Source organism: Ranitomeya variabilis, chromosome 7, assembly GCF_051348905.1.
Source record: "Ranitomeya variabilis isolate aRanVar5 chromosome 7, aRanVar5.hap1, whole genome shotgun sequence".
NCBI lineage: Eukaryota > Metazoa > Chordata > Amphibia > Anura > Dendrobatidae > Ranitomeya > Ranitomeya variabilis.
Window position 1 is genome coordinate 11,840,622 of NC_135238.1, and position 72,089 is coordinate 11,912,710.

At 45.8% G+C, this 72,089-nt stretch overlaps 4 protein-coding genes and 2 pseudogenes across 4 annotated transcripts; all 6 read right to left on the reverse strand.

Moving 5' to 3' along the window:
- Nucleotides 1–470: 470 nt before the first annotated feature.
- LOC143784324 (E3 ubiquitin/ISG15 ligase TRIM25-like) lies at nucleotides 471–2,453 on the reverse strand. The gene has a single exon (XM_077272470.1). It carries the CDS (start codon nucleotides 2,451–2,453, stop codon nucleotides 894–896), a length of 1,560 nt encoding a protein of 519 aa, XP_077128585.1. The 3' UTR covers nucleotides 471–893.
- Nucleotides 2,454–5,841: 3,388 nt separating this feature from the next.
- LOC143785313 (E3 ubiquitin/ISG15 ligase TRIM25-like) lies at nucleotides 5,842–7,612 on the reverse strand (annotated as a pseudogene).
- An 11,124-nt stretch (nucleotides 7,613–18,736) lies between these two features.
- LOC143785311 (E3 ubiquitin/ISG15 ligase TRIM25-like) lies at nucleotides 18,737–20,464 on the reverse strand. Its single transcript, XM_077274063.1, has one exon. It carries the CDS (start codon nucleotides 20,462–20,464, stop codon nucleotides 18,896–18,898), a length of 1,569 nt encoding a protein of 522 aa, XP_077130178.1. The 3' UTR covers nucleotides 18,737–18,895.
- A 20,683-nt stretch (nucleotides 20,465–41,147) lies between these two features.
- On the reverse strand, nucleotides 41,148–43,752 carry LOC143785312 (E3 ubiquitin/ISG15 ligase TRIM25-like). The gene has a single exon (XM_077274064.1). It carries the CDS (start codon nucleotides 43,739–43,741, stop codon nucleotides 42,176–42,178), a length of 1,566 nt encoding a protein of 521 aa, XP_077130179.1. The 5' UTR covers nucleotides 43,742–43,752; the 3' UTR covers nucleotides 41,148–42,175.
- A 4,359-nt stretch (nucleotides 43,753–48,111) lies between these two features.
- On the reverse strand, nucleotides 48,112–50,470 carry LOC143785314 (tripartite motif-containing protein 16-like; annotated as a pseudogene).
- Nucleotides 50,471–53,136: 2,666 nt separating this feature from the next.
- On the reverse strand, nucleotides 53,137–56,036 carry LOC143785315 (E3 ubiquitin/ISG15 ligase TRIM25-like). The gene is made up of 2 exons (XM_077274066.1): nucleotides 55,358–56,036; nucleotides 53,137–54,267 (listed from the first exon to the last, which is right to left on the reverse strand). The coding sequence occupies exons 1-2, from the start codon at nucleotides 56,030–56,032 to the stop codon at nucleotides 53,374–53,376; spliced, it is 1,569 nt and encodes a 522-aa protein (XP_077130181.1). The 5' UTR covers nucleotides 56,033–56,036; the 3' UTR covers nucleotides 53,137–53,373.
- Between the last annotated feature and the right edge of the window lie 16,053 nt (nucleotides 56,037–72,089).

Here is a 72,089-nt window from a genome sequence, read left to right on the forward strand (position 1 = left end):
CACATTGTCCTGATCGTTACTCCACAACCATTTATCTATGGATTTTATTAGTGAATGAACCTCACATGTGCAAATAATATACAGAAATGACATAAAACTGAGCGTCGCTCCGAGGAGGGCGAGGACCCGGAGCCCAGCGGCATCGATTCCCAACTCATCCAGAAGTGAAATTATGCTGAATATATAACATATCGGGTTGTGCCGCTGTGGGGATAATAAGCAGATGTGGGGTCTTCATTATGGGGGCTGTGGTCGTCTCTTCTCTACATCTGTGGGTCCAGTGGGTCGGGGACTTGGAGCTCCGGCTGCCATGTTACCTATAATCAGCTGTGAGGTTGTGCTGCTGAATCTCCTTGTATAAAGCTGGAATATGTCATCACTGATTGGTGCGGACCCCACAGACCCTGAGAATGAAGGGGACACAGAGCTGATTTAGTGCCTTGTCCCCTCCCTGTTTACTCTGCACAGCGGCGCTCCGGACCCCCGATGTGCCCCCCATCCACTGCGGCCGTACTGCAGCTCCTGCATCGGGGGAATCCAGAGCTCCGATGTGCAGGAGGCTGAACTAATGCTGCAGCCCCTTTATTCTCAGGATCGGTGGGGTCCCGGGAGTCAGAGGGTGCTGACATATCCCAGCTATATACCAGCACTTTATCAGATAGGATTAACCCTTTACTGAATAACAATTAGCAGTGTCAGGACAATTCACCCATTAATATTTACATTCTACATCTGATCTACAGGGAAGAGGAAAAAACAATAGGAACAATCCCCCCATGACTCCGCCATATACACTGTATTATTAGAGGGTCCTGCTGATAACTCACTATATACAGATGTGTCCATGTGACAAGGAATAATGGAATTATAATGTGACGAGGACGACATCAGCCTCAGCTTCTTATTGTAACAGAGGCCCCATAATCCACACAGAAGACAACATGTAGGGGTTCAGTGAAGGAGGTGGTGAAGGTGTGTAAGTGTCTGATGGGGTCACACAGCTCATAGAAGGACAGACGCCCGGCCTCATAGTCTAAGAAGACTCCAAGTGTCGGACATGTTGCCTTTTCTCTTAGGGCTAATGTGACTGAGTTGAGCCATATTTCATATTCTCCATCATACATGTACAAACACCAAGATTTATCATTATATTCAATATCAGACTCTTCTCCTTCCCTTTCTATGCTGGGATAGGACATTCCCAATTGACATTCTCCCATCTGGTTCCATTCTACCTCCCAGTAATGTCGTCCTGAGGAGAGGCCACATCTGCTTAACACCTGGGGGTAATCCACAAATCTTCCTGGTGATTCTGGTTTGTCCTCATTTTCTTCTGAATTTGTTGCTGTTTTCAGATCTTCTGATAACTTCACGCATCTATGAGCAGTGTCCATATCCAGCAATATGTCTGGGACATGGACCCCGAGCTCTGATGTTGCATTGGTGACGATATCCCTCATAGATCGGTGTAAGGTCAGTGAGATCAGAACCTCATCCAGATCTTCTTCAGAACCGACTTCTCCTCCTGTATCCTCATCACCTCCATGACTACACACTGTAATGTCACTTTCTTGTAAGAGTCTTATTGGGTCGGTGACACGACACATTTCCTCCACGTGACGCATCTTCTTGGACAGCTCATCCTCCTGTATTTCCAGTTTCTTGATCAGATGAGATATCTGGGACACAATCTTCTCCTCCTGCCTAGAGACCTCGCTCAGCGCTTTCGTTTCTGCCGCTCGTAGTTGCTTCTTAATGTGCATAAATATCCTACTGATGTTCTGCCTCTTATTTGAGGCTTTCGCCTGGATGTTCCTTGTACGATCCTGCAGATTGTGGATTCTTGTCTGAATTTCTGATTTTTTGGGATTCGGTTCATCCAAATATTTTCTCAGTTTCTTCTTCTTGTTCTCAAAAGCCTCATCTAGAAGTTCAATCTTGTGTTCTCGGTGTTCACCAACCAAACAACAAGACACACACAGACAAGCCGCGTCCTGCACGCAGTAATATTCCAGAACCTTCTTGTGGAGAGAACATTTTTTGTAACCAAAAGAGCCGGTGGGTTCTACTAATATATGATCCACTGTCTTATTGTGGGCTGTCAGGTGGTCGTCACATAGAGAGTTCTCACACTGCAGACATGTTCTTACAGCCGTTACAGGAGACTTAGTACAGTAAGTACAGAAGATTCTGGTCTCCTCCATACCAGGCTGAGTAGATGAGAAATGCTCCACTATGTTCTCCAGCTTCCGTTTCTTCTCCAGGGCCGGACGCTCCGGATATTGTGCTCTGCAGTCAGGACAGGAATACCCTCCAGCCGCCTCCTGTGCATCCAGCACACTCACAATACACGAGCGGCAGAAGTTGTGTCCACATCTCAGGGATACGGGATCTGTATAGAGGCTCAGGCAGATGGAGCAGTTCAGCTCTTCCCTCAGCTCCGCAGACGCCATTGTGATGGGATTGGGAATGAGCAGTAACTGAAAGTGAAAGAGTTTCTTTGCATAAAAAGGGCGGGAAAATCTGTGCAGGATGATTAACCCCTACAACTCCATGGCTGTGCTCACTGCTCATTCACATGAGGAAGAAAGCCCTTACTGATCAGCCATGAGGATCTGGTGTAGGATTACGAGTTATAGTGACTCCACCTGGTCATCAAGAGATTCCACCATCAGTTCAGGGAAGGAGAAGGAAGCAGAGGACTCATAAAACTTTAGTGCATCATAAGAAGAGACCTTTGGAAATCTTGATTTGGGTGAAATAAAATTCATCTCCACCTCTTCCTATCAGGCTGAGATATAGGCCGGGGTCACACTTGTGAATTCAATGTGAGAAACTCGTGCATCAAGTCCTGTCACTGCCGCCGGCACTCGGGACCGGAGTGTTCAGCTGCATAGAAATACATGTATCCGCACGCTTCGGTCCCGGGTGGCAGCGGCAGTGCGAGGACTTGATGCACAAGTTTCTCACATTGAACTCACAAGTGTGACCCCGGCCATACAGTCGGAGTCCGGCAGACGCCGCCGTATGTGGCTGATGAAGGACTCATCATTAGGTCTCATTCAGACATCGATGAGATATTGGACCGTTGTTCATCAGTGGTTTTGTTCTGGTTTTCATCAGTGTTAGGCCGGGGTCACACTACAGCGTAATACGGATGAGTGTTCAGCGATAAAAAATCGCATAGCACTCGGCCCACTGTTAATCTATGGGGCAGCTCCCATCATCCGTTTTTTTCTCGTCCGTATTACACTTGTGAGTGAAATCGCAGCATGCTGAGACTGTCCGCGTATGTCAGCTGAGAAACGCCAATGCAAGTCTATGGGGGAAAGAAAAATACGGATTACACACGGACCATCAGTGTGACCTGCTGGAAATACTCAGGCAATTGGGCAGGTGCCAGGAAAGGCTCAGCCATTATTTGCTCATTTTGCAAGTGTGTGAGAAAATCTCACCATACGGATGACATACTGATGACACACGGAGACTTTTTTGAGAAAAAAACGCATCCTGGCATTGCACACGGATGAGATACGGATCACCAGACGGAGAACATTTGTGCGATTCTCGGCAGATAAGATCAGACAGTTTTTTTATACATTGTGTGTGACCCCGGCCTTAGGTCAGTTTATGCCATCAGTGTTTTATTAGTAATTTTCTTAGATAATTGCAAAGCTTCTCCTGTCTATTAGTCCACGTTCACACGTTCAGTATTTAATCAGTTTTTTACCTCAGTATTTTGTAGGCCAAAACCAGAAGTGGAACTTACAAATGAAAACTACACTTGGAATATTGACACCTGTCCTGTGTGAGGAGACGCTCCTGGTTTTGATGAAGAAATACTGATGAGTGAACGAGGCCTTAATGGCGCTCACGCCGTCCGTGTGCTGGATGTGATTTTCTCAGACCCATAGACCTGATCTGTGACTTGTATCAGAAACGGACATGTTGCCGTGATCTTTTGCTGATCGCTCGGCCCAGAAACACCAGGGACATGTGAACATCCCCGTAGATCATGTACCTGGTACAGTCTGTCTGTGACCACCACGTCCATGAATAACCCGTGTGTTAACGAGGCCTTAGGCTACTTTCACACTAGCGTCGTACGACGCATGTCGCAATGCGAAGTACCGACGCAAACTGTGATTAGAAAATACAACGGTGGCAGCGGATGCAGTTTTACAACGCATCCGCTGCCCCATTGGGATGTGTGGGGAGGCGGGGGCGGAGTTCCGGCCACGCATGCGCGGTCGGAAATGGTGGACACGACGCACCAAAAAACGTTACATGTAACTTTTTTTGTGCCAACGGTCCGACGCACAACGGTTGTGACGTGTGGCAATCCGTCCCACTGCGTTGCTAATGCAAGTCTATGGAGAAAAAACACATCCTGCAAGCAATTTTGCAGGATGCGTTTTTTCTACAAAACGACGCATAGCAACGTGCAGTGCACGACGCTAGTGTGAAAGTAGCCTTACACATCAGGGCAGTGTTATTCTCCAGCACAGGCTGAGTATATAGTGATTCCCCTGGAACGTGACCGTCTTCTTCCTGACATTGTGTCCGGGCTCCTCACTTCTTCTCTGACCCGATGGTGGAATCTCTCCCCTGGAGTTAACCCCTCGGTGACTACAGGGAGCGTCCACCGACAAGTGTGAACTAACCCCACAGATGATTACGGCGCCTTTCTCCGGCCCGGTCCTCATGGAGAGCGTCACTTCTCCTGTAGATCTCTTCTGTCAGATGGAGTCACTGCTCAGTAATGGGCGACATCCCCTGTGATCTCCATGTGGTGACAGAAGCGCTGAGACTAAGGCCGGCATCACACTAGAGAGTTTTACGGACGTATGAGAGGCGCAAAAACTACGCATTGCACACGGACCAATGATTGTCTATGGGGCAGCTCCTATCTGCCGTATATTTCTCAGCCGTATTTTACGGGTGTAGAAAATCACAGCATGCTGCGTTTGTCAGCGTATTGCGCAAAAAATCCGCCATTGAAAGTCTATGGGGGCGAGAAAAATACAGATTACACACGGACCATGTATGTGACTTGCGACTGACTGTAAAATCTGGGGAATTAATTGAAAGCAGGGGAACGTAGCTACCTAGACTTGCGGTGCTGCGCCCCCTGCTGGCATAACAGCCTTGCAGCGCTGGAGTCCTGGGTTCAAGCCCCACTAAGGACAACATCTGCAAAGAGTTTGTATGTTCTCTCCGTGTTTGCGTGGGTTTCCTCTGGGTACTCCGGTTTCCTCCCACATTTCAAAGACATACTGATAGGGAATTTAGATTGGGAGCCCCAACCGGGACAGTGACGATAATGTGTGCAACCTGTAAAGCGCTGCGGAATATGTTAGCGCTATATAAAAATAAAGATTATATCCTCCGTGAAGCCCCGCCCTCCGCCGCTAGCTCCACCTATTTCTGCATGCGGCCAGCATGCGGCCTGTGCACCTATATTTAACATTAGGTACGCAAGTCGTGCGGCTGTATGCGGATGCTTGAAAAAAAAAAATTGCTCCAAGCTGCGTCCTACGCTGGTCTCCGCATCGTCAAAACGACGCATGCGGAAGCATCCGCATACTGCGGCACGACCTGCGTATCTAATGTTAAATATAGGTACACAGGCCGCATGCCGGCCGCATGCAGAAATAGGCGGAGCTAGCGGCGGAGGGCGCGGCTTCACGGAGGAAGTCCGCAGCTGCTACAAACGCAAGTGTGAAACCGGCCTTACATATACAAGTGCTTCTCACTAAATTTGAATACCATCAAAAAGTTCAGCAATTTATCAGATAGAATTAACCCTTTATTGAATAACAGTTTTCAGTCTCAGGACAATTCACCCATTAATATTTACATTCTGCTCAATCATTGATTCTGCATCTGATCTACAGGGAAGAGGAAAAACAATAGGAACAATCCCCCCATGACTCCGCCATATACACTGTATTATTAGAGGGTCCTGCTGATAACTCACTATATACAGATGTGTCCATGTGACAAGGAATAACGGAATTATAATGTGACGAGGACGACATCGGCCTCAGCTTCTTATTGTAACAGAGGCCCCATCATACACACAGAAGATAGCATGTAGGGGCTCAGTGAAGGAGGCGGTGAAGGTGTGTAAGTGTCTGATGGGGTCACACAGCTCATAGAAGGACAGACGCCCGGCCTCATAGTCTAAGAAGACTCCAAAAGTTTTACATGTTGGCTTTACACTGAGGGTTAATACATCTGTGTTGTGCCATACAGCATATTCTCCATTATACATATCCAAACACCAAGATTTATCATTAAGTCCAATACCAGACTCTTCTTCCCTTTTTATACTGGGATAGGACAATCCAACACTACATTCTCCTATCTGGTCCCATTCTACCTCCCAGTAATGTCATCCTGAGGAGAAGACACATCTGCTTAACACCTGGACAGATGTTGTAAATCTTCCTGGTGATTCTGGCTTCTCCTGTTTTTCTTCTGAATCTGTAGCTGTTTTCAGATCTTCTGATATCTTCACACATTCATGAGCAGTGTCGACATCCAGCAATATGTCTGGGACATGGACCCCGAGCTCTGATGTTACATTGGTGACAATATCCCTCATAGATCGGTGTAAGGTCAGTGAGATCAGAGCCTCATCCAGATCCTCCTCAGAACTGACCTCTCCACCATCTCCTCCTGTGTCCTCATCACCTCCATTACTAAACACTGTAATGTCACTTTCTTCTAAGAGTCTTATTGGGTCGGTGACATGACACATCTCCTCCAAGTGATGCATCTTTCTGGACAGCTCGTCCTCCTGTATTTCCAGCTTCTTGATCAGATGAGATATCTGGGACACAGTCTTCTCCTCCTGCCTGGAGACCTCGCTCAGTGTTTTCTTTTCCGCCATTTTCAGTTGCTTTCTAATGGCCTTGAATTTCTTCCTAACGTTCTTCCTCTCATCGGAGGCTTTTTCCTGAATATTCCACTTATGATAATGAAGATTCTGGACTCTTGTTTGAATTTCTGCTTTTTGTGGATTTAGTTTCTTGTGGTAATCCAACAGTTTAATCTTCTTTTTCTCAGAAGCCTCAACTAGAAGTTCCACCTGGTGTCCTCGGTGTTCACCAACCAGATAGCAAGACACACACAGACAAGCCGCATCCTGCGGGCAGTAATACTCCAGAACCTTCTGGTGGAGGGAACATTTTTTATTGCCAAATAAGGTGGAAGGTTCAGTTAATATATGATCCACGGTCTTATTGTGGGCTGTCAGGTGATCATCACATAGGGAGGTCTCACACTGAAGACATGTCCTTACAGCCGGTACAGGAGACTTTGTACAGTAAGTACAGAAGATACCAGTGTCCTCCACATCAGGCTGAGTAGATGAGAAACGCTCCACTATGTTCCTCAGCTTCCGGTTCTTCTCCAGGGCCGGACGCTCCGGATATTCTGCTCTGCAGTCAGGACAGGAATACCCTCCAGCCGCCTCCTGTGCATCCAGCACACTCACAATACATGAGCGGCAGAAGTTGTGACAACATCTCAGGGATAAGGGATCTGTATAGAGGCTCAGGCAGATGGAGCAGTTCAGCTCGTCCCTCAACTCAACAGATGCCATTGTGGTGGGAAAGAGCAGAAAGCTAAAAAGTTTCCTTATATAAGAAGGGTGGAGGGTTTTGGAAAAATAATTAACCCACACATCGCTATGGTTGTGCTCACTTCTGATTAACACTTATGGAGAAAGCAGTTAACAATCAGCCATGAGGATCTGGTGTAGGATTAGGAGTTGGAGTGACTCCACCTGTTCGTATAATAAAAAGGATCCTCCACCTGGACCAGGTAGGAGACGCTAGCAGGAAACCCATGAGGCTTTAGTGCATAGAAACTGGAGTCCCTCACAAATGTTGGGTTGGGTGAAGCAAAATTCATCTCCACCTCATATAAACATCTAAAGTCCAGCAGACGGCCGCTGCTTTTGGTTGATGATGGTCTCAGACATCAGTGATATTTATCGTGAAAACATGGACCGTTGTTCACAGTATTCTGGATACAGTTTTCATCAGTGTTCGGTCATTGTCAGTTTTTACCATTTGGCTTCATGAGTGATTTTCATGTACCGGGTGGAGCAGTCATCTATACGAGGACTACCACCTCACTACTACTCTCATCAGATTGTGCCTGACCTGCACACCTCCACCAGTTGGCAGAGACCCTCACTCTTCCCTGTTTCCTATTACCAGGACTTCACTAGAGATGAGTGAATTTGATCGGGTCAGGGCTTATTTGGCAAGGTATAGCGCTTATCGAATAAGCTGCAGAGGGAACCCGGCTTCCTGGATTGCGCCGGCTCATCATCTGTTCGGCTCTGGAGCTGCATGTGTTGTGGCTACATAGGTACAGAGTCTATTCAAGAAAACCACGGATAAAACACTGACGTGAAAAACACGTCTGAATGAGGCCTTAGACAGATGCTCCTCACTTCATCTCTAACCTGATGGTGTAATCTCTCACCTGGTGAAAACCCCTCTGTGACCACAGGAGAACATCCACCTACACGTCTGAACCAGTCACACAAGGATCATTACGGCCTCCTTATACTTTATTCCCTTCTGTGTATAGAATACATCTACATAAGAAGGTAAAGGGGTTGTCCTCGCTCAATGCACACTGCGCCCTCAGAATTACCCGCAGCCGTGAGAAGTGGTCATGTGACTCCATGTGATTTTATTTACTTTTTTCTTTTGATCACTGTGATCGGATCCATCACAGTGATCAAAAGGAACCAATAGGAAAAATGTCCTATTATTGCCGGGTACCGGCCGGCAGATCTCAGCGGTTGCACTGCGCATGTGGCCAGCTTTTTTTTCCCCAGGAAAGTGGCGCCAGGCCTGGGGACGGATCAGGAGGCCTGGGGATGGCAGAGGTCCTGGGGGGTCTCGGGGGGCATCATTTCTCTCTCCTCTGACATGTATATTAGCCGTTGTTCACTGTAAATCCAGCCTTGATCATGTTCTCCGGGGTCTCTGCTTCCCCTGAGGCTGGGGGGGGGGGGTGCTGCAGCCTTATTCCCGATCTCTTAGCCCGTAGCGGGGGTCGTTTTAATGAGTATCGGCAGTCGCTATGGGGTTAAACAATGCTGCCTTGTTTTTGATACTTCCTAGTATGTGACAAACTTTATTAATACAATCAGGCACCAAATACTTGTACTTTTGTTGCGTTTCCACCCCAGAAACGCACTGAAAACAAGTGTATTTTTTACCTGTGGATTTTGTGCATCTAAAGTTAGTCTATGGGGGAAATCCGCACAGAAAGCTCAGCGATCCCGCGAGAGAGATTGACATATGCGGGTTTCATACTCGCACCGCCGGCAGTTTACTCTGAGTAAGTAAACGCTCAGCGGGCAGGAGACGTCTATAAATCCCATCCTGGAGCTGTAAGACGATGCAAAAATAAGCAGCGTCAAAAAACGCTCCAAAATCTCATTGTGGGAATGAGGCCCAATTCTGGACAACCCCTTTAAGTTCTCTATCAGTGGAGTTAGCATGTTACTTCAGTATAACGGCCAGAAGCAATGAACTGGAGTATAAGGTGGTATAGAGGCACCGTGTAGGCGCATGTTCACACCGGCCATTATACGTAGCGCCTTATACTCCTGATCGTTTCTTTCGGTTTTGCTTTATGTTCTTGCACTTGTACAGATAAAGGTGCGGCCTCCTTTCTTTGAGCTGCACATTACGGTTCTATAGCGTCCCATCGCTGGGCGTCCATATCCTGACTGGTCCTTATTCACACTGAGGTCATTTTAAGGTTTTAATACTAGAAGTTAGGACGGTCCTGACTGGTTGCCCCTCGTTGCTGGTGCGATCAATAACGCTGATCACCGCGTCCCCGTGTTATTTATTTGCATTATTGCTTTTTACTTATAGCAGTAAATATGTTCCTGTTGTTTCCATCTTAGGTTTTATCTGTTTCTTCACAATAATCGGCTACTGCCCCTTTATAACTTGTTATAGTGATAGAAATACCGGGATCAAAACAATTATTACATTCATTTACCACCAATTTATGTTCACACTAAGGCCACGTTCACACGGTCAGTATTTCACATCAGTATTTGTAGCCAAAACCAGGAGTGGGTGATAAATGCAGGAGTGGTGACGAGCTTCCATTATACTTTTCCTCTGATTGTTCCTCTCCTGGTTCTGGCTACAAATACTGAAAGTGTGAACGTGGCCCAATAATGAAACAAATGCTGCCATAGTGTTCAATGTGAAATACCGACCCCGGGTGTTTGATAATATGTGACTACATAGCTCCCAACCATCCCGGAATCCATGGGGCTGTCCCGATTTGGGGGCTCAGTCCCACCACGTCAGGGTTTTTATTACTCATCCTTCTCTCCGTTTTCTTCATTGCTATGTAGCTACTCCTCCTCGGGGGTGGGGCCGCATCGCTCTACACTGATATAAATGATAACATTCACACTAAAGGCCCCGTCACACACAGCGACGCTGCAGCGTCCCTGTTTTGTCGCTGTGTGGTCGCTGGGGAGCTGTCACACAGACCGCTCTCCAGCGACCAACGATGCCGAGGTCCTCGGGTAACCAGGGTAAACATCGGGTTACTAAGCGCAGGGTAACCCTGGTTACCAGCGTAAAAGTAAAAAAAACAAACACTACATACTTACCTTCCGCTGTCTGTCCCCCGGCGTTCTGCTTCTCTGCACTGTGTAAGCACAGCGGCCGGAAAGCAGAGCGGTGACGTCACCGCTGTGCTGTGTTTTCCGGCTGGCCGGCGCTCACAGTGCAGAGAACCACAGCGTCGGGGGACAGACACCGGAATGTGAGTATGTACCGTTTTTTTTTTTTTACTTTTACGCTGGTAACCAGGGTAAACATGGGGTTACTAAGCGCGGCCCTGCGCTTAGTAACCCGATGTTTACCCTGGTTACCAGTGAAGACATCGCTGGATCGGTGTCACACACACCGATTCAGCGATGTCAGCGGGACCTCAACGACCAAAAAAAGGTCCAGGCCATTCCGACACGACCAGCGATCTCACAGCAGGGGCCTGGTCGCTGGTACGTGTCACACATAGCGAGATCGCTACTGAGGTCGCTGTTGCGTCACAAAACTTGTGACTCAGCAGCGATCTCGCTATGTGAGACGGGGCCTTTATTCTCCTCTCATGTGATCAGGTCTCCCCAGGACTCAAACTCAAGGCTCCATGTTTCTCAGGCAGCAGCCCTAGCGAGGAGCCACAACCAATGATGAAAAGTTCAGGAGAACGTATTGCAGGAAGTGACCCCAGAAGCAGATTATACATGTACATCACATTCAGCACTGTATTTGTTTGTACTTTTATACTGAGGGGAAGAAAAAGTCAGTTTTTTTTTGTTTCAATAAAACTACTAAAGATAATAAAAAGCAGTTAAAACAATGTCACTTTCTCTTTTCCTGAGTCGTCCAGGGTCTCAAATACACAACCCTCATAATTACAGGCAAGAGGTAAAGCTGCTGAACCACAGGCTCTGGTGATGTCCCTGGGATCATGTATACCTGATCTGTAGTGCAGGCTCAGACTCTACAGGCTGATTACATAGAGATACATCTGTACATAGCAGTGTATTTTTAGGTCTCTGTATTCTAGAGTGAGAATAAAAGAGATTTGTTTCCTTCCTATAAAATTACTAAATGAAAAACAATTACAGTAATGTCAGTTTTAATTTGCATTTTTTTTCAATAATAAACATCACAAATCAGGAAATAACATGGATATGTACTTGTTTTGTTTTTTTTCTGAAATAATCCCTAGAATAATTTGGTCAAAAAAGGGTTTTTATTCATGGAAAAAATAAGGAAAGTGATGAACAAAGCATTAGAAAGCTGTATGGTTTTGGTTGATGGTTTTCTTATAGGCACAATGACCTAGGGTATACAGGAGAGATTGGGTACATGTAGCCGACATTGGTTGAGATAATTTTCATTTAGATTTTCAGAGCATGATGAAAGATGGCTGCGGTGTCTTGAGGGGCCACGTCTCGTAGAAACTGTGGGTAAATCTCCCAGCCATTGGTGGGTGGATTTGGCCTTCTATATTTATGTGATAACTGATTATCGGTTTCAATGTTATGGTTTTTTATGGTTATTTACTAAAATTTGGTCCAAGTGACTCTGAATAAAACCCCACGGACATTTTTTATCCAAATCACATTTATTCTTTATCTAGTATGTATGTTTTGTGTTACCATGACTGGAGAAAAATCTGCAACAAAAACGCAAGGAAATTCCTGTTTTTTTGGTATTTTTACCTCTACGTAGTTTATAAACGGTGATGAAACAGTCCCGTGTACCACAGAAAGACACCAATGGAAACCGCAGCTTGTCCCAGCAAACAGCCGTCATACAGCTCCGCTGACAGGAAATTGTGGCCACATCGTGTATTTGTCACCTGTACATTAACACTAGGGGTGTGCGGGCCCTAACTTTTCTCACATAGCTCATCGATGTCTGACGTCTGTGTCTCCCTGAGGAGATCCAGCATGGCCGCCCACGCTCCATACAGCCGAGGTCTCCATATAAAGTGATTAGTGACACAGAATTACAGAAACCCTGTAATATGGCGTCCGGCCTCCATCCTACACAAACTGTCTCCTCAGAGATCATTTCTGTCACTGATCATAAAGCCTCCGTTACACCGACCACAGCTACAAAATGGCCGACCAGGATTCTGCTCCTGAAATGGCGCCTCAGCTGTTGTGTGAGGGGTCACAGCCGGCTCTTCCTGCACATAACACACAGCCGGCCGCGCCATTTATCAGCTCTAAACGCACAATTACACCATCGATCTGAAGAAATGTCTGTGAGTCTGTCAGATATATGGTAGAAAACCTCAGTGTAAGATGGAAATGAGCCGCCATCCTCCACCTAATACCAGATGTGATGCCTCCTACCCACTATGGTTGTGTTCAGGGCTGTCCGAGACTATACTGTGCTGGTTGCTATGGGTTACCATTCACTCTGTTACCTTAGAGAAATTACCTGGTTACCTTGGTTACCGTATTACCATGTAAATGTTATACTGAAGGGCGACTGTCAGCAGCGAACGACTGTTCACACCAAGTCCAGGCGCCATCATGGCGGCCAACCAGCTCAGTGCAGCTTCCGCTCTGCTTGTTTTCCATCTGTCTCCGTCCTTCTCCGCTCTATGACGTCAGAACTGTCACTCAATGAAGGGTGGAGATAGCGGGAAAACAAGCAGGTAGAAGGGTTCACTATAAATGATTGGCCGCCATGATGCCCCGAGCGCCTGGACTTGGTGTGAACCCAGGTTGTGTCCTGATAGAGGCTTTTTAACCCCTCAGAGCTTTTTTCGTTTTTGTTTTTCGCTCCCCTTCTATCTAGAGCCATAAGTTTTTTTTTATTTTTCCATCAATATGGCCATGTGAGGGCTTATTTTTTGCGGGACGAGTTGTACTTTTGAACGATACCATTGGTTTTACCATGTCGTCTAACAGAAAGCGGGAAAAAAATTCCAAGCGCGATGAAATTGCAAAAAAAGTGAAATACCACTTTTTTGCTAGGTTCACTAAATGCTAAAACTGACCTGATATTGTGATTCTCCAGGTCATTACGAGTTCATAGACTCCAAACATGTCTGGGTTCTCTTTTATCTAAGTGGTGAAAAAAAGTTCAAAAATTTGCTAAATAAAAAAATTGCGCCATTTTCCAATACCCATAGCGTCTCTATTTTTCGTGATCTGGGGTCGGGTGAGGACTTATTTTTTGCGTTCCGAGCTGACGTTTTTAATGATACCATTTTTGTGCAGATACGTTTTATTGATCGCCCGTTATTACATTTTAATGCAATGTCGCGGCAACCAAAAAAACGTAATTTTGGTGTTTTGATTTTTTTTTCACTACGCTGTTTAGCGATCGGGTTAATCCTTTCTTATTGATAGATCGGGCGATTCTGAATGCGGCGATACCAAATACGTGTAGGTTTGATTTTTTTTAATTGTTTTATTTTGATTGGGGTGAAAGGGGGGTGATTTGAACTTAAATTTTTTTATATTTTTCAACACTTTTTTTAAATCTTGTTATGTGATCATGTGACGGGGGTCAGTGGTGCGAGCGCTTGTTAAATGCCGCTGTCAGAGTTTGACAGCGGCATTTCGTTAATGGGCGTGGGCAGATCGCGATTCCGCTAACACCCATTGCGGCCACATGTCAGCTATTGATAACAGCTGACATGTCGCGGCTTTGAGGTGGGCTTACGCCGGAGCCCACCTCAAGGCGGGGGGGAGTCTGCCAGCTGACGTACTATCCCGTCAACTGGCAGAAAGGGGTTAACTCCTTCACGACCGATGACATGTTAAAGTGTTTAATGGCGCTGTCAATCTCCGTAGGGAAGCGCTTCACTAACCCCGCCCATCAGTGCCCGTCACATGATCGTGATGTGCCAAAGGTTTGGCATGACAATCGGGGGTCCATGCTGGTCATCGCTGATCTGCTCTGAGCGCCGCCCAGTGGCCGGTGCTGATAACAGACGATCATGTCTGCTACACATGAAGGGCTGAAGCCCGATGTACACAGCACAAGTGATCGGATGATCGCAGCCTCAAGTCTCCTAAGAAGACTATTAGGGTGTATGTGTCCACGGTCAGTAAACGCTGCTTGTTTGACGCTGCGCAGAGCTGCAGCGTCAAACACGCAGCGTCCAGATGTTCCAGCATAGTGGAGGGGATTTTTTGAAATCCCGTGTCCACTATGCGTGGAAATCCGCACGCGGCGGCCCTGCGACTCCGGACATGCTGCGCGTCTTTTCAGATCGCAGCATGTCCGTTCACCTTGCGGGGACGCAGCGTCCCCGCAAGGCATATCACAGGGCGCTATGGGAGGGGGGCGATGATCCCGGATGTGTACAGTTAACACATCCGGCATCATCGCGTCCCAGAAGGGGGCGGGGCTTAGTGCAGAGCGGCTTCGCCGCTCCGGCGATACCACCGGCCATCCTGACCATGGACACGCAGCCTTAAAGCGTGTATAAAAGAAAAGAAAATGTTTTTAAAAATATTAACTAAATATAAATTCATATCACCGCCCTTTTGCCTCATTCAAAATAAATAAATTAAAAATAAATGAATTAAAAATACACATATTTGTTATTGCTGCTTTCAGAATCGCCCGATCTATCAAAATATAAAAAGAATAAATCCGATCGGTAAACGGCGTAAAGAGAAAAAAAATCAAAATGACAATTATGTTTATTTGGTTGCTACAATAATATGTAATAACAGACGATCAAAACATCGTATCTGCCCCAAGATGGAATCAATAAAAAAGTCAGATCGGCGCACAAAAAATAAGTCCTGACCCGGATCCAGGTCCTAAAAATGGAGACGCTAATACCGGCGTCACACTCGGCGTAAGACAATACGGTCCGTTTTTTACGGCCGTAATACGGAGAAATGTTCCCAAAATAGTGATCCGTAGGCAGGGTGTGTCAGCGTATTTTGCGCATGGCATCCTCCGTATGTAATCCGTATGGCATCTGTACTGCGAGATTTTCTCGCAGGCTTGCAAAACCGACATCTAATGGATTTATGTGCTCAAATGTTCGGGAAAACATATATACAGTATATATATATATATATATATATGTCATTGAGACACATATATATATATTCTGTATTTATATTTAATTCAGCGCGATATATATTAAAAGCCGGTAATTCAATTGCCGGCTTTTCATTTCTTGTTCACAAACCCGACAGGATATGAGACATGGTTACATACAGTAAACCATCTCATATCCCCTTTTTTTTTGCATATTCCACACTACTAATGTTATTTAATTTTGGTTATTAAAATTTGGTTGCTGTAGCTGCTAAAATGGTGAGGCGCCCTCTGGTGGATGAACTCATATGAACTCGAGCGTGGGAACTTTTCCAAGGCTCCAGTTCATGAGTTCATCCACCAGAGGGCGCCTCACCGCAACTCAATGTAAGTACAGATCACTCAGCTTTCATTCATTCCCCGGGGATTACAGGCACGAGCGAGTGCTTTAGCGCAGCTCCTGCCTGTAAATTGAATTAACCCCTTCAGATGGATTACCTCGTGGGACATGACAGGTCATCTGAGGGTATGTATATTGTGGGTTTATTATTTTGCCAAGCAAGGGTGTTCAGCTGGATTGAGAGAGCAATAAAATACTAAAACAACCTGTGTGTTTATTTCATTAAAATCCTTTTTAATAACGTGTGTGTGTGTTTTTTAACCCTTTCATACAATTGGATTAATAATGGATAGGTGTCATAATTGACGCCTCTCCATTATTAATCTGGCTTAATGTCACCTTACAATAGCAAGGTGACATTAACCCTTCATTACCCCATATCCCACCGCTACAGGGAGTGGGAAGAGAGTGGCCAAGTGCCAGAATAGGCGCATCTTCCAGATGTGCCTTTTCTGGGGTGGCTGGGGGCAGATGTTTGTAGCCACGGGGGGGCCAATAACCATGGACCCTCTCCTGGCTATTAATATCTGCCCTCAGTCACTGGCTTTACCATTCTGGCGGAGAAAATTGCGCGGGAGCCCACGCCAAATTTTTCCGCAATTTAACCCTTTATTTTCGCAGCTACAGCGCCCACATTTTGCACATACACACTACTAACATTAGTAGTGTGGAATATGCAAAAAAAAGGGGATATGAGATGGTTTACTGTATGTAATCATGTCTCATATCCTGTCGGGTTTGTGAAGGAGAAATGAAAAGCCGGCAATTGAATTACCGACTTTTCACTAACACCGCTGCGTATTTCTCACAAGTCACACTGCTGGTCCGTGTGGAATCCGTATTTTTCTCGCCCCCATAGACTTTCATTGGCGTATTATTTGCGCAATACGCTGACAAACGCAGCATGCTGCGATTTTGTACGGCCGTAGAAAGCCGTATAATACTGAACCGTAATATACGGCTGATAGGAGCAGCCCCATTGAGAATAATTGTTCCGTTTGTTTGGCGAGTTTTACGGACGTATTTTCTGCGCTCTTACGTCCGTAAAACTCGCTAGTGTGACGCCGGCCTATGAGTTTTGGAGAATTATAGTTTTTTTTTTTGTTTTTTTAGAAACATTGGATTTTTTTCACTACTTAACCCCTTAATGACCGCCAATACGTCTTTTAACTGACCTGAGATATAAGAGAATAGCCTCCCCATACAGATGACAATCCAGCAGCTGTCGGCTGTACACTATAGCTGACAACTTGCTGTATCAGCCATGATCAGTGTTTGCACCGTCCAAATCTGTTTAACCCCTTAGATGCTGCTGTCAGTAGTGACTACATCATTATAAATGGTTAACAGAGTGTGGGGGCTTCCTCTTTATCCCAATTGGTGCCCTCAGATCATGATTCTGTGGTCCTAATGTTTGCCATGACACTTCACAACCAAATAGTGGCCTTAGAGTCTGCCGGCTATAGTAATCTGTTCAGAAGTTAGAGGCATTTAGGTGGTAAAAATACACATTTTCATTTCTGTCATGCAACTCTGCATTAATTCCTGTAAAGCACCTGAAGGGTTAATAAACTACCTGATTGCAGTTTTCAATATGTCAGGGGTGCTGTTTTTAAAATGGTATCACTTTTGGGGGTTTTCTAATATATAGGACCTCTAAAGTCACTTCAAACATGGATAAGTCCTTAAAAAAATAAATTGTGTAAATTTCCTTGAAAATATGAAAAATTGCTGCTACATTTTTAAACCTCGTAAAATGCTAACAAAACAAAATAACATTTTACAAATGGTGCTGATGTAAAGCAGACATGTGGGAATTGTTATTTATTAATGGTTCGCTGTGGTGTGACCATCTGGATTAAAGAGATAATCATTCAAATTTAGAAAAGTGCAATTTTTTTTACATTTTACTAAAATTTTTGATACTTTTTATAAATAAACAAAACATATTGACCTAGATTTACCATTATCATAAAGTATAATGTGTCATGAAAAAACAGTCTCAAAATCACTGGGATTTGTTGAAGCGTTGCAGAGTTATTACCACATAAAGTGACACTGGTCAGATTTCAAAAATTTGGCTCCGTCACTAAGGGGTTAAATAAAAAAAATAAAAAAGAACCCACACGTTTAGTGTCTGCGATATCGTACTGAGCTGGGGAATCATAACGGCAGGTCAGGTTTAGTATTTAGTGACCATGGTAAAAAACGAAGAAACAATTGTGGAATTGCACTTTTTTTTGCTATTTCACCGCACTTGGAGTTTTTTCCTGTTTTCCTGTACACTATAACGTAAAATCAATGGTGTCATTCAAAAATACAACTCGTCCCGCAAAAAACAGTATAGAAAAATAAAAAAGCTATCGCTCTGGGAACAAGGGGCGTGAACAATGAAAACACAACAACTGAAAATCCCCGGGTTATGAAGGGGTTAATGCTTCAGGCCTAGTTTGCAGATTTTTGGGTTTCTCAGACGTTTGGGTTTTATAATCTCGGCTCCGTTCACCTCTTCACACAGCAGAAATCCGGCCATTCTACGGAGCATTTTATCAGCACTTTTGTAGGCAATTTTCAGAAGCGAATCAGCTCCATATCCCAGAGCTGACATATCCCAGCTATATACCAGCACTTTATCAGAGAGGATTAACCCTTTACTGAATAATAATCAGTCTCAGGACAATTCACCCATTAATATTTACATTCTGTTCAATCATTGATTCTACATCTGATCTACAGGGAAGAGAAAAACAATAGGAACAATCCCCCCATGACTCCGCCATATACACTGTATTATTAGAGGGTCCTGCTGATAACTCACTATATACAGATGTGTCCATGTGACAAGGAATAATGGAATTATAATGTGACGAGGACGACATCGGCCTCAGCTTCTTATTGTAACAGAGGCTCCATCATACACATAGAAGATAACATGTAGGGGCTCAGTGAAGGAGGCGGTGAAGGTGTGTAAGTGTCTGATGGGGTCACACAGCTCATAGAAGGACAGACGCCCGGCCTCATAGTCTAAGAAGACTCCAAGTGTCGGACATGTTGGCTTTACACTGAGGGCTAATGTGACTGAGTTGTGCCATACTTCATATTCTCCATTATACATATCCAAACACCACGATTTATCATTATATCCAATACAAGACTGTTCTCTTTCCCTTTCTATACTGGGATAGGACAATCCGATGGCACAGTCTCCTATCTGGTTACACTCTACCTCCCAGTAATGTCGTCCTGAGGAGAGGCCACATCTGCTTAACACCTGGGGGTAATCCACAAATCTTCCTGGTGATTCTGGCCTTTCCTGTTCTTCTTCTGATCTTGTTGCTGTTTTCAGATCTTCTGATATCTTCACACATCTAGGAGCACTGTCCACATCCAGCAATATGTCTGGGACATGGACCCCGAGCTGTGACGTTACATTGGTGACAATATCTCTCATAGATCGGTGTAAGGTCAGTGAGATCAGAACCTCATCCAGATCCTCCTCAGTACTGACCTCTCCACCATCTCCTCCTGTGTCCTCATCACCTCCATTACTAAACACTGTAGTGTCACTTTCTTGTAAGATCCTTATTGGGTCAGTGACAAGACACATCTCCTCCACGTGACACATCTTCTTGTTCAGCTCGTCCTCCTGTATTTCCAGCTTCTTGATCAGATGAGATATCTGGGACACAATCTTCTCCTCCTGCCTGGAGACCTCGCTCAGCGCTTTATTTTCTGCCATTTCCACTTGCTCCTTAATGTCCATAAATCTCTTTCTGACCTTCTTCCTCTCATCGGAGGCTTTCTCCTGGATCTTTCCTTTATGATCCTGCAGATTCTGGACTTTTGTCTGAATATCTGCTTTTTGTGGATTTAGTTCATCCAGATATTTCCTCAGTTCCTTTTTCTTCTTCTCAGAAGCCTCATCTAGAAGTTCCACCTGATGTCCTCGGTGTTCACCAACCAAACAACAAGACACACACAGAAAAGCCGCGTCCTGCGGGCAGTAATACTCCAGAACCTTCTTGTGGAGGGAACATTTTTTGTTGCCAAAAGATCTTGTGGGATCTATTAATATATGATCCATTGTCTTATTGTGGGCTGTCAGGTGGTCCTCACATAGAGAGTTCTCACACTGCAGACAGGATTTCACAGCCGGTACAGGAGACTTTGTACAGTAAGCACAGAAGATACCAGTATCCTCCATACCAGGCTGAGTAGATGAGAAACGCTCCACTATGTTCCTCAGCTTTCGGTTCTTCTCCAGGGCCGGACGCTCCGGATATTCTGCTCTGCAGTCAGGACAGGAATACCCTCCAGCCGCCTCCTGTGCATCCAGCACACTCACAATACACGAGCGGCAGAAGTTGTGTCCACATCTCAGGGATACGGGATCTGTATAGAGGCTCAGGCAGATGGAGCAGTTCAGCTCGTCCCTCAGCTCAGCAGAGGCCATTGTGATGGGAATGAGCAGTAACTGAAAGTGAAAGTTTCCTCCCAGTAGGAAGGACGGAGGGTCTGTGTGTATAATTAACCCCTACAGCTCCATAGTTGTGTTCACTGCTGATCCACACTTAGGCTACTTTCACACTAGCGTCGGTACAGGGCCGTCGCGCTGCGCCGGCCCGACACATACTGTGCAAGCACCGCACAACGGGAGCAGCGGATGCAGTTTTTCTATGCATCCACTGCCCCATTGTGAGTTGCGAGGAGGTCGGGGCGGAGTTCTGGCCGCGCATGCGCGGTCGGAAATGGCGGACACGATGCAGCAAAAATCGTTACATGTAACGTTTTTTGCTGCCGATGGTCCGCCACAACACGACGCAACCGTCGCACGACGGTTGCGACGTGTGTCAATGCGTTGCAATGCGTCGCTAATGTTAGTCTATGGGGAAAAAACGCATCCTGCAGACAACAGGATGCGTTTTTTCCCCTAAACGACACATTGCGACGTATTCCAAACGACGCTAGTGTGAAAGTAGCCTTAGGAAGAAAGCACTTAGGCTAGGTTCACATTGCGTTAGTGCAATCCGTTTAGCGCATACACTAAAGGAATGCGCTAACGCAATGTCCAAAAAAGGGATTGCGTTTGGCGATCCCGCTAGCGCAGATGTCCGATCTGCGCTAGCGAAGAACGGACCCTGAACGCTGCAAGCAGCGTTCGAGGTCCGTCCGAAAATAACGGGACATCGCTGACGCATGCCAAAAATGACATACGTTAGCGATGAGTTAGCACATTGCGGTCAATGGGTGCGCTAACGAATCCGTTACATAGCGTTAATTGCGCCAATTTCTCCATGTAACGGATTCCGTTAGCGGACACCCACTAACGCAATGTGAACCCAGCCTTAGGGTAGGTGCACACAGTCAGTAAACTCTGCGTGTTTGAAGGTGCGTACATCCTCAGCGTTCAGATGTTACAGCATAGTGGATGGGATTTCAAGAAATCCCATGTCCATTAAGGCTTTGTGCACACATTTCGGATTCTCTGCGGATCTGCAGCGTTTTTTGCAGTGCAGAAATGCTGCAGATCCACAATTGATTTACAGTACAATGTAAATCAATGAGAAAAAAAAAATGCTGTGCACACTTTGCGGAAAATCCACTGCGGATACGCTGCGGTTGAAAATAAGTAGCATGTCACTTCTTTTTTGTGAATCTGCAGTGTTTTTGTACCCATTCCATTATAGAAAACCGCAGGGGTAAAAAACGCAGCAAATCCGCAAAAAAAATGCAGAAAAAAAACGCAAAAAAAACGCTACGGAACCGCACAAAAAACGCGACAAATCCGCAGGTGCGTTTTCTGACAGGAGAGGCAGAATCCGCACCAGAAATTCCTAAGGCCGGGTTCACACTTTGCGGTGTGCTCTGCGGGTTTATCCCGCAGCGGAATTGATAAATCTGCAGGGCAAAACCGCTGCGGTTATCCCTGCAGATTTATCGCGGTTTGTTCCGCGGTTTCCGCTGCGGGATTACTCCTGTACTGTTGATGCTGCATATGCAGCAATATGCAGCATCAATAGTAATGATAAAAATAATAAAAATTGGTTATACTCACCCTCTGACGTCGCGATCTCCTCGGCGCTGCACTCGGCGGTCCGATTCCAAAGATGCTGTGCCGAGAAGGACCTTCGTGACGTCACGGTCATGTGACGTCACCACAGGTCCTGTTCGCACAGCAACTCTGACCAGACGGCCGCGGGCAGCGCTGAGAGGTGAGTATATCATTATTTTTTATTTTAATTCTTTTTTTTTACACTATTCATGCTTCCCAGGGCCTGGAGGAGAGTCTCCTCTCCTCCACCCCGGGTACCACCCGCACATTAACCACTTACTTCCCGCAACGTGGGCACAGCCCCATGCGGGAAGTAAGCGGTTCAATGCATTCCTATGTGTGCAGAATCACAGCGATTCTACACAAAGAAGTGACATGCTGCGGGTTTTAAACCGCTGCGTTTCTGCGCGGTTTTTCCCTCAGCATGTGCACAGCGGTTTGCGGTTTCCATAGGGTTTACATGTTAATGAAAACGCTATGGAAACTGCTGCGGACCCGCAGCATCAAAATCGCTGCGGATCCGCGGTAAAAACCGCGAAGTGTGAACATGGCCTAAGGCTAATCCACAACGTGTGCACATAGCCTCAGTGTGTACGGACACCCGTGGCTACCCAGCGGAGACGGACATGTGGCTTGTCTTTCCAGACTGCTGCATGTCTATTACATGAGTCTCCGCAAGATAAATTTCACCCCTACAATGTATTGGATGCTGTGAATCCACACTGCTCAGTGATAGTGTAAGGAGGACTGGGCTGCGGGTGCCCGCATTGAGCTGGGTCTGGAACTGCCGAGGCTGCGTCCCACGTTGCCCAGGGAAAGGAATAGGGGACCGGACAGGTCCCATGACCCGGGCAGAGGGGGCATGTTTAAGCCGGAAGCAGAGCTGAAAGCGTGCGAAGCGGCAGAGAGTTTCCTGCCGTCACAGAGTCCAGGAGGGTGAGCAGCACGCTCCTCACACCGAAGATCTGCGCTGTGACGTACGGCAGCCGACATTGCCTGGTCACTCCACGGGACAGTGAGTGTAGAGAGCGCCGTGTGCCCAGCTACAAGTAAGACTGCGCACGTGCAAAGAAGCGTGGGCCGGCTACGGGACACTAGGTTACGGTCCCCTCTCCCGGGCAGCACAGATCCGCCCACATTTGATCCTGGGATTTCTGCAGCTTTCTTTATTTTAGCTGCACAGGCTTATGGACTAGGGGCTCAACGGGTAAAACTGGAGACCGCCCGTTGCTGCCAAGTTGGACCGTCCATTGTGGGATCCCATCTGCCGACATTACCACAGCCGTTCCCGGTACTACAGCCCCCAATGGATCATCTGTGGCTGAGGAACCTGAGGACCTAAGTTCGATAACTGGACAGTTGTTACTTTGCAATTTCTCTTTTCAACTTAACTGTTTTTCTCCCTGCGAGGAGTTCCTCTGTTGTTTCAATTAAACTGTTATACAGTTAACCCTTGCTCTGTCTCCCTTGCGTCACTGCACCCCGCAACCTGCTTACAATCCCATGCGGATTCATCTGTGTTCTATAGCCGGCAGTGGGCATGTGCCGTCCAAAGCGCTGCCGATTACTGAACGTCGGCACATACCCTAACTGATCAGCCAAGAGGATCTGGTGTGGGACTAGGAGTTGTAGTGACTCCGCCTGATCATATTAGGCCTCATTCACACATCAGCATTTTTGATCAGCATTTTATCATTATTTCTGTGCCAAATCCAGGAGCGTCTCCAAAACACAGAACAGGAGTAAATCTTTCAATTATAGTTTTTCCCCTCTATGTTCCATGTTATATTTTAGGCTGTCATAAAAAAAAACACACCAAAATTGCACAGTTCAGCAGTGTCTGTAGATGCACGGCGGGCAGGAGTTTGGACAGTTATCCCCTTCATGTCCTTTGTCGCACTCATACGTTAGTGTCAGATAGGGGTTCCTGACTTTTGACGTATGGATACGTCATGGCAATTGTGCAGGGGCACAGGAGCTGTGCCCGCGTGATTGCCACCGGGAGTTCAGCTTAAAGGGGATGTCCACTACAAAGACAAGCCTTTCCAGAGCTAAATATTTGGCCTTGGTAAAATAAAAAAGCCTATACTCACCTCCCATGCCGGTGCATTTCCAGCGGTGTCGGCTCTCACGGTCCCGGGATTATCGTGTGGTTGTTGTGACAAGTTAGCTCAGTGCCCAATCAGTGCTGGCGTCACTGTCCCCCGTCTTCGGGCAAATTGAACATGAAGAGGAAGTCTGGGCTGCAGCCGATCTCTGACTTCCTCTTCATGTTCAAGTCGACTGGAGGCGAGGACAGTGACGCCAGTGCTGATTGGGCGCCTGGGTCACATGTCACAACAACCGCATGAGAGCTTCGGGGAAAGCGAGTGCCGACACCGCGGGAACAGCACCGGCAAGGGAGGGAGTATAAGCTTTATTTTATCGGGGCCAAGTGCGGGGGATGACAAGGTGTTGTCCAAGTAGTGGATAACTTCTTTACGTTAATGTGAAACTTGGCTGTCGGCTGCACTTACAAGCCTGGGAGACTCCCTCTCCATTTTGACTGGTACCCCCACGATGTCATTACCAGGCCGATCATTGCCACGACCTCCAGGTCAGCCAGCTATTGCAAGTCTGTTGGACTGTGAAGGAACATATTAAGAAAGATTCTCCATTTTGTGCTTTCTGACTCCATTTTGTTGTTTTGATATACATTTTGTTACTAGGCTAAAATTTACAGCTGTTATGAGACCTTGATTGTTGCAATCTGCCAGGACATGAGACTGAGGGTGCATTGTTCTACGAGACTTTGACATACAGACTGTTCCTGCATTCTTATAGGTTAAGAACTGTGAACGTGTTCTTATGCTGATTGGTTGAAGTATAATTTCTATGACTATGAAAAGTCAGACAATAAACGGGGGCCCAGAGATCTGCTTGATCCCCCCCCAGAGACATTCGTCTCCGTCTGGTCATTTTCAGGTGCCGGCAACGTCCTGCAGATTAATTTGGAAATCACTGAGTTAACCGTGAAGGACCACTTTAGATCCTCCCTCGACAGGACCACGTTACGAACATGGTCCACGTGGCTTCTGTCAGTGCAGGACTGATAGGTATAATTAATTCCAGTGTGTTATACCAGTGATCAAAGTAAAAAAAAAAAGTCCTATAGAGTAAGTAAGAAAGTAAAAATGATTGTAAAAATATAAAAAAAATCATAAAATAAATGACCAAAAAATGAAAAAAATTAATTAAACCAATAAGTACACATATTTATTGTGAAAAAAAATATGTTGCATTGCCACGTCCATTACGATCCGGCCTATTAAACTATCCCACTAGTTAATCCTTTCAGTGAACAACGAAAAAAATAAATAAAGCATCCTTTTTTTGTCACTTTTTTTTTTTACCATCATAATGCTGAACAAAAAGTGAAATAAAATATGATAAAAAAAAGTTGAATGGAAATAGAAATGGTCTAGCTGAAAACATCATCTTGTCCCACCAAAAAAAAACAAAAAACAAGCCACCATATAGCTGTTAGCCAAAAAATAACAAAGTTATAACTCTCAGAATAAAGCGATGCAAAAAATTATTTTTTCTATAAAATTGCTTTCAATGTGTAAAAGCGCCAATATATAAAAAAAACTATGTAAATGAAATGTATCATTGCTGTAATCGTACTGACTCGAAGAAGAAAGTCATCTAATCATTTATACTGCACAAGGAATGGTGTAAAAAATAAAACCAATTTTTCACCTTCATTGATGGTGACTTACCGCTGACGTTCTTTCTGATGGAGTTGTTCACTTTTCCGGTCTGTACCATCTGGCCCAGACCGACACGACAACTTCTCCAGCCAGGACTCAGCTGTAGATATTACAACAACGACACATGATTTCTCACATTTCCAGCCCCTTTCCCATCTATTCCCTGCCTGCACAACCTCCTCATCCTACTGACACCCCAATACTAAACCGCGTCCCCTGTATGTGTCCTACAGCATCTGCTGTAAAAAAGCATGGCTCCTCTTACTGCCCCACATAGAAATGCCACTGTGAAAACAGTGTCCACATTTAGTCCCTAGAAAGAAATAATGGCGCCTGTGACAGTCACAAACCTCTGAGTGCCCCTATAACAATAATGCTTCTTAAGTGCCTGTGGGGGATGAGGGAGACACCATTTTGATTTATTAATTTCAGGTCCAATATATTAGAATCCAGAGTTCTCCCTCTGCTCTTGAACTGTGGCCCCCACCCATGAGATAAATACACAAATTCTCAAAAGAACAGGAACTTGCCATATGGCCAGAGATTTAGGAGCCCCTTGTTAATTAATGCAAGGGAAAAAAAAAGAGCTGGGACCCCCTGCTGTCTTTTGTACAGAGCTGCCAGCTGACAATGGAGACCCCAGACAGAGAGGGAGATCTAGGGGTTAAACACTAGCTACACACCTTTAGCCAGTGTTATTGTTCTGCCATGGATGCTGCGTCACGTCACGTGTGGAAACGGACAGGAACTCAGAAAGTACCTGTAGATACAAGTGCTTCCCTGGATCCACAAGCTATAAGGACCTGTAACTTGACACCTACAGCTAACTGCTATCTCCAGCCTGTACTCTCCCTTTATCTGTACTTCTGGCTACAATACCTGTATATTACTCTGTATATATCTGTATTATCTAGTGCGCATTTCGGCAGTTAAAATATCAATTCATTTTGTTCTGCTCTTTTACCTCAAATCCCAAATTCCCACGTCTGTGAGTCCGGCTAGTACTTATACGCTACCTGGGGTTGGTTTCTGACCCGATATGAACTTGTTAACGGATCGGGCTTACATCTAATCAGGAACTGGTGGCAGCATACCGTTCTGGTGTTATTGGGGGATCCTGGCAGTGATGGACCAGAGGTTTATATATGTATATTCCCGGCCTGGGACTGGTGATATATATGTCTCCCTAGCTGCAGAGCACCCCGAAAACCAGTAAGTAACAGGGCAGCCTCTCCGGCGACTACTTATCCTAGGTACAATTCTCTGACTGACCTAAGGGTAAGAGGGGAGCCAGAGAGCGGTGTCAGTGTAAGCTTCGTCACAGATTGGTGACGGCGGTGGCATATCTGTATCCCCCGGCTCTCGTTCGTCACAGTGCCCACTTAATAGATAATAATGTCCCCTGAGTCCGCCCATGTACAGCTTCCCTATACACAATATTAAGGACCCACAGCTCCACTATACACAGTATATTTCCCCTACAGCTCCCCTATACACAGTATGAGAGGCCCACAGCTTCCTTATATACAGTATGATGGGCCCACAACTTCCCAACACAAAGTATGAGGGCCCCACATCTCCTATATACACAGTATATTGCCCCTACAGCTCCCCTATACACAGTATGAGAGGCCCACAGCTTCCATATATACAGTATGATGGGCCCACAGCTTCCTATACACAGTATGGGGGTCCACAGCTCCTCTATACACAGTATGGGGGTCCACAGCTCCTCTATGCACAGTAGGAAGGGCCCACAGCTTTCCTATACACAGTATGACGGACCCACAGCTCCATTATACACAGTATGAGAGGTCCACAGCTTCCATATATACAGTATGATGGGCCCACAGCTCCCCTATACACAATATGATGGGTCCACAGCTCCTCTATGCACAGTAGGAAGGGCCTGCAGCTGCCCTATACACAGTATGAGAGGCCCACAGCTCCACTATACACAGTATATTGCCCCTACAGCTCCCCTATACACAGTATGTGAGGTCTACAGCTTCCATATATACAGTATGATGGGCCCACAGCTCCCCTATACACAGCATGATGGGTTCACAGCTCCTCTATGCACAGTAGGAAGGGCCCACAGCTTCCATATATACAGTATGATGGGCCCACAGCTCCTCTATACACAGTATGGGGGTCCACAGCTCCTCTATGCACAGTAGGAAGGGCCCACAGCTTTCCTATACACAGTATGAGGGACCCACAGCTCCACTATACACAGTATGAGAGGCCCACAGCTCCCCTATACACAGTATGATGGCTCCACAACTCCTCTATGCACAGTAGGAAGGGCCTGCAGCTGCCCTATACACAGTATGAGAGGCCCACTGCTTCCATATATACGGTATGATGGTCCCACAGCTTCCTATACACAGTAAGGGGGTCCCACAGCTCCACTATACACAGTATATTGCCCCTAAAGCTCCCTTATACACAGTATGAGAGGTCCACAGCTTCCGTATATACAGTATGATGGGCCCACAGCTCCTCTATACACAGCATGATGGGTTCACAGCTCCTCTATGCACAGTAGGAAGAGCCCACAGCTTCCATATATACAGTATGATGGGCCCACAGCTTTGCTATACATAGTATGAAGGACCCACAGATCCACTATATTATTATTATTATTATTATTTATTTATATAGCACCATTGATTCCATGGTGCTGTACATGAGAAGGGGTTACATACAAGTTACAGATATCACTTACAGTAAACTAACTAACAATGACGGACTGATACAGATGGGCGAGGACCCTGCCCTTGCAGGCTTACATTCTACAGGATTATGGGGAAGGAGACAGTAGGTTGGGGGTTGCAGGAGCTCCGGTGTTGGTGAGGCGGTAGCTTCGATAGTGATGAGGTGTCAGCGGTGTCAGTGCAGGCTGTAGGCTTTCCTGAAGAGATGAGTTTTCAGGTTCCATCTGAAGGATCCGACTGTGGTTGATAGTCGGACGTGTTGGGGCAGAGAGTTCCAGAGGATGGGGGATATTCGGGAGAAGTCTTGGAGGCGATTGGATGAGGAGTGAATAAGTGTGGAGGAGAGAAGGAAGTCTTGGGAGGACCAGAGATTACGTGAGGGAAGATATCGGGAGATTAGTTCAGAGATATATGGAGGAGACAGGTTATGGATGGCTTTGTAGGTCAGTATTAGTAATTTGAACTGGATACGCTGAGGGAATGGGAGCCAGTGAAGAGATTTGCAGAGGGGGGAAGCGGAGGAGTAGCGAGGAGAGAGATGGATTAGTCGGGCAGCAGAGTTAAGGATGGACTGGAGAGGTGCAAGGGTGTTAGCAGGGAGGCCACAGAAAAGGATGTTGCAGTAGTCAAGGCAGGAGATGATGAGGGCATGCACACATCATCTCAGTATATACAGTATGATGGTCCCACAGCTTCCTATACACAGCATGGGGGTCCCACAGCTCCACTATACACAGTATATTGCCCCTACAGCTCCCCTATACACAGTATGAGAGGTCCACAGCTTCTGTATATACAGTATTATGGGCCCACAGCTTCCTTATACACAGCATGTTGGGTCCACAGCTCCTCTATGCACAGTAGGAAGGGCCCACAGCTTCCATATATACAGTATGATGGGCCCACAGCTTTGCTATACACAGTATGAAGGACCCACAGATCCACTATACACAGTATATTGCCCCCACAGCTTCCCTATACACAGTAAAAAGGGTCCACAGCTTCCATATATACAGTATGATGGGTCCACAGCTCCTCTATGCACAGTAGGAAGGGCCTGCAGCTGCCCTATACATAGGGTGACTCCACAGCTCTCCAATGCACAGTATGAAGGGGCCCACAGCTCCCTCAAAACACAATATAATGACCGCCACAGTAATCCTCTGAGTGTATAATGGCCTCCAGAGTAACCCCAAAATAACTGCCCATGAATTGAGGAAAATCAAGCGTGAAGCTCCCAAGATGCCATTTGCCACCAGTTTTGCCGTATTTCAGAGCTCTAACGTTACTGGAGTAACAAAAAGCACAAGGTATGCGATACTCAGGGACACGGCCAAGGTAAGGAAGGCTGAAAAATGACCACCTCTGAACAAGAAACATAAGATAAAACATCAAGACTGGGCCAAGAAATATCTTAAGACTGACTTTTAAAAGGTTTTATGGACTGATGAAATGAGAGTGACTCTTGCTGGGCCAGATGGATGGGCCAGAGGCTGGATCAGTAAAGGGCAGAGAGCTCCACTCCAACTCAGACGCCAGCAAGGTGGAGGTGGGGTACTGGTATGGGCTGGGATCATCAAAGATGAACTTGTGGGACCTTTTCGAGTTGAGTATGGAGTGAAGCTCAACTCCTGGACCTACTGCCAGTTTCTGGAAGGCAACTTCTTCAAGCAGTGGTACAAGAAGAAGTCGGTATCGTTCAAGAAAAACATGATTTTCATGCAGGACAATGCTCCATCACATGCCTCCAACTACTCCACAGCGTGGCTGGCCAGTAAAGGTCTCAAAGAAGAAAAAATAATGACATGGCCCCCTTGTTCCCCTGATCTGATCCCCATAGAGAACCTGTGGTCCCTCATAAAATGTGAGATCTACAGGGAGGGAAAACAGTCCACCTCTCGGAGCAGTGTCTGGAGGCTGTGGTGGCTGCTGCTCGCAATGTTGGTCGTAAACAGATCAAGCAACTGACAGAATCTATGGATGGAGGCTGCTGAGTGTCATCATAAAGAAAGGGGCTATATTGGTCACTAATATTTTTGGGTGTTGTTTTTGCATGTCAGAAATGTTTATTTCTAAATTTCGTGCAGTTACATTGGTTTACCTGGTGAAAATAAACAAGTGAGATGGGAATATATTTGGTTTTTATTAAGTTGCCTAATAATTCTGCACAGTAATAGTTACCTGCACAAACAGATATCCTCCTAAGATAGCCAAATCTAAAAAAAAACACTCCAACTTCCAAAAATATTAAGGTTTGAAATTTATGAGACTTTTGGGTTGGTTGAGAACATAGTTGTTGATCAATAATAAAAATAATCCTCTAAACTACAACTTGCCTAATAATTCTGCACAGTGTATGTTAACCTCTACAATATTCTCAGCACTGTATGATGGCATATACACTGTAGAATGGTGCTCACATTAGCTCTCACATTGTATAATGGCCCCACACTTTATACTGGCTCCCACACTGTATGAGGGCCTCTCACAGTAGTCCCCATACTAGCCGCCCCAAGCTGTATAATGGCCCTCTCATTAGCTCCCAAACTGTATAATGGCCCACACATTAGCTCCCACAATATATAATGGCCCCCACACTATATGAGGGCCCCCCACAATAGTCCCTACAATGTTTGAGGGTCCCCCATACTGCACCTAATCCTGGATCCTGACAAGTCCACTGGAAAACTACGGTGTCATCACACTGGTGCTCGCACAAGATGTAAGAGTCTTGGTGCTCCGCAATGACGTCAATGTGCTGGGACTATAAAGACCTGTATGTGCCGGCGCCTCAGCCAATGTGTCACCCTACCGTTCTGTAAACTGCAAGCTTAAAGCGACAGGCGGTGTACAAAATGGAGAGCAGTAGAGCAGGGAGATCGTGTCGTCCTACATCACCGCAGATCTTAACTATGTGCCAATACAGTTAGGAGTGGTGGTAGCTCTGGGTGGTCGCCTCCAAGTGAGGGGCCCCGGGTGACCGTACCCTCTGCCACCTGGAAGATACACTTTAATTTTATTCTGTGATTTGTCTAAAAAATGAATATGTTTCCGGATTTTATGCAGACCACTCGGCCCACAAAAAACACGGACATGTGAACAGCCCCATAAAACATGTACCTGTTATTGTCCATGTGAGAAGATGTCAGAAGGCTGGTGGCAGTGAGGGACATTCAGCAGATGCCTGGGATAGTGGGACGCAGACCCAAATCCGGGACTGTCCGCTGTATCCGGGATGGTGGGGATCTGTGGTTTTCTTATTTTTGGTCATTCTCAGTTGTAACAACGAGAACTTTTCAGCTTCATTATATGAGGTTTCTTTTTCTTGTGAGCAGTTGCGTTTTTAAGAGCCATTTTTCCAAACCTTTCTGTAAGGCCGTGTTCACATATAGCATAAATGTTGCATTTTTCTGTTGCTTCTTATGTACTTGTGCACCAAACTGCACAATAACAATCTCTGATTATTGAGTTTTTGCTGGGTTTTTTTATGCATTTTTTCCTTTTGATTGTTTTTAGTGCAGATGTGAAGCGGCATTTTTAATTTTTTTGTACTACAGAAAATCTTTGATTTTTCATTATTATTATTTATTATTATAGCGCCATTTATTCCATGGCGCTTCACATGTGAAGAGGGGTATACATAATAAAAACAGGTACAATAATCTTAAACAATACAAGTCATAACTGGTACAGGAGGAGAGAGGACCCTGCCCGCGAGGGCTCACAATCTACAAGGGATGGGTGAGGATACAGTAGGTGAGGGTAGAGCTGGTCATGCAGCGATTTGGTCGATCGGTGGTTACTGCAGGTTATAGGCTTGTCAGAAGAGGTGGGTCTTCAGGTTCTTTTTGAAGGTTTCGATGGTAGGTGAGAGTCTGATACGTTGTGGTAAAGAGTTCCAGAGTAGGGGGAATCACGGGAGAAATCTTGTATGCGATTGTGGGAAGAGGAGATAAGAGGGGAGTAGAGAAGGAGATCTTGTGAGGATCGGAGGTTGAATGTAGGTAAGTACCGGGAGACCATGTCACAGGTGTATGGAGGAGACAGGCTGTGGATGGCTTTGTATGTCATGGTTAGGGTTTTGTACTGGAGTCTCTGGGCAATGGAGAGCCAGTGAAGGGATTGACAGAGGGGAGAGGCCGGGGAATAGCTGGGGGACAGGTGGATTAGTCGGGCAGTAGAGTGTAGAATAGATTGGAGGGGTGTGAGAGTGTTAGAGGGGAGGCCACAGAGCAGGAGGTTACAGTAGTCGAGGCGGGAGATGATGAGGGCATGGACTAGGGTTTTTGCAGATTTTTGGTTTAGGAATGTACGGATCCGTAAAATATTTTTGAGTTGAAGTCGGGAGGAAGTGGAAAGGGCTTGGATATGTGGTTTGAAGGAGAGATCAGTGGCAAGGATTACCCCAAGGCAGCGAGCTTGTGGGACTGGGGAGAGTGGGCAGCCATTTACTGTAATGGTTAGGTTCGTTGGGGGGGTCGCGTGAGATGGGGGAAAGATGATGAATTCTGTTTTGTCCATATTAAGTTTTAAAAATCTAGGGGAGAAGAAGGATGAAATAGTGGACAGACATTAAGGGATTCTGGTTAGTAGGGAGGTGATATCTGGTCCAGAGATGTAGATTTGTGTGTCAAAAGCATAGAGATGATACTGAAAGCCATGAGATTCTATGAGCTGTCCCAGGCCGAAGGTGTAAATGGAGAAGAGCAGTAGCCCTAGGACTGAAACTTGCGGGACTCCAAATGATACAGATAAGGGGCGAGGGGAGGAGGTGGTGTGTGAGTGGGAGACGCTGAATGTCCGGTCTGTTAGGTATGACGAGATCCAGGATAGGGCCAAGTCTGTGATGCCAAGGGATGAGAGGGTCTGTAATAATAGGGAATGATCCACTCTGTCAAAGACAGAGGACAGGTCCAGGAGGAGGAGGACAGAGTAGTGTCGCTTGTTCTTGGCGGTTAATAGGTCATTGGTGACCTTAGTTAGGGCAGTTTCAGTGGAGTGGTGTGACTGGAAACCAGACTGTAAGCGGTCAAAGAGGGAGCAGGAAGAGAGATGGGAGGACAGTTCAAAATGGACATGTTGTTCCAGTAGTTTTGAGGCATAAGGGAGAAGTGATATAGGGCGATAGCTAGATACAGAGGATGGGTCAAGAGAGGGCTTTTTGAGGATAGGTGTGATTGAGGTATGTTTAACGCTTGAGGGGAAAACACAGTTGTTAGTGATAGGTTGAAGAGATGGGTTAGGGTTGGGATGAAGACTGTGGTGAGGTTTGGGATGAAGTGGGAAGGGATCGGGTCAAGTGCACAGGTGGTGAGATGCGATCTTGAAAGTAGAGTGGAGAGTTCTGTAATGGTGGAGAAGTTGGTTTTTGAGGTGGAGGGCTGGGAAGTTGGGAGGAAGGGCTCTGGGGGTTGTCAACCAAAACTGTCTTTGATGTTATCAATCTTCTGCTTGAAAAAAGATTCAAAGTCTTCAGCGGAGATAAGTGGGGAGGGAGGAGGCGCTGGGAGATGGAGGAGAGAATTGAAGGTGTTGAATAACTGTTTAGGGTTGTGAGACAGGGAGGATATGAGAGATGAGAAGTAGGTTTGTTTAGCTGTGGCGAGTGTGGCCTTGAAAGTAGTGAGGGACTGTTTGAATGCGATGAAGTGCTCTTTGGAGTGGGGTCTTTTCCATCTCCTCTCAGCAGCCCTGGAAGCTCGCTTCAGTTCTTTGGTCAGGCTGGTGTGCCAAGGCTGTCTGTTGATTTTGCGAGCTTTTGTATGTGTGAGAGTGGCAACAGATTCCAAAGCTACAGCTATTGTGTTATATAGAGCGGCAGCAGCATCCGCATTATGTAGGGAACTTTTTTCTGTAAGAGGGAGGAGAGATTCAGAGAGTGAGTGTAGAGCGAGGTGTTTAAGATTTCTGCGAGGGTGTGCAAGTTTGTGTGTTGGGGGTTGTAGACAAGGAGTTGAGAGGGAAGAGAATGTGAGTAAGTTGTAGTCCGACAGAGGAAGAGGTGAGTTAGAGAGGTTAGATAGGAAGCAGTGGCGGGTGAAGATGAGGTCCAGTGTGTGGCCATCTTTGTGGGTGGCTGTAGAAGACCATTGAGTGAGGCCGAAGGAGGAAGTGAGAGATAGAAGCTTAGTGGTAGCTGAGGGGGAAGTGTCAATGGGGATGTTGAAGTCACCTAACATAGTAACATAGTTAGTAAGGCCGAAAAAAGACATTTGTCCATCCAGTTCAGCCTATATTGCTATATTCCATCATAATAAATCCCCAGATCTACATCCTTCTACAGAACCTAATAATTGTATGATACAATATTTTTCTGCTCCAGGAAGACATCCAGGCCTCTCTTGAACCCCTCGACTGAGTTCGCCATCACCACCTCCTCAGGCAAGCAATTCCAGATTCTCACTGCCCTAACAGTAAAGAATCCTCTTCTATGTTGGTGGAAAAACCTTCTCTCCTCCAGACGCAAAGAATGCCCCCTTGTGCCCGTCACCTTCCGTGGTATAAACAGATCCTCAGCGAGATATTTGTATTGTCCCCTTATATACTTATACATGGTTATTAGATCGCCCCTCAGTCGTCTTTTTTCTAGACTAAATAATCCTAATTTCACTAATCTATCTGGGTATTGTAGTTCTCCCATCCCCTTTATTAACTTTGTTGCCCTCCTTTGTACTCTCTCTAGTTCCATTATATCCTTCCTGAGCACCGGTGCCCAAAACTGGACACAGTACTCCATGTGCGGTCTAACTAGGGATTTGTACAGAGGCAGTATAATGCTCTCATCATGTGTATCCAGACCTCTTTTAATGCACCCCATGATCCTGTTTGCCTTGGCAGCTGCTGCCTGGCACTGGCTGCTACAGGTAAGTTTATCATTAACTAGGATCCCCAAGTCCTTCTCCCTGTCAGATTTACCCAGTGGTTTCCCGTTCAGTGTGTAATGGTGATATTGATTCCTCCTTCCCATGTGTATAACCTTACATTTATCATTGTTAAACCTCATCTGCCACCTTTCAGCCCAAGTTTCCAACTTATCCAGATCCATCTGTAGCAGAATACTATCTTCTCTTGTATTAACTGCTTTACATAGTTTTGTATCATCTGCAAATATCGATATTTTACTGTGTAAACCTTCTACCAGATCATTAATGAATATGTTGAAGAGAACAGGTCCCAATACCGACCCCTGCGGTACCCCACTGGTCACAGCGACCTAGTTAGAGACTATACCATTTATAACCACCCTCTGCTTTCTATCACTAAGCCAGTTACTAACCCATTTACACACATTTTCCCCCAGACCAAGCATTCTCATTTTGTGTACCAACCTCTTGTGCGGCACGGTATCAAACGCTTTGGAAAAATCGAGATATACCACGTCCAATGACTCACCGTGGTCCAACCTATAGCTTACCTCTTCATAAAAACTGATTAGATTGGTTTGACATGAGCGATTTCTCATAAACCCATGCTGATATGGAGTTACACAGTTATTCTCATTGAGATAATCCAGAATAACATCCTTCAGAAACCCTTCAAATATTTTACCAACAGTAGAGGTTAGACTTACTGGCCTATAATTTCCAGGTTCACTTTTAGAGCCCTTTTTGAATATTGGCACCACATTTGCTATGCGCCAGTCCTGTGGAACAGACCCCGTCGCTATAGAGTCCCTAAAAATAAGAAATAATGGTTTATCTATTACATTACTTAGTTCTCTTAGTACTCGTGGGTGTATGCCATCCGGACCCAGAGATTTATCTATTTTAATCTTATTTAGCCGGTTTCGCACCTCTTCTTGGGTTAGATTGGTGACCCTTAATATAGGGTTTTCATTGTTTCTTGGGATTTCACCTAGCATTTCATTTTCCACCGTGAATACCGTGGAGAAGAAGGTGTTTAATATGTTAGCCTTTTCCTCGTCATCTACAACCATTCTTTCCTCACTATTTTTTAAGGGGCCTACATTTTCAGTTTTTATTCTTTTACTATTGATATAGTTGAAGAACAGTTTGGGATTAGTTTTACTCTCCTTAGCAATGTGCTTCTGTTTCCTTTTTGGCAGCTTTAATTAGTTTTTTAGATAAAGTATTTTTCTCCCTATAGTTTTTTAGAGCTTCAATGGTGCCATCCTGCTTTAGTAGTGCAAATGCTTTCTTTTTACTGTTAATTGCCTAAGATAATAGTGGGGATGTCAGCGGAGAGGAAATTAAGTAGCAAGGTGGTAAAGTGGGCAAAGAAGGTGGTGGCTGACCCTGGGGGCGGCAAATGACAGCCAGTTGAAGGGGGAGTAGATGCGCACAGAGTGCACCTCAAAAGGAAGGGAGGGTAACAGAGGGTGGTAATTGGATTGGGGTGAAGGAGCAGTTATTGGACAGGAGAAAACCAACTCCTCCACCATGCTTGCTGCTGGAGCAGGGTGTGTGAGAAAGGTGGAAAGTGCAGCAGGAGAGGCTGTGTCAGAAGGTTTGAGCCAGGTTTCGGTGATGTCAAGGAAGGAAAGTTTGGTAGTAACAAAAAGATCATGTATGTAGGAAAGCTTGTTGCAGACAGAGCGAGCGTTCCACAGAGCTCCTGTTAGTGGGACTGGGGAAGCTGGGGCTGGGCGAATGGGTATAAGGTTAGAGAGGTTACGGAAATTTGTGATAGAGCGTGGATGGGAGGTAGAACTGACTGTGGGGATGTGGTGAGGAGAACCAGGATTTGGAGAGATATCACCAGCAGTGAGAAGGAGCAGAGAAAGTATCAGCAGGTGGCAGCAGGAGAGGGCATGACAGGGCTGTCTGTGTTTGGAGACAGAGGATTGTATGGTGTGGAACAGTTCTGAGGAGGAGGTGAGATGGATGGGGAGGATTGAGATGACTAGTTCCTTACTAGGAGTAGGGATAACGGGAGTTAGCAGAAAGTGAAGGATTATAGAGATGAAAGTGAAAACAAACAGAAACATTGTTTACAGTGACTGTATCCAGTTACCTTCAGTTCCCTTCTGGTTCAATTCTGGAATTAATTCTGATCTTCACACTTGTATAATACACTTATAGGATACACACTGCAGACTACAGTCTTGGCAGACTTGAGCTATGCAATATATGTGCTGCAAAGTGCAAACAGGTGTGAAGCAAAGGAGTGGTCTCTGTTCATCTTGGTCAAAAATTTAGAGTGGATCAGATGCATATAATGAAGCCAAAGTAAAATACATTAAAAAGTACAATTGTGTTTTTTTAATGTCTTTTTCAGGCTCTTCATAAAGATAAAACGCCCTATGACCGCAGAGTTCAGCAGTGCCTTTAAATCACAGCGGGCCGGAGTTTACAGGAGATCACATCCACTTAGCTTGGAGTTCGTTAAACAGCAGAATTTCGGTGCAGAAAAAAAAAAAATCTACATTTACACCACATGGGAACATGGTCTAAATGTCTAAGTAAAGTGAACGTGATCTCATGAAATCTTCATCCCCTTTTGGCCAAAGATGCTGCTGAACTCTGCATTTTTGGTGCTTTTTTTCCCCCTCTATAGACTTCTATTTAGAGACTAAAAAAAAGCATGTAAAAAAAAAACTATGTTGCATTTTTAAGCACAGAATCAAAGCTTTTCTACACTACTGAAAAAAAAGGCAGATTCACATCTTCAGAAAATAAACGTAGCGTTTACACTAAGTGTGAACATGGCCTCAGTGTTACATGTTTATCACATTCTTTGTGATTTACAGTAAATTCTTTATACTCTAATATTCAGCCTAATTTGGATGTAGAAGCCATAGAAATATATTTGTTCAATAAGGGCTGTCCCACACGTCCAGATAATTCCGGTACCGGAATAAATCGGTACCGGAGTTATCCGTGTCCGTGTGCCTGGGAACTCACGGAGGCCATACCTGCGGCACACGTGTGCCGCCCGTATGGCGAGTGGGTACCACACGGAGCGTGTGGTACCCACTCTGCATGGTGCTGAAGCTGCGATTCATATCATCCCTGCAGCAACGTTTGCTGCAGGGAAAATATGAAGAATAGTGTTTAAAATAAAGATCCATGTGTCCGCCGCCCCCCCACCCCCTGTGCGCCCCCCCCGCTGGTCAGAAAATACTCACCCGGATCCCCCGTCGGCAGTCGCTCCTTCCTGGTCTGGCCGTGGCTTACTGTATGCGGTCACGTGGGGCCGCTCATTTACACTCATGAATAGGCGGCTCCGCCCCTATTGGAGGTGGAGCCACATATTCATGAGTGTAATCGGCCGCATACAGTAGGAGGCGCGGCCAGACCAGGAAGGAGCGACAGCCGACGGGGGACCCGGATAAGTATTTTCTGACCAGCGGGGGGGGGGGCGCACAGGGGGTGGGGGGGCGGCGGACACATGGATCTTTATTTTAAACACTATCATTCATATTTTCTCTATAGCAAACGCTGCTACAGGGAACATATGAATGGCGGCTTCAGCACCATGTGGGGGGGACAGCGCTTACTGTAGCGCTGTCTCCGGCACGCCACACGGACCCCAGACGGAGAATGTCCGTGTGAGGTGCGTGTTTTACACGGACCCATTGACTCTATTGGGTCCGTGTAATCCGTGCGCTCCCACGAACACTGACATGTCTCCGTGTTTGGCACACGGAGACACGGTCCGCACACGGTCCGCACAAAATCAATGACATCTGAACAGATGCATTGATTTTTATGGGTCTACGTGTGTCAGTGTCTCCGGTACGGGAGGAAACTGTCACCTCACGTACCGGAGCCACTGACGTGTGAAACCGGCCTAACAGAACTTTCCCGGGATCAGATTGGGGTTTTCATCCAGGGTATTAGATTTATTTAGAACCACAATGATTTTTCCTTTGGGGATGCGACCTACCGGCAGACAAGGGGTTGTGCAATGGGGTCTTGTTTCACGCCCAGTTTTGAAAACTTGTTTCTGGGGTGTTTCAAGTCCCTGTTCATCGCTCGCTTCATTGTAACAATGGGTCACATCTCTTTTTATAAAACTTTTATTGATTTATGTTTAATTTGTCAGTTACTGTTCATGAAGCTGAATGTTGTGTTCAGTGATTGACATTGACCCCGTGGGGTCTGGTGTTTAATCCGATCTATTCTTCTGTCCAATTTCTAGATCTCACGATCACACGAGATCCTACAGAGAAGATTGTAACATACATATTACTTAGAAATGTTGATATTATAAGCTCTCTCGAATTTGGTCGTGGTCATCTCCCGAAGTGGATAAAACATGTCCCATACGGCCAGTATGAGGGGGTCAGAAAGAACGGCACCTTAGATGTGGACTTTCATACACGGCACATCTTCTGCAAAGAAAGGTTTCTGGCTAAGGGCTGCCCTGAAGACATCCTTACAGACGCCTAGAGGAAGACCAGATGGAATGTAGTAAAAAGAAAAGGACAGGAGATTAGATGAGGGAACAAATGCTAAAACTACTGAAAATATGGATGAATTTCAATTTTGTCTCATCACCTCATGTAGAAGAAGGCCGGGCCTCCATTAGGAAGATATTATGCCGGCATTGGTAAATTGTCTGTGGTGATCTGATTCTAAAGATTTTAAATCCCAAGAAATAAAATATAATATCTAGGAAATATAAAATGTATCTGGCACCGGGGCGACAACATTTTTTTTGTCTAATTTTTTGCCTCGCCATTGTTTTACTGAGCCTCTACCAGGGGGAATAGATTCCCTCATTCTTCCCTGTTTCTTATCACCAGGACTTCACAGTATGGAAATGTGCACCACAGGTCAGATTACTATGCATAAAAAAGAAGCCCAGAGGGCAAGAAATCTCTAAATCTCATCCACTTTGCTAGAACTGTAAAGGTACCTTCACATTAAGCGACGCTGCAGCGATAGCGACAACGATGCCGATCGCTGCAGCGTCGCTGTTTGATCGCTGGAGAGCTGTCACACAGACCGCTCTCCAGCGACCAACGATGCCGAGGTCCCCGGGTAACCAGGGTAAACATCGGGTTGCTAAGCGCAGGGCCGCGCTTAGTAACCCGATGTTTACCCTGGCTACCAGCGTAAAATGTAAAAAAAACAAACAGTACATACTTACATTCGCGTCCCCCGGCGTCCGCTTCCTGCACTGACTGAGCGCCGGCAGTAGCAGGGCACAGCGGTGACGTCACCGCTGTGCTGTGCTTTCACTTTCACTTTACGGCGCTCAGTCAGTGTGGGAAGCAGACGGCGGGGGATGCGAATGTAAGTATGTACTGTTTGTTTTTTTTACATTTTACACTGGTAACCAGGGTAAACATCGGGTTACTAAGCGCGGCCCTGCGCTTAGTAACCGGATGTTTACCCTGGTTACCAGTGTAAAATATCGCTGGTATCGTTGCTTTTGCTGTCAAACACAACGATACACAGCGATCGGACGACCAAATAAAGTTCTGAACTTTATTCAACGACCAGCGACATCACAGCAGGATCCTGATCGCTGCTGCGTGTCAAACGAAACGATATCGCTAGCCAGGACGCTGCAACGTCACGGATCGCTAGCGATATCGTTACAAAGTCGTTTCGTGTGAAGGTACCTTAAGGCAATGTTCACACGTAACATTTTCTCAGAGTTTTTTATGCAAATTTTAGCTGAGTTTTACTGTACCTGCAAAGTCTATGAGGTTTCAGGAATCTCCTGCACACGGCTCAGTCTGTCCTCAGTATTTTGTGAAATCCCTCGGTTTTTGCAGGATGCAGCATGTCACATCTTTCATCATTTTCCCAATGTTTTTCATCAATAGAAAGCAATGAGTGGTGCAAAAACGCTGAAAAAACGCAGGTATCAGGTTTTGCTGCATTTTTGGTGCCAAAACCTGATGAAAGTGAATCAGATCTTTTTTATGAACTAAACTTTATCAGCATGTACAAAAGACAAATGTACAAAAATACAGGAAAAAAACGCATTTTTTAAGGAAGTTTCTTACTGCAAGGAGAGCAGATTGTGTCTGTGGAAAAAAAAGCAGCAAAAATGAAATGTGTGAACATAGTCTATGACGCTGCATTTTTTATTCAGGAAAAATACAATAGAAACTCCACAGGGCACCGAGAGCTGATTGGTGGATGTGAGAGTCCAGTAAGTAGAATTTGTACCTATTATATATTTATAGTATATACTTTCCATATGTCACAGACCTCGAGAATGAAGGGGCCACAGAGCTGATTTAGTGCTGTGTCCCCTCCCTGTTTACCCTGCACAGTGGCGCTCCGGACCCCCGATGTGCCCCCCATCCACTGTGGCCGTACTGCAGCTTCTGCATCGGGGGAGTCCAGAGCTCCGATGTGCAGGAGGCTGAACTAATGCTGCGGCCCCTTTATTCTCAGGATCGGTGGGGGTCCCGGGAGTCAGAGAGTGCTGACATATCCCAGCTATATCCCAGCACTTTATCAGAGAGGATTAACCCTTTACTGAATAACAATTATCAGTCTCAGAACAATTCACCCATTAATATTTACATTCTGCTCAATCATTGATTCTGCATCTGATCTACAGGGAAGAGGAAAAACAATAGGAACAATCCCCCCATGACTCCGCCATATACATTGTATTATTAGAGGGTCCTGCTGATAACTCACTATATACAGATGTGTCCATGTGACAAGGAATAATGGAATTATAATGTGACGAGGACGACATCGGCCTCAGCTTCTTATTGTAACAGAGGCTCCATCATACACACAGAAGATAACATGTAGGGGTTCAGTGAAGGAGGCGGTGAAGGTGTGTAAGTGTCTGATGGGGCCACACAGCTCATAGAAGGACAGACGCCCGGCCTCATAGTCTAAGAAGACTCCAAGTGTCGGACACGTTGGCTTTACACTGAGGGTTAGTTCCCTGGAGTTGTGCCATGCTTTATATCCTCCATTATTCATATCCAAACTCCACGATTTATCATTATATCCAATACCTGATTGTTCTCCATTCCTTTCTATACTGGGATAGGACAATCCGATGGCACAATCTCCTATCTGGTTCCACTTTACCTCCCAGTAATGTCGTCCTGAGGAGAGGCCACATCTGCTTAATACCTGGAAGGCATTCACAAATCTTCCTGGGGATTTTGGTTTCTCTTGTTCTCCTGATTTTGTTGCCGTTTTCAGATCTGATGATATCTTCACCCATCTATGAGCAGTGTCCACATCCAGCGATATGTCTGGGACATGGACCCCGAGCTCTGATGTTACATTGGTGACAATGTCCCTCATAGATCGGTGTAAAGTCAGTGAGATCAGAACCTCATCCAGATCCTCCTCAGAGTGGACCTCTCCACAATCTCCTACTGTGTCCTCGTCACCTCCATGACTACACACTGTAATGTCACTTGCATTTAAGAGTATTATTGGGTCGGTGACAAGACACATCTCCTCCACGTGATTCATCTTCCTGGACAGCTCGTCCTCCTGTATTTCCAGCTTTTTGATCAGATGAGATGTCTGGGACACAATCTTCTCCTCCTGCCTGGAGACCTCACTCAACGCTTTCTTTTCTGCCGTTTCCAGTTGCTTCTTAATGTCCATAAATATCTTACTGAGGGTCTTCCTCTTATCGGAGGCTTTCTCCTGGATCTTAGTCTTATGATCCTGCAGATTCTGGACTTTTGTCTGAATATCTGCTTTTTGTGGGTTTAGTTCATCCAGATATTTCCTCAGTTCCTTTTTCTTCTTCTCAAAAGCCTCATCTACAAGTTCCACCTGGTGTCCTCGGTGTTCGCCAACCAAACAACAAGACACACACAGACAAGCTGCGTCCTGTGGGCAGTAATACTCCAGAACCTTCTTGTGGAGGGAACATTTTTTGTTGCCAAAAGATCTTGTGGGATCTATTAATATATGATCCACTGTCTTATTGTGGACAGTCAGGTGGTCATCACATAGCGAGGTCTCACAATGTAGACAGGATTTCACAGCCGGGACAGGAGACTTTGTACAGTAAGCACAAAAGATACCAGTGTCCTCTATACCAGGCTGAGTAGATGAGAAACGCTCCACTATATTCTCCAGCTTCCGGTTCTTCTCCGGGGCCGGACGCTCCGGATATTCTGCTCTGCAGTCAGGACAGGAATACCCTCCAGCCGCCTCCTGTGCATCCAGCACACTCACAATACACGAGCGGCAGAAGTTGTGTCCACATCTCAGGGATACGGGATCTGTATAGAGGCTCAGGCAGATGGAGCAGTTCAGATCTTCCCTCAGCTCAGCAGACGCCATTGTAGTGGGAATTCAAAGAGCAGAAAGTGAAAGTTTCCTCCCAGTAGGAAGGGCGGAGAGTCTGTGCAGGATAATTAACCTCTACAGCGCCATGGCTGTGTTCACTGCTGATCCACACTTAGGAAGCAAGCACTTAGCAATCAGCCATGAAGATTTGGTGTAGGATTAGGAGTTAGGGCTTGTTTCCATTTGCGAGAAACACGTCCGTGTCTCGCATGTGGAAACCAAGCTCTGGTGCCGGCACTTGGGAGCGGAGCGTGCGGCCGCATAGGAACACATGGAGCCGCACGCTCCGCTCTGGAGTGCCGGCACCAGAGCTTGGTTTCCACATGCGAGACACGGACGTGTTTCTCGCAAATGGAAACAAGCCCTTATAGTGACTCCACCTGGTTATATTAGGCCTCATTCACACATCAGTATTTTTGATCGGCATTTTATCAGTATTTCTGTGCCAAAACCTGGAGTGTCTCTGTAATGCAGGTGTCTGGATGCAACGATCAGAGATCACAGGGCGGAAACAGCCAGGGGTTGATACACAACAGTAACTTATAAACAATTAGTGTTAGTATATATACAATTTAACAGTATAGGGAATCACAACAGGTTTAGCATAAACAAGAATGACGTTCACTACTTAACGTTAGTGTCCTTTTCACAAAGGTGGTGCGCCCAGTCTTGGGAGTCATCACGTGAGTTTTCACTCGTTGAACCTCCCACACACCAAGCGGCCCCCTCCCATCCTGTAATTCAAGTCACTGCCGACCCTGGTACCATAGGTGATAGCTGGAAGTGATGGCCCTGCTCACTTGCACTGTCCCTCCTCTCTCCCAGGCGTGCCTCTCCTATAGCAATCGTGGCAAGGCTTTTCTCGGCTTAACCGTCAGTGGAAGTCCCTCAGGCTCGGGGCAGAGAGGATCGGGCCTCAACTCTTGGCAGGTGTAGTCAGGCCTCAGAGGCTTGACCAGCGCAGGGCTCAGATTCCAGCTCTGACCAGTGTTAGCCATTCTCGGAGATCTCTTCTGAGGGATCCAGACCTTGCCAGGTGGTGACCGACACCTGGGTAGCATAGACTTCCCGCTGAGGCCTGTAACGTTGGTCATAGCGGTGTCTCTGGAGCACGTCTGCCTCGCTCTTTCCTGGCACCAAATCTCCTCGTGGTTGGGAGCGCATATCAGGGAAGTCCTTACTGAGGGTCACCTGATCCGGACCAGCACACAAGGTCGTTTCCTCTGCAAATCTTCCAGCACACTTTGGTTCCGCTTAATTTCGGCTGGCCAGCATATGGCACATCCTGCACTAGTTTTCTAGAGGTCTCATGGCTTTCTCTTACATATCCAAAACACAGAACAGGTGTAAATATTTCAATTATAGTTTTTCCCAATATGTTCCATGTTTTTTTCCAAGCTCATCATCAAGAAAATACGCTCCAAGACCGCAGAGTTCAGCAGCGTCTTTACGCACACAGTCGGCAGGAGTTTGGACAGTTATCCTCTTCACGCCATTTGAAGTACCCATAAGTTAGGGTCAGATAGGGGTTCCCGACTTTTGATATATGGGTATGTCATGGCAAATGTGTGAGGGCACAGGAGTTGTACCTTCATGATTGCCATCAGGAGCTCAGCTTAAAAGGGTTGTCCCCTACAATGACAATCCCTTGTTGAACTAAATATTTGGCTCTGATAAAATAAAAGTCTATACTCGCATCCCATGCCGATGCAGTTCCAGCTGTGTCAGCACTCATGGTCCCGGGTCTCTCATATGGTTGTTGTGACAAGTTAGCTCGGCGCCCAATCAGCACTGGCGTTATTGTCCCCAACTTCGGACAAATCGAACATGAAGAGGAAGTCCAGGCTGCAGCTGATCTCTGACTTCCTCTTCATGCTCAATTCGACAGGAGGCGGAGACAGTGACGCCAGTGCTGATTGGGCGCCTGGATCACATGTCACAACAGCATGGGAGCTTCGGGGAGAGCGAGTGCCGACACCGCAGGAAAGGCGCCTGCACGGGAGGGGAGTGTAAGCTTTTATATTTTATCGGGCCAAGCGTAGGGGATGACAAGGTGTTCTCCAAGGAGTGGACAACTTCTTTAAGTTAAAGCTGAACCTGTCTGTCACTGCCAGTAGCATTAGAAGGCTAGAAGAGGAAGGTGACTCCCTCTCCCTTTTGACCAGCGCCCCCACCATGTCATCACCAGCGCCCGATCGTTGCCACAACCTCCAGGTCAGCCAGCTATGCCAGGAGCATGGTCCACGTGGCTTCAGTCAGTGCAGCACTCACAGGTATAATGCATTGCAGTGTGTTATACCAGTGATCAGAGTAACAAAAAAGTCCTATAAAGGAACCAAGTAAGAAAGTAAAAATAATTGTAAAAAAAAAAATTTTAAATCACAAACTAACAAAAAAATAATAAAAATATTATACCAATAAATACACATATTTATACGGAAAAAAAAATCGTATTGCCATGTTCGTAACGACCCGACCTATAAAGCTGTCCCACTAGTTAACACTTTCAGTGAACACCGTAAAAAAATTGTCAAAAAACGATGCTTTATCATCATCCCACCAAACAAAAAATGGAATAAAATGTGATAAAAAAGTCGAATGGAAATAGAAATGGTATAGCTGAAAACATCATCTAGTCCCACACAAAAACAAGCAGCCATATAGCTGTTAGCTGAAAAATAACAAAGTTATAGCTCTCTGAATAAAGTAATGCAAAAACAAATTTTTTCTCTAAAATAGTTTTTACTGTGTAAAAGCGCCAAAACATAAAAAAAACAATATAAATCTGGTATCGCTATAATCGTACTGACGTGAAGAGTAAAGTCATCTAATCAGTTATACCCCACGAGGAATGGTGTAAAAAATAAATAAAAACAATTCTTCTTATTTGAAGAAAAAGAGAATTAGGCACCAGTTGCTGTAATCAAGCAATGTTCTCTGGCTCACACCTCGGTATGAATGAAATAATAAATCAGTGGTGACAGAATGAAGACCTTTGTATAAATAGCCTCTACAAATATGGCGATAAAGAAAGGACGCACGCATGCGCAGTAAGGGTGTTCCACACAACACCAATGATTGGCCAGTTATCCGGTCTATGATGATGACGTAGTAAGACATGCGCAGTAGAATCAGCAGGACGCTGAAGAAATAATGACGCCCTCCATGCACAGCATGCTCTCCCGGGGTAAAGTAAAAGAAAATCTAAGATAAGATATGGGGGGATAATGGGTATATTTATAGTATTTAATATAGCACAAATATGATTGCACATATCCACCTTATTGCAATATAAAAATAGAACTAAAGCACTTTATAAGATGTAATTATGCACAAATGAGGATTGTTAAACTATGTATAAATATAGAGCACATGGATACACCCACTGCTTGAGAAAAGCTCATTATGAGCTGAAACGTTGCCTGAATATGTGGGTAAATTAAACCCTGCACGTTTACATTGGACTAATGGAGTGCTGCCTCTTTTTTTGAAATTATATTGACTTGAATAATCGGAGGACTGATTGTCTGGGGGCTTTGCACCCGAAGATAAGTATATTTTTTCTTGTGCTGTTCCGTTTTTTTGTGACAACATAATAAACAGAGACTTTAATGGTGGGTGAGCCAATAAAAAGAACAGTGGAAAGTATAACTAGAGAAAAGAATTACCCCAACCATGGAAATTATGGAATTGTTCCAAAAATTATGAGTAAAGTATATAAACTAATATGCAGTGAAATGTAAACACTTAATGAATTCAAATCTAAAAATGAGGTAAAGAAATAAGAATAAAGGTGGCAACAGTATTAAGGTCCCATACGATAAATAGCAAATAGTGCACATGATAATGAGGACATGTTCAGGCTCACCCACCAGACACACGACGAGCTTTTCACCAACCAGACCCCTGATGAAGCAATGGTGAAACACATGTAGGGTGTTTGGTGTGTGAGTCTGACAGTGAGGTGTGTTAGGTCCTGCTCATGGCAGAACCTTAGAGGCAGAACCTTAGAGGCCACTATAGCTGGGTGACCATCTGACATTACTCAGCCTGGGGTCATCATGTCTGCCATTGGCGCAGCGTAATCAAAATCATGGGGTGCCGATAGGGACGGAGAGGGTGCCCCCTCCCTAAAATAAACAGATACTACTGTCACCATTGACAGAGTCATCAGAGGGGTCAAATGGCCACGATAGGGGTTATCACCGTCCATGACTTTTACAGTAGGGCATCAGCTATGATATACAGCTAAGACCCAGCTCTGCTTGTAAGCCAACAAAATACATACCATACATACGTGCCGTACATGTACAGAGGATATCAGGAAGGGGTTAATGATCAGAAATTATCAGTTTTATGACAATTTACCATTAATATTTCAGTTCACCTCAATTATTGATTATTGATTCTACATCTGATCTCCAAGGTAGACAAACTGACCCGATAGGAAGTCCCCCCATGACTCCGCCATATACACTGTATTATTAGAGGGTCCTGCTGATAACTCACTATATACAGATGTGTCCATGTGACAAGGAATAATGGAATTATAATGTGACGAGGACGACATCGGCCTCAGCTTCTTATTGTAACAGAGGCTCTATCATTCACACAGAAGACAACATGTAGGGGCTCAGTGAAGGAGGCGGTGAAGGTGTGTAAGTGTCTGATGGGGTCACACAGCTCATAGAAGGACAGACGCCCGGCCTCATAGTCTAAGAAGACTCCAAGAGTCGGACATGTTGGATTTACACTGAGAGTTAATTTTACCGAGTTATAAGTTACAATATATCCTCCATTATACATAACCAAACACCAAGATCATTATATCCAATACCAGACTTATCTTCTTCCCTTTCTATACTGGGATAGGACAATCCGATGGCACATTCTCCTATCTGGTTCCACTCTACCTCCCAGTAATGTCGTCCTGAGGAGAGGCCACATCTGCTTAAGGGTACCGTCACACAGTACCATTTTGATCGCTACGACGGTACGATTCGTGACGTTCTAGCGATATCGTTACGATATCGCAGTGTCTGACACGCAGCAGCGATCAGGGATCCTGCTGAGAATCGTACGTCGTAGCAGATCGTATGGAACTTTCTTTCGTCGCTTGATCACCCGCTGACATCGCTGGATCGTTGTGTGTGACAGCGATCCAGCGATGTGTTCGCTTGTAACCAGGGTAAACATCGGGTAACTAAGCGCAGGGCCGCGCTTAGTAACCCGATGTTTACCGTGGTTACCAGCGTAAACGTAAAAAAAACAAACAGTACATACTTACATTCCGGTGTCTGTCCCCGGCGTCTCAGCTTCTCTGCACTGTGTGCGCGCCTGTCAGCCGGAAAGCGCCGAGCACAGCGGTGACGTCTGACGTCACCGCTGTGCTTTCCGGCTATGGCGCTTACACAGTGGAGAGAAGCAGAACGCCGGCGACAGACACCGGAATGTAAGTATGTACTGTTTGTTTTTTTTACGTTTACGCTGGTAACCAGGGTAAACATCGGGTTACTAAGCGCGGCCCTGCGCTTAGTTACCCGATGTTTACCCTGGTTACCGGGGACTTCGGCATCGCTCCAGCGCCGTGATTGCAACGTGTGACCGCAGTCTACGACGCTGGAGCGATAATCATACGATCGCTGCGACGTCACGGATCGTGCCGTCGTAGCGATTAAAATGGTACTGTGTGACGGTACCCTAACACCTGGGGGTAATCCAAAAATCTTCCTGGTGATTCTGGCTTCTTCTGTTTTTCTTCTAAATCTGTTGCTGTTTTCAGATCTTCTGATATCTATTCTCCACCCATCTATGAGCAGTGTCCACATCCAGCAATATGTCTGGGACATGGACCCCGAGCTCTGATGTTACATTGGTGACAATATCCCTCATAGATCGGTGTAAGGTCAGTGAGATCAGAACCTCATCCAGATCCTCCTCAGTACTGACCTCTCCACCATCTCCCCCTGTGTCCTCATCACCTCCATGACTACAAACTGTAATGTCACGTTCTTGTAAGAGTCTTATTGGGTCGGTGACACGACACATCTCCTCCACAAGACACATCTTCCTGGACAGCTCGTCCTCCTGTATTTCCAGCTTCTTGATCAGATGAGATATCTGGGACACAATCTTCTCCTCCTGCCTGGAGACCTCGCTCAGCGCTTTCATTTCTGCTATTTCCAGTTGCTTCTTAATGTCCATAAATATTTTACTGACATTCTTCCTCTTATCGGAGGCTTTCTTTTGGATTTTTCTTTTATGATCCTGCAGATTCTGGACTCTTGTCTGAATTTCTGCTTTTTGTGGATTTAGTTCATGCAGATATTCCCAAAGTTTCTCTTTCTTCTTCTCATAAGCCACATCCAATAGCTCCACGTCATGTCCCTTGTGGTCTCCGGCCACCCAGCAGGACACACAGACACAGGCGGCGTCTATAGGACAGTAGTATTTCAGCACTTCCTTGTGTGAGGAGCATTTTCTTTCCTCCAGAGTATCAGTGGGGTCAACTAAGGTATGTTCTGGTGACTTACTGTGTCGGCTTAGGTGCTCTTCACAAAAAGATGCCTCACAATGAACACAGGATTTCACAGCCGGGACAGGAGACTTAGTACAGTAAGTACAGAAGATCCTGGTCTCCTCCATATCAGGCTGAGTAGATGAGAAACGCTGCACTATGTTCCTCAGCTTCTGGTTCTTCTCCAGGGCTGGACGCTCCAGATATTCTGCTCTGCAGTCAGGACAGGAATACCCTCCAGCCGCCTCCTGTGCCTCCAGCACACTCACAATACACGAGAGAACGGAGACCATTGCGGTGGAGTACGTTACTTATGGTATTGACTGAAACCAATGTCCCCACTGCCATGAGATCTTCCCGGAGCTCCTTCCTTGTTGTCCTTGGGTTAGCCTTGAAACTTTCAAAGGCTGTCCAGGCCGTGGAAGGCTAACAGTAGTTCCATAAGCCTTCCACTTCCGGATGATGCTCCCAACAGTGGAGACAGGTAGGCCCAACTCCTTGGAAAGGGTTTTGTACCCCTTGCCAGCCTTGTGACACTCCACGATCTTGTCTCTGATGGCCTTGGAATGCTCCTTTGTCTTCCCCATGTTGACCATGTATGAGTGCTGTTCACAAGTTTGGGGAGGGTCTTAAATAGTCAGAAAAGGCTGGAAAAAGAGATAATTAATCCAAACATGTGAAGCTCATTGTTCTTTGTGCCTAAACTACTTCTTAATACTTTAGGGGAACCAAACAGAATTCTGATGGGTTGAGGGGTTGAATAATAAATGACCCTCTGAAAAGACTTTTCACAATTTAAAAAAAAAATAAACAAAGAAATAACATTCTTTTTTGCTGCAGTGCATTTCACACTTCCAGGCTGATCTACAGTCCAAATGTCACAATGCCAAATTAATTCCAAATGTGTAAACCTGCTAAATCTGCAGGGGGTTGAATACTACTTGTAGGCACTGTATATACATATTTTGTACGACTTCTACCACGGTCTGTTATTCACATGATGGCATCTCCTAACCCCGTTGTGCAGGTTTTGATTTGACCGCTGTGATACTTTTGGCTCCATGTTGCAGTTATACCGCCCTGCTGTGCTCGTGTGTCATCTAGGAGTCTGAAGAAGGGCTTGAACCCTGTAACCAGTAACACTTTTGACATTTTTAATAAACTAATGTTTCCTATTATATTACTGGGATTTTCATAATAATCTTATTTTTGGATGCACTGTCCATATATATGGAGAGACATTTTCCTTTTTGATCACCTCAATTATTGAAGTTGGACATTGTTCCAAAAAGAACAAACACCTTCTTAGGCTTTATCATAAATCCTTCGGAGATATTCTCGTCCTTACTCCTGTTTTATGGATAAAACATTGGCAGCAGCGGACATTACGACTTATGTCGGCAGCTGCAGAAATCAGGCAAATGGCTGCAGGTCCTTATGGCACTCGCTAAACCTACAGAGAGATCTTGCACCAATGAACTTGCATCGTGAAAGGATAAGTGAACTCTATAATTGTGAAATCTTTACTCCCTCGGAAGTGGAAATCGTCTGAGGCACGAGTGCACCATTTAGTCTCTAGATCTTGTGGTCTGTATAGGCCGGAATAAATAATACTAAGCAGGACAGCTCCTTCAATATCATCGCTAATCTACCTGAGGTTCAGCAGTCCAAGATCATGTCTCTGAAATAAAGATCTAGAGCAGATCAATAAGATGTGGGACGTGCCAAAGATCCATTTATCCTAGCACATGTTCACTCCCAAGTCACATAATTTTTCTAATCCTTCTTCAGGGTCCTATCACTTGGGAGAGCATGGTGTTTGTCCACCTGGGAGGTTCTAACTGACCTACCGGATTCCTCCAGTTTACGTGATACCAAGAGAATTCCTGAAGATCAGACAAGTCCAGGCCACGATAGCAGCCGTCACACTGCTCTGGCAAATGATCCTGGCAATTTATTTAGATGATTTGATGTTTTTTTTTTCTGGAGACTTTCCCCCAGCAGAACTAATGTCTAATGGCACTCAACTATGCCAGGACCTGAAGAGATTCATCTTCCAAGCCTGAAGGTTGACCTGTCCTTATTATATTCTAGAGGGGTCTCTGATGAAGTTCTTGTCACAGTCCAGGAGTGAACCCACCAAGAAGACTCACAGCAGGACTGAATGGATCTATTAGGTTTATATTACACTGAAGGAGTAAATAATGTAAATCCACAGATTATCAATGTTATAGTCCTTCCTGCAGGAAGCATCTCTGAGGCCTGAGTTCATCTATCTTAAAGGGAACCTGTCATCAGGTCTTCATACCATAAAGTAATGGCAGTTATGTAGAAGTGCTTTAGTTTCGATGAAATCTTTACCTTTCTTGTAGAAATCCATGTTTCTGTTTTATCGAAATCCCTAGTTGAAATTTGAACGCTAATGAGCTGCAATTGCAGTGGGGTTGGAGGTTGCACTTGCAGCTTTCCTGCCTCTCTCCCTTTTCCCCGCCTGCTGCCTCTTGTCTCTGACTGACAGGTAGGCGGCGGACGGTGACCAGGGAGAGAAGCAGGAAAACGGCAAGTGCAACATCCAACCCCACTGCACTTGCAGCTCCGAATGCAGATACAGTAGAACATAATGATGGGACACGAGGCGTCTGCTCCCTGCTGCACCGTTCAGCCTGAGCCACTGAGTCCTGTGTTGTCATCGCTCTGTCCACACCGGGCACAAACCAGAGCAGCGCATCAAGTGATCGAGGCGAGGGGAGGATTTTATTTTCTATTTTGCCACTCATATGTGGGGGGCACAGTAGGGCATAATACTGTTTATGGGCCATCACCATGACATATCCCAGCTATATACCAGCACTTTATTAGAGAGGATTAATCATTTACTGAATAACAATTATCAGTCTCAGGACAATTCACCCAATATTTACATTCTGCTCAATCACTGATTCTGCATCTGATCTACAGGGAAGAGGAAAAAAACAATAGGAACAATCCCCCCATGACTCCGCCATATACACTGTATTATTAGCGGGTCCTGCTGATGACTCACTATATACAGATGTGTCCATGTGACAAGGAATAATGTAATTATAATGTGACGAGGACGACATCGGCCTCAGCTTCTTATTGTAACAGAGGCTCCATCATCCACATAGAAGGCAACATGTAGGGTTTCAGTGAAGGAGGCGGTGAAGGTGTGTAAGTGTCTGATGGGGTCACACAGCTCATAGAAGGACAGACGCCCGGCCTCATAGTCTAAGAAGACTCCAAGTGTCGGACATGTTGGCTTTACACTGAGGGCTGAAATGAATGAGTTATGAAATAATTCATATACACCTTCGTACATGGACAGACACCAAGATTTATCATTAAGTCCAATATCAGACTGTAGTCCTTTCTTTTCTATACTGGGATAGGACATTCCAATGGCACACATTCCTGTCTGGTCCCACTCTACCTCCCAGTAATGTCTTCCTGAGGAGAGGCCACATCTGCTTAACACCTCGGAGTAATCGACAAATCTTCCTGGTGATTTTCGTCTATTCTGTTCTTTTTCTGATCTTGTTGCTGTTTTCAGATCTTCTGATATTTTCACCCATCTATGAGCAGTGTCCACATCCAGCAATATGTCTGGGACATGGACCCCGAGCTCTGATGTCACATTGGTGACAATATCCCTCATAGATCGGTGTAAGGTCAGTGAGATCAGAACCTCATCCAGATCTTCCTCAGTACTGACCTCTCCACCATCTCCTCCTGTGTCCTCATCACCTCCATGACTACATACTGTAATGTCACTTTCTTGTAAGAGTCTTATTGGGTCGGTGACACGACACATCTCCTCCACATGACGCATCTTCTTAGACAGCTTATTCACTTTTATTTCTAACTTCTTGATGAGATCAGATATCTTGGACACAATCTTCTCCTCCTGCCTAGAGACCTCGCTCAGCGCTTTATTTTCTGCCATTTCCAGTTGCTTCTTACGGTCCTTAAATCTCTTACTGATGTTCTTCTTCTCCACAAGTAGAGAAAGCTGGAGACCAATACAAGGGGATCACCTCAAAGTAATAAATAACTTTTATTGGATACAACAAAACATACAACATACAATTAAGACCATTTAAAAGTCATAGACATGACACATAACAACCCAAATAGCTTATAATAAAGCAGAGAGTCTCCCCTCCCCAAGTCCAAGATATAAATATACCTCTTGTCTATTAGTGGCAGTAGAACACATACCAATGCATGCCCTGATACATGTACACCACGTAAATCCAGTACACCGGTATAATAACCATTCAATGACTAGGCAATACTGAGTACAACCGGCTGTTCAATAAACAAAACATCACTTCAGGCATGTATATACTTAGCCAGTAGACCATGCATATGACAAGAGGCACACCAAATAAATCAGGAAGGGGGACCCGTGGAGATGCCCGACGCGTGTCGCCACCAGCAGGTGGCTTCGTCAGGGGCTGGGTATGTACAAGAACTTGTATCCTTTTATATTCATATAAGCTTATTACAAGTTCTTGTACATACCCAGCCCCTGACGAAGCCACCTGCTGGTGGCGACACGCGTCGGGCATCTCCACGGGTCCCCCTTCCTGATTTATTTGGTGTGCCTCTTGTCATATGCATGGTCTACTGGCTAAGTATATACATGCCTGAAGTGATGTTTTGTTTATTGAACAGCCGGTTGTACTCAGTATTGCCTAGTCATTGAATGGTTATTATACCGGTGTACTGGATTTACGTGGTGTACATGTATCAGGGCATGCATTGGTATGTGTTCTACTGCCACTAATAGACAAGAGGTATATTTATATCTTGGACTTGGGGAGGGGAGACTCTCTGCTTTATTATAAGCTATTTGGGTTGTTATGTGTCATGTCTATGACTTTTAAATGGTCTTAATTGTATGTTGTATGTTTTGTTGTATCCAATAAAAGTTATTTATTACTTTGAGGTGATCCCCTTGTATTGGTCTCCAGCTTTCTCTACTTGTGGTTCTGTGTTTATATGGAGATCCAGGGTGTATCCCTATTCAAATTATTTGTGTGGTGCCCTCTCTAACATATGTGGGTGATGTTCTTCTTCTCATCGGAGGCTTTCTCCTGGATCTTCCTCTTACGATCCTGTAGATTCTGGACTCTTGTCTGAATTTTTGCTTTTTTGGGATTTAGTTCATTGTGATATTCCATCAGTTTCTTCTTCTTCTTCTCAGAAGCCTCATCTAGAAGTTCCACCTGGTGTCCTCGGTGTTCGCCAACCAAACAGCAAGACACACACAGACAAGCCGCATCCTGCGGGCAGTAATACTCCAGAACCTTCTTGTGGAGAGAACATTTTTTGTTGCCAAAGGAATCGGTGGGTTCTGTTAATATATGATCCACTGTCTTATTGTGTGCTGTCAGGTGGTCGTCACATAGAGAGTTCTCACATTGCAGACAGGATTTCACAGCCGGTACAGAAGACTTTGTACAGTAAGTGCAGAAGATTCTGGTCTCCTCCATACCAGGCTGAGTAGATGAGAAACGCTCCACTATGTTCCTCAGCTTCCGGTTCTTCTCCAGGGCCGGACGCTCCGGATATTCTGCTCTGCAGTCAGGACAGGAATACCCTCCAGCCGCCTCCTGTGCATCCAGCACACTCACAATACACGAGCGGCAGAAGTTGTGTCCACATCTCAGGGATACGGGATCTGTATAGAGGCTCAGGCAGATGGAGCAGTTCAGCTCGTCCCTCAGCTCAGCAGACGCCATTGTAGTGGGAGGGAACAGGAACCGAAAGTGAAAGAGTTGCCTTATATAAGATGGGTGGAGGTTTCTGGGGATAATTAACCCTTCAGCTCCATGGTTGTGCTCACTGATGATCCACATTTGGGAAGAATGCACTTACTGATCAGCCATGAGGATCTGCTGTAGGATTAGGAGTTGTAGTGGCCCCACCTGGTCATATTGTAAAGAAATCCACCAACAGTTCAGGGAAGGAGAAGTAAGCAGAGGTCTTTAGTGCATAAAAAGAAGATATCTTTGCAAATGTTGAGTAAGTAAATTTCTTCTCCACCTCTTCCTATCAGGATGAAATATACAGTTGGACTCCGGCAGAAGACGCTGTATGTGGCTGATGGAAGACTCCTTGTTAGTCCGGGGTCACACTTGCATGTGCAATGAGAGAAACTCACACAAGTCTCTCGCATCAATACCCGGCATTCGGGAACGGAGCATTCAGCTGCATAGAAATACATGTATCCGCACTCTCCAGTCCCGAGTGTTGATGTGAGAATCGTGCGAGTTCCTCACAAGTGTGACCCCGGCCTTAGGTCTCTTTCTGATGTCAGTAAATAAACGAGCTGCTATTCATCAGTGTTTGGTCTGTGCCAGTTTTACTAGTGATTTTCTCAGATGATTGTAAAGCTTCTCTTGTCTATTTGGCCACGTTCACTCTGTCAGTATTTGGACAGTATTTTACCTCAGTATTTGTAGCCCAAACCAGAAGTTGTGATAAATCCAGAAGTGGTGACGAGATTCTATTATACTTTTCCTCTGAGTGTTCCTCTCCTGATTTTGGCTTATAAATACTGAGGTAAAATACTGAACGTGTGAACATGGTTTTATTAGTGTTAGGCCTCACTTATATGTCAGTATTTCATCAATATTTTCTATGCCAAAGCCAGGAAAGAAAAGTACAGAGAGAAATTATAATTAAAGTATTTGACACCTGTTCTGTGTTTTGGTGCTGCTCCTGCCATAGAAATACTGATGTGTGAATGAGGCCTTAGTCACATCCGTGTGTGATTTTCACAGATCCATAGACAGTGGTGTAACTATCCGATGGGCCCCGGTGGAACATTTGACCCTGGTCCCTCCTCGTGTGTTCGTCAGATGTATCGGTCCGTGTAGCGTTCTATATCCGATGAAGACATACTAGTTGCAATCTCCCATTATTTAGTAATGTCCCCCGTCCTGGTATATGTTCCCCATTCTGCTGCTGTTATTTAATGCATAGAAAAAAATGTTACTCCCCTTCCCTCCGCTCCCCCGCCGTCCTCTTCTGCTGCTTTTTATCTGCAGGATCCGCACTAAACTACACAATAACAATCTCTCTGATTTTTGCATTTTTCTTGCATTTTTTTGTGCATTTTCTCTTATTTTATGCGTTTTTGGTGCAGATGCGAAGCCGCGTTTTTAATGCGTTTTTTTATACTACAGATACTTTGGTTCTGCATTAAAAATGGAGCTGTGTTTTACATGTGTATTTTTTTTCAGGCACCTCATAAAGAAACAACGTACAAAGACGGCAAAGTTCAGCAGCGTCTTCAGACCACAGAGGGCCGGAGGTTACATGAAATCACATCCACTTTACTTGGACGCTTAAATGCAGCAGATTTTCTGCACAAAAAACTGCAGCATTTACACCAAGTGTGACCACGGCCGAACTGTGCAAGAACTGCTGCCCGCTGTGTCTAAACAGTTGTAGTGACTCCACCTGGTCATGAAGAGAATCCACAAAACTTTACTGCATACAAAGACCAATATTTGCAAATGTTGAGTTTGGTGAAGTAGAATTCATCTCCACCTCTTCCTATCAGGCTGAAATATAGTCAGACTCCAGCAGACGACGCTGTATGTGGCTGATGAGACTCCTCATTCGGTCTCATTCAGACATCCATGAAAACACAAACCATTGTCCATCAGTGTTTTTATTACCATTTTCATCATTGTTTGATCAGTTTTTACTATTATTATACATTTTTATAGCACCATTTATTCCATGGCGCTTTACATGTGAGAAGGGGGCAAATATAGACAAATACAATTAACATGAGCAAAAAACAAGGCAGTAACAGGTAAAGAAGGAGGGAGGACCCTGCCCGCGAGAGCTCACAGTCTGCAGGGGATGGGTGAGGATACACTAGGAGAGGGGAGAGCTGGTTGTGTGGCGGGTCAGTAGGTTCAGGATCTCTGCAGGCTGTAGGCTTGTCGGAAGAGGAGAGTCTTCAGGTTCTTTTTGCAGGTTTCTATGGTAGGTGAGAGTCTGATGTGCTGGGGTTGAGAGTTCCAGAGTATGGGGGAAGCACGGGAGAAGTCTTGGATGCGGTTGTGGGAAGAAGAAGGGGAATAGAGAAGGAGATCTTGAGAGGATCGGAGGTTGCGTGTAGGTAAGAACCGGGAGATGAGGTCACAGATGTATGGAGGAGACAGGTTGTGGATGGCTTTGTATGTCATAGTAAAGGTTTTGAACTGGAGTCTCTGGGCGATAGGAAGCCAGTGAAGGGCTTGGCATAGGGGAGAGGCTGGGGAATAGCGGGGGGACAGGTGGATTAGTCGGGCAGCAGAGTGTAGGATGGATTGGAGTGGTGCCAGAGTGCTAGAGGGGAGGCCAGAGAATAGGAGTTTGCAGTAGTCAAGGCGGGAGATGATAAGGGCATGCACTAGTGTTTTTGTGGTGTCGCGGTCAAGGAATGCACGGATCCAGGAAATATTTTTGAGTATGAGACGGCAGGAGGAGGCAAGGGCTTGGATATGTGGCTTGAAGCAGAGTTCAGAGTCGAGGATTACCCCGAGGCATCGGGCTTGTGGGACTGGGGATTGTGAGCAGCCATTGACATTGATGGATAGGTCTGGTGGAGGGGTAGAGTGATATGGAGAAAGATGATGAATTCTGTTTTGTGCATGTTCAGTTTTAGAAAGCGAGCAGAAAAGAAGGCTGAAATAGCAGAGAGACAGTGCGGGATTTTGGTAAGGAGGTGAGGTCAGGTCCGGATAGGTAGATCTGCGTGTCATCAGCGTAGAGATGATACTGCATACTGTGGGATTCTATGAGCTGTCCCAGGCCAAAGGTGTAGATGGAGAAGACTAGGGGTCCTAGAACTGAGCCTTGATGAACACCGACAGACAAGGGGCGAAATGAGGAGGTGCTGTGGGAGAGGGAGACACTGAATGATCGGTCTGTTAGATATGACGAGATCCAGGATAGGGCCAAGTCTGTGATGCCAAGAGATGAGAGGATCTGTAGCAGAAGGGAGTGGTCCACAGTGTCAAAGGCAGAAGACAGGTCCAGGAGGAGGACAGAGTAGTGTCGCTTGCTCTTGGCAGTTAGTAGGTCATTGGTGACTTTAGTTAGGGCAGTTTCATTTGAGTGATGGGGTCCGAAGTCAGATTGTAACCGGTCAAACAGGAAGCAGGAGGATAGGTGGGAGGACAGTTCAAGATGGACATGTTCCAGTAGTTTTGAGGCATAAGGGAGAAGAGATATTGAGCGATAGCTAGGATGGGTCGAGGGCTTTTTGAGGATGGGTGTGATCTTGGCATGTTTGAAGGATGAGGGGAAGACACCTGTTGTGAGAGGTTGAAACTGTGTGTTAGGGTTGGGATCAAGACTGTGGTGAGGTTAGGGATGAGGTGGGATGGGAGCGGGTCAAGCTTGCAAGTGGTGAGGTGTGATCTTGACAGGAGGGTGGAGAGCTGATTTTCTGTCATGGTGAAGTTGGTTTTGGATGAATAGGGTTGAGCAGCTAAGAGGGGCATTGGGCGCTGTGGGCCAAAGCTTTCTCTGATCGTATCGATCTTCTGTTTAAAGAAAGAGGCAAAGTCTTCAGCAGAAATGAGAGGGGAGGGAGGAGGTGCAGTGTTATGGACCTGGTGGTTAGGAGCACCCGGAATGACCTGATGAGTAAACTAGTAATCGGAACAAGCTCTGGGAAGGTGGGAACTCTGCTGACCGCAAACTCTACTCCTATCACACACACTAGAAATAGCCGTGGAGCGTACCTAACTCTCCCTAGACGCCTCTTCACAGCCTAAGAGCTAACTACCCCTAAAGATAGAAATAGAAGCCTAACCTTGCCTCAAAGAAATTCCCCAAAGGTAAAGGCAGCCCCCACATATATTGACTGTGAGTTAAGAGGAAAGTCACAAACATAGGAATGAAACAGGTTTTAGCAAAAGAGGCCAGACTTCACTAAATAGTCAGAGGATAGAAAAGGGAACTATGCGGTCAGCACAAAAGACTACAAAAAACCACGCAGAGTAAGCAAAAAGACTCCCCACACTGACTCACGGTGTGGAGGTGCCACTCTGCACCCCAGAGCTTCCAGCTAGCAAGGGAATATCATGATAGCAAGCTGGACTAGAAATTAGCAGTACTAAGAAATATATTCAGGAAGCAGTAACAACAAATGAACTAGCAAAGACTTAGCTTCTGCTGGAGTAGACAGGTCCTCAGAGAAGTCCAAGAGAGATCTGAACCAATACTGAAACATTGACAGCTGGCATGAAGTAACGATCTGAGTGGAGTTAAATAGGGAAGCCAGCATAGCAATAAACGAGAGCAGCTGACAAAACCAACCTCAGTGACCAGCAGTTCCGCTCAAAGCCACCAGAGGGAGTCCAAGAGCAGAACTAACCAAAGTACCATTCATGACCACAGGAGGGAGTCCGAGAACGGAATTCACAACAGTACCCCCCCTTGAGGAGGGGTCACCGAACCCTCACCAGGGCCCCCAGGCCGATCAGGACGAGCCAAATGAAAAGCAGGAACTAAATCGGCAGCGTGGACATCGGAGGCAACAACCCAGGAATTATCCTCCTGACCATAGCCCTTCCACTTAACCAGGTACTGAAGCTTCCGTCTCGAAATACGAGAATCCAAATTTTTTTCCACCACATACTCCAACTCCCCCTCAACCAACACCGGGGCAGGAGGATCAACGGAGGGAACCATAGGCGCCACGTACCTCCGCAACAACGATCTATGGAACACATTATGGATGGCAAAAGAAGCTGGAAGGACCAAACGAAATGAGACAGGGTTGAGAATTTCAGAAATCTTATAAGGACCAATGAAACGAGGCTTAAACTTAGGAGAAGAAACCTTCATAGGAACATAACGAGAAGACAACCAAACCAAATCCCCAACACGAAGTCAGGGACCAACACAACGACGGCGTTTAGCGAAACGTTGAGCCTTCTCCTGGGACAACGTCAGATTGTCCACTACGTGAGTCCAAATTTTGCTGCAACCTGTCCACCACAGAATCCACACCAGGACAGTCAGAAGGCTCAACCTGCCCCGAAGAAAAACGAGGATGAAAACCAGAATTGCAAAAAAAAGGCGAAACCAAAGTAGCTGAACTAGCCCGATTATTAAGGGCGAACTCAGCCAATGGCAAGAAGGTCACCCAATCATCCTGATCAGCAGAAACAAAGCATCTCAGATAGGTTTCCAAAGTCTGGTTGGTTCGTTCGGTTTGGCCATTTGTTTGAGGATGGAAAGCCGAAGAAAAAAGACAAATCAATGCCCATCTTAGCACAAAAGGACCGCCAAAACCTAGAGACAAACTGGGAACCTCTGTCCGACACAATGTTCTCCGGAATGCCATGCAAACGAACCACATGTTGAAAAAATAATGGCACCAAATCAGAGGAGGAAGGTAATTTAGGCAAGGGTACCAAATGGACCATCTTAGAAAAGCGATCACAAACCACCCACATGACAGACATCCTTTGAGAGACAGGAAGATCTGAAATAAAATCCATGGAAACATGCGTCCAAGGCCTTTTCGGGACTGGCAAGGGCAAAAGCAACCCACTGGCACGAGAACAGCAGGGCTTAGCCCGAGCACAAGTCCCACAGGACTGCACAAAAGAACGCACATCCCGAGACAAGGAAGGCCACCAAAAGGACCTAGCCACCAAATCTCTGGTCCCAAAAATCCCAGGATGACCAGCCAACACTGAGCAATGAACCTCAGAAATAACTCTGCTAGTCCATCTATCAGGGACAAATAGTTTCTCCGCTGGACAACGGTCAGGTCTATCATCCTGAAACTCCTGCAGCACCCGCCGCAAATCAGGGGAGATGGCAGACAGAATTACCCCCTCTTTGAGAATACCAGCCGGCTCAGGGACTCCCGGAGAATCAGGCACAAAACTCCTAGAAAGGGCATCCGCCTTCACATTCTTAGAACCTGGAAGGTATGAGACCACAAAATCGAAAAGGGAGAAAAACAGCGACCATCGAGCCTGTCTAGGATTCAACCACTTGGCAGACTCGAGATAAGTCAGATTTTTGTGATCCATCAAGACCACCACGCGGTGCTTAGCTCCCTCAAGCCAATGTCGCCACTCCTCGAATGCCCACTTCATAGCCAGCAGCTCCCGGTTGCCAACATCATAATTACGCTCAGCAGGCGAAAACTTTCTAGAAAAGAAGGCACATGGCTTCATCACAGAGCCATCAGAACTTCTTTGAGACAAAACAGCCCCTGCTCCAATCTCAGAAGCATCAACCTCGACCTGGAAAGGGAGCGAAACATCTGGCTGACGCAACACAAGGGGCGAAGAAAAACGACGTTTCAGCTCCTGAAAAGCCTCAACGGCCGCAGAGGACCAATTCACCACATCAGCACCTTTCTTTGTCAAATCAGTCAAAGGTTTAACCACACTAGAAAAATTAGCGATGAAGCGACGGTAAAAATTAGCAAACCCCAGGAATTTCTGGAGGCTCTTCACAGATGTAGGTTGAGTCCAATCATAAATGGCCTGAACTTTAACAGGGTCCATCTCGATAGTAGAAGGGGAAAAAATGAAGCCCAAAAAGGAAACCTTCTGAACTCCGAAGAGACATTTAGACCCCTTCACAAACAAGGAATTAGCACGAAGGACCTGGAATACCATTCTGACCTGTTTCACATGAGACTCCCAATCATCCGAAAAGACCAAAATATCATCCAAATATACAATCATGAATCTATCCAGATACTTTCGGAAGATGTCATGCATAAAGGACTGAAACACAGATGGAGCATTTGAAAGCCCGAATGGCATTACCAGGTACTCAAAATGGCCCTCGGGCGTATTAAATGCTGTTTTCCATTCATCGCCCTGTTTAATACGCACAAGGTTATACGCCCCTCGAAGATCTATCTTGGTGAACCAACTAGCCCCCTTAATCCGAGCAAACAAATCAGACAGCAGAGGCAAAGGGTACTGAAATTTGACCGTGATCTTATTGAGAAGGTGGTAATCTATACAGGGTCTCAGAGAACCATCCTTCTTGGCCACAAAAAAGAACCCTGCTCCCAACGGTGATGAAGACGGGCGAATATGCCCTTTCTCCAAGGACTCCTTTATATAACTCCGCATAGCGGCGTGCTCTGGCACAGATAAATTGAAAAGTCGGCCCTTAGGAAACTTACTACCAGGAATCAAATTTATAGCACAATCACAATCCCTATGAGGGGGTAGGACACTGGATTTGGGCTCATCAAATACATCCTGGTAATCCGACAGAAACTCAGGGACTTCAGAAGGAGTGGAAGCAGAAATTGACACCAACGGAACATCGCCGTGTACCCCTTGACAACCCCAACTAGACACAGACATTGATTTCCAATCCAATACTGGATTATGAACCTGTAGCCAAGGCAAACCCAACACGACCACATCATGCAAATTATGCAACACCAAAAAGCGAATATCTTCCTGATGTGCAGGAGCCATGCACATGGTCAACTGAGTCCAGTACTGAGGTTTATTCTTGGCCAACGGCATGGCATCAATTCCCCTTAATGGAATAGGATACTGCAAAGGCTCCAAGAAAAAAACCACGGCGCCTGGCAAACTCCAAGTCCATCAAATTCAGGGCAGCGCCTGAATCCACAAATGCCATAAATGAGTAGGATGACAAAGAGCAAATCAGAGTAACAGACAAACGAAATTTAGGCTGTACAGTACCAATGGTGACAGACCTAGCGAACCGCTTAGTGCGCTTAGGACAATCAGAGATAGCATGAGTGGGGTCACCACAGTAAAAACACAGCCTATTCTGATGTCTGTGTTCTTGCCGTTCAGTTCTGGTCAAAGTTCTATCACATTGCATAAGCTCAGGCCTCTGCTCAGAGGACACCGCCAAATGGTGCACAATTTTGCGCTCACGCAAACGCCGATCAATTTGGATGGCCAAGGACATTGATTCATTCAGACCAGCAGGCGTGGGGAATCCCACCATAACATCCTTAAGGGCTTCAGAAAGACCCTTTCTTAAAATTGCTGCCAGGGCACACTCATTCCATTGAGTAAGCACAGACCATTTTCTAAACTTCTGACAATATATCTCTGCTTCATCCTGACCCTGACACAAAGCTAGCAAGATTTTCTCTGCCTGATCCACTGAATTCGGTTCGTCATAAAGCAATCCAAGCGCCAGAAAAAACGCATCTACATTAAGCATTGCAGGATCTCCTGGCGCAAGGGAGAATGCCCAGTCTTGAGGGTCGCCACGCAACAAAGAAATAATAATTTTTACTTGCTGAATGGGGTCACCAGAGGAGCGGGGTTTCAAAGCAAGAAACAGTTTACAATTATTTTTGAAATTCAGAAACTTAGATCTATCCCCAGAAAACAAATCAGGAATTGGAATTCTAGGCTCTAACATCGGATTCTGAACTACATAATCTTGAATGCTTTGGACCCTTGCAGCGAGTTGATCCACACAAGAGGACAGACCTTGATTATATCCATATCTACACCTGAGTCCTGAACCACCCAGAGATTAAGGGGAAAAGAGAGACAAACACACTGCAAAGAAAAAAAAATGGGTTCAGAACTTCTCTTATCCCTCTTTTGAGATGCATTAACACTTTGTGGTCCAGCTGTACTGTTATGGACCTGGTGGTTAGGGGCACCCAGAATGACCTGATGAGTAAACTAGTAATCGGAACAAGCTCTGGGAAGGTGGGAACTCTGCTGACCGCAAACCCTACTCCTATCACACACACTAGAAATAGCCGTGGAGCGTACCTAACTCTCCCTAGACGCCTCTTCACAGCCTAAGAGCTAACTACCCCTAAAGATAGAAATAGAAGCCTAACCTTGCCTCAGAGAAATTCCCCAAAGGTAAAGGCAGCCCCCCACATATATTGACTGTGAGTTAAGAGGAAAGTCACAAACACAGGAATGAAATAGGTTTTAGCAAAAGAGGCCAGACTTCACTAAATAGTCAGAGGATAGAAAAGGGAACTATGCGGTCAGCACAAAAGACTAGAAAAAACCATGCAGAGTAAGCAAAAAGACTCCCCACACCGACTCACAGTGTGGAGGTGCCACTCTGCACCCCAGAGCTTCCAGCTAGCAAGGGAATATCATGATAGCAAGCTGGACTAGAAATTAGCAGTACTAAGAAATATATTCAGGAAGCAGTAACAACAAATGAACTAGCAAAGACTTAGCTTCTGCTGGAGTAGACAGGTCCTCAGAGAAGTCCGAGAGATCTGAACCAATACTGAAACATTGACAGCTGGCATGAAGTAACGATCTGAGTGGAGTTAAATAGGGAAGCCAGCATAGCAATGAATGAGAGCAGCTGACAAAACCAACCTCAGTGACCAGCAGTTCCGCTCAAAGCCACCAGAGGGAGTCCAAGAGCAGAACTAACCAAAGTACCATTCATGACCACAGGAGGGAGTCCGAGAACGGAATTCACAACAGTGCAGGGGGATAGAGTAGAGAATTGAAAGTGTTGAAAAGCTGTTTAGGGTTGTGAGACAAGGAGGATATGAGACATGAGAAGTAACTTAATTTTGTATGCAGTGAAGTGGTCGACAGAGCGGGATCGCTTCCATCTCCGCTCAGCGACCCTGGAAGCCTGTCTCAGTTCTTTGGTCAGGCTGGTCATCCAGGGCTGTCTGTTGATTGTACGAGTTTTGCTATGCATGAGCAGGGCGGCCGAATCGAGTGTTGCTGTTATTGTGGTGTTATAAAAAGTGGCAGCATCTGTGACATGGAAGGGAGGCTATGTTTGTAAGAGGGAGAAGGGACTTAGAGAATGATTGTAAATTGAGGTATTTGAGATTTCTGCGAGGGTGAGTGAGTTTGTGGAGTGGGGGTTGCACACTAGGAGGAGTGAGTTTGTGGAGTGGGGGTTGCACACTAGGAGAGAGGGAAGAAAATGTCAGTAGGTTGTGGTCAGACAGGGGGAGGGGTGAGTTAGTGAGATTAGTAATGGAGCAGAGGCGGGTGAAGATGAGGTCCAACGTGTGGCCATCTTTGTGAGTGGCCTCAAAGGACCATTGAGTGAGGCCGAAGGAGGCAGTGAGCAATAAAAGTTTAGAGGCAGCTGAGGTGGAAGTGTCAATGGGGATGTTGAAGTCACCCATGATGATAGTGGGGATGTCAGCAGAGAGGAAATGAAGTAGCCAGGTGATGAGGTGGTCGAGAAAGGTGGAGATGGCTAGTTCTGGAGGGCAGTAAATGACAGCCAGCTGGAGGTTGGAGGGGCAATAGATGCGGCTGGAGTGCACCTCAAACGAGGGAAGAGTAGCGGAGGGTGGTAGCGGGATTGGAGTAAACGAGCAGGTGTTGGACAGGAGCAAGCCAACTCCTCCACGTTTGTTGCTGGGGCGAGGGGTGTGAGAGGTGGAATCCACCATAGGAAAGCGAAGCTGGAGAGGCTGAGTCAGAGGGGGTGAGCCAGGTTTCAGTGATGCCAAGGAAGGAGAGTTTGTTGGTGATGAAGAGGTCATGGATAAATGTTTTATTATTTTATCAGATGATTGCAAAGCTTCTCCTGTTTGTTAGGCCATGTTCACCTGTTCAGTATTTGGTCAGTATTTTATATCGGTATTTGTAGCCAAAACAAAGAGTGGGTGATAATACAGAAGTGATGACGAGTTTCTATTATACTTTTCCTCTGATTGTTCCTCTCCTGATTTTGGCTTATAAATAAATACTGATGTAAAATACTGACCAAGTACTGAGCGTGTCTACAATGTTAGGCCTCATTCACACATCAGTATTTCATCAGTATTTTGCTGATGCCAAATCCAGGAGTGGAACTTACAGAGAAAAGCTATAATTGGAATATTGACACCTGTCCTGCGTGAGGAGACGCTCCAGGTTTTGGCATACAAATACTGATGTGTGAACGAGGCCATAATGGCGCTGACTCCGTCCGTGTGCTGGGTGTGATTTTCTCAGACCCATAGACCCGATCTGTGACTTGTATCAGAAACGGACATGTTGCCGTGATCTTTTGCTGAACGCTTGGCCCAGAAACACCAGGGACATGTGAACATCCCCATAGATCATGTACCTGGTACAGTCCGTCTGTGAACACCACGTCCATGAATAACCCGTGTGTGAACGAGGCCTTACACATCAGCGCAGTGTTATTCTCCAGCATAGGTTGAGTATATAGTGATTCCCCTGGAACGTGACCGTCTTCTTCCTGACATTGTGTCCGGGCTCCTTACTCCTTCTCTGACCCGATGGTGGAATCTCTCCCCTGGAGTAAACCCCTCGGTGACTACAGGGAGCGTCCACCGACAAGTGTGAACTAACCCCACAGAGGATTACGGCGCCTTTCTCCGGCCCGGTCCTCATGGAGAGCGTCACTTCTCCTGTAGATCTCTTCTGTCAGATGAAGTCACTGCTCAGTAATGGGCGACGTCCCCTGTGATCTTCATGTGGTGATAGAAGCGCTGAGACTAACACACAAAATGCCAAAATGAAGAAAATACAGAAATGCTGCGATTCTTCCTCTGCAGGATCCGCACCAAACGGCACAATAACAATCTGCTCTGATTATTACATTGTTGCTGCGGTTTTTTGCCTTTTTCAGCATCAACAGTAAAAACATATGTTAAAAATAATAATAAAAAACATTATATACTCACCTTCCGGCGTCCCCGGCAGGCTTTCCTGGTCCTCGTGACGCTCCGGTCCCAAGAATGCATTGCGGCAATGACTGCTGATGACGTAGCGGTCTCGCGTGACCGCTACATCATCGCGGGTTATTGCTGCAATGCATTCTTGGGACCGGAATGTCACGAGGAGCATCGCTAAAGTCCTGGGCTGGATCCGGGGGCCGCCGGAAGGTGAGTATATAACTATTTTTTATTTTAATTATTTTTTTAACAGGGATATGGTGCCCAAATTGCTACATACTACGTGGTCTGTTATATACTACGTGGGCTGTGTTATATACTGTGTGGGCTGTTATATACATTTGCTGTGCTATATACTATGTATCTGTGCTATATACTACGTGGCTGTGCTATATACTACGTGGCTGTGTGACTATACTATGTGGGTTGTGCTATATACTACGTGGCTGTGCTAAATGCTACGGGGCTGTTATATGCTATGTGGGCTGTTATATACTACGTGGCTGTGCTATATACTACGTGGGCTGTGTTTATATGCTACTTGGGCTGTTATATACTATGTGACTGTGGTATATACTACGTGGGCTATGATATATGCTACGTGGCTGTGTTATATACTATGTGGCTGGTCTATATGCTACATGGCTGTGGTATATGCTACGTGGGCTGTGTTATACGCTACATGGCTGTGCTATATTTCTCTGCTGTATCTGTGCATCATGAATCATGGTATGTGTTAAAGAGGGGGGCCCACTGAGACTCTTTCGCCTGGGGCCCTCAAAAACCTGGAGCTGGCCCTGGCTTCACTGATTGGTGGCACCCCGCCGAGCGCGACCAATCAGCGACAGGTGCAGTCCAGCCGCGAATTGGCGCGGAATTTGAACCACGCTTCGCTGATTAGCCGCGCCCGGCCGGCTGAATCCTGTGTATTCATTGCATTATTCTTAAATCTTCATAAATAAACTACATATATATTCTAGAATATCCGATGCGTTAGAATCGGGCCACCATCTAGTACTGTACAGGTCCTTCTCAAAAAATTAGCATATAGTGTTAAATTTCATTATTTACCATAATGTAATGATTACAATTAAACTTTCATATATTATAGATTCATTATCCACCAACTGAAATTTGTCAGGTCTTTTATTGTTTTAATACTGATGATTTTGGCCTACAACTCCTGATAACCCAAAAAACCTGTCTCAATAAATTAGCATATTTCACCCGTCCAATCAAATAAAAGTGTTTTTTAATACCAAACAAAAAAACCATCAAATAATAATGTTCAGTTATGCACTCAATACTTGGTCGGGAATCCTTTGGCAGAAATGACTGCTTCAATGCGGCGTGGCATGGAGGCAATCAGCCTGTGACACTGCTGAGATGTTATGGAGGCCCAGGATGCTTCAATAGCGGCCTTAAGCTCATCCAGAGTGTTGGGTCTGGCGTCTCTCAACTTTCTCTTCACAATATCCCACAGATTCTCTATGAGGTTCAGGTCAGGAGAGTTGGCAGGCCAATTGAGCACAGTAATACCATGGTCAGTAAACCATTTACCAGTGGTTTTGGCACTGTGAGCAGGTGCCAGGAAGCATGAAGTGCTCCAAAATCTCCTGATAGCTAGCTGCATTGACCCTGCCCTTGATGAAACACAGTGGACCAACACCAGCAGCTGACATGGCACCCCACACCATCACTGACTGGGTACTTGACACTGGACTTCAGGCATTTTGGCATTTCCTTCTCCCCAGTCTTCCTCCAGACTCTGGCACCTTGATTTCCGAATGACATGCAAAATTTGCTTTCATCAGAAAAAAGTACTTGGGACCACTTAGCAACAATCCAGTGCTGCTTCTCTGTAGCCCAGGTCAGGCGCTTCTGCCGCTGTGTATGGTTCAAAAGTGGCTTTACCTGGGGAATGCGGCACCTGTAGCCCATTTCCTGCACACGCCTGTGCACGGTGGCTCTGGATGTTTCCACACCAGACTCAGTCCACTGCTTCCTCAGGTTCCCCAAGGTCTGGAATCGGTCCTTCTCCACAATCTTCCTCAGGGTCCGGTCACCTCTTCTCGTTGTACAGCGTTTTCTGCCACATTGTTTCCTTCCAACAGACTTACCATTGAGGTGCCTTGATACAGCACTCTGGGAACAGCCTATTTGTTGAGAAATTTCGTTCTGGGTCTTACCCTCTTGCTTGAGGGTGTCAATGATGGCCTTCTTGACATCTGTCAGGTCGCTAGTCTTACCCATGATGGGGGTTTTGAGTAATGAACCAGGCAGGGAGTTTTTAAAAGCCTCAGGTATCTTTTGCATGTGTTTAGAGTTAATTAGTTGATTCAGAAGATTAGGGTAATAGGTCGTTTAGAGAACCTTTTCTTGATATGCTAATTTATTGAGACAGGTTTTTTGGGTTATCAGGAGTTGTAGGCCAAAATCATCAGTATTAAAACAATAAAAGACCTGACAAATTTCAGTTGGTGGATAATGAATCTATAATATATGAAAGTTTAATTGTAATCATTACATTATGGTAAATAATGAAATTTAACACTATATGCTAATTTTTTGAGAAGGACCTGTATATATGTTTTCATGAATATTTGAGCCCATGGATCCATTATGTCCATCTTGCAAGCCCGCGAGAAAATCTCGCTGTACGGATGCCACACGGATACTTTTTGGAGAAAAAAATCACATCCTTGCATTGCACACGGATCACTGTTCATGAAACAGTTGTGAGATTCTCGTCCGTGTAAAACGGACCAATTTTTTTATACGTTGTATGCGACTCCAGCCTAATTGTGAACTCTTTACTCCGTCATATGTGGAAGACGTCTCAGAGACGAGTGCGCCATTTAGTCTCTGGATCTTTCGGTACAGACGCCAAACTTTATTGTTTGGTTTCACCAATCTCTAATGAGGACGTCATACCCTAAACTAATGGCCAATATGTAAAGGGGCTTTAATTTTGATGAAATCTTTACCTTTTTTGTAGAAATCCATTTTGCCGATGTAGAGAAATCCCTAGTTGAACTGAATGCTAATGAGCTGCAAGTGCAGTGGGGTTGGAGGTTGCACTTGCAGCTTTCCTGCCTCTTTCCCTTTTCCCCGCCTGCTGCCTCTTTTCTTTGACTGACAGGTAGGCGTCAGACGGTGAACATGGAGAGAAGCAGGAAAACTGCAAGTGCAACATCCATCCCCACTGCACTTCCAGCTCCGGGTGCAGATACAACAGAACACAATGATGGGACACGAGGCGCGGGCTCCCTGCTCCACCATTCAGCCTGAACCGCTGAGTCCTGTATCTCCATCTCCTGCTGCGCAGTCTCAGTCCACACCGGGCACCGACCAGAGCAGCGCAGGAAGTGAACGAGGCGAGAGGAGGATGTTATCTTCTACTGTGCCAGTCATTTTACGTGGGGGGCACTGTAGGGTATCATACAGTATGGGGGGCCGTCACCACAGAACTGGACAACCCAGGGCACACATTGTACATGATACCAGGGCAGGGCCGGCATCAGTACCCGGGCAAGTGCCGGGGCCCTGGTGGGACAGGGGGACCCATTGAGGGCAGGCGTTAGGGGCAGGCAGCTGCCTAGGGCCCTCGCTCCCCCCAGGGGCCCTCAGCTAGCGGCACATCACGCAGCCGCTCTGGAGCCTCTGTGAGGCAGGGGGCCCGCCTGTCACCAGCGCGAACTCCCCCGCTGCATTGAACTATACCGGCGTCTGCCGGTAAAGTTCAAAGCAAATGATGGAGGAGTGTCACCTGACGCTCCCTCTCCCATCATTCCCCACTCTGCCTCTGACACTGCGGGTGTGCGATGATGTCATCGCGCACTCGCTGTGTGTCAGGCAGTGCAGCAGCAGCCGCCAAGACCGGAGCAGGGAGTAGCGTGGGCACGTTGAGAGGTGAGTTTTTTTTATTTTATTTTGTAACTATAACAGTGAGTACTGGACTATGGGGCCCATTCTTGGGGGAAGGGAGGCTGTGCTGTATACTACATGTCTGTGCTATATACTACATGGCTGTGTTATATACTACGTGGGCTGTGCTATATATTATATGAGCTGTTATATGCTACGTGGGTTGTGCTATATACATGGCTGTTCTATATACTACGTGGGCAGTGTTATATACTACGTGGGCA

Coding starts and splice junctions, on each gene's coding strand:
- LOC143785315 (XM_077274066.1), bottom strand. CDS start 56,032: ATGGCGTCTGCTGAGCTGAGGGACGAGCTGAACTGCTCCATCTGCCTG. Junction 54,268..55,357: donor CCTCCGATGAGAAGAAGAAC/ATCACCCACATA, acceptor GAGAAGAAGAAC/ATCAGTAAGAGATTTAAGGA.
- LOC143785311 (XM_077274063.1), bottom strand. CDS start 20,464: ATGGCCTCTGCTGAGCTGAGGGACGAGCTGAACTGCTCCATCTGCCTG.
- LOC143784324 (XM_077272470.1), bottom strand. CDS start 2,453: ATGGCGTCTGCGGAGCTGAGGGAAGAGCTGAACTGCTCCATCTGCCTG.
- LOC143785312 (XM_077274064.1), bottom strand. CDS start 43,741: ATGGCGTCTGCTGAGCTGAGGGAAGATCTGAACTGCTCCATCTGCCTG.